Source organism: Polyodon spathula, chromosome 12, assembly GCF_017654505.1.
Source record: "Polyodon spathula isolate WHYD16114869_AA chromosome 12, ASM1765450v1, whole genome shotgun sequence".
In the NCBI taxonomy this organism is placed as follows: Eukaryota; Metazoa; Chordata; class Actinopteri; order Acipenseriformes; family Polyodontidae; genus Polyodon; species Polyodon spathula.
Window position 1 is genome coordinate 11,999,762 of NC_054545.1, and position 50,634 is coordinate 12,050,395.

General features: G+C 35.6%; 3 protein-coding genes across 5 annotated transcripts; 1 reads left to right on the forward strand and 2 right to left on the reverse strand.

The window, feature by feature from the left end:
- Positions 1–7,123: 7,123 nt before the first annotated feature.
- LOC121324591 (ATP-dependent RNA helicase DDX24-like) lies at positions 7,124–14,611 on the reverse strand. Its single transcript, XM_041266658.1, has 9 exons — positions 14,509–14,611; positions 12,928–13,680; positions 11,834–12,268; positions 10,877–11,030; positions 9,553–10,068; positions 9,118–9,193; positions 8,639–8,827; positions 8,319–8,448; positions 7,124–7,767 (listed from the first exon to the last, which is right to left on the reverse strand). Exons 2-9 carry the CDS (start codon positions 13,673–13,675, stop codon positions 7,547–7,549), a joined length of 2,469 nt encoding a protein of 822 aa, XP_041122592.1. The 5' UTR covers positions 13,676–13,680; positions 14,509–14,611; the 3' UTR covers positions 7,124–7,546.
- Positions 14,612–15,808: 1,197 nt separating this feature from the next.
- Positions 15,809–43,677, forward strand: LOC121324242 (serine/threonine-protein phosphatase 4 regulatory subunit 4-like). 2 transcript variants are annotated; one of them, XM_041265912.1, is made up of 24 exons: positions 15,809–16,691; positions 18,118–18,191; positions 27,433–27,535; positions 28,189–28,336; positions 28,994–29,070; positions 29,468–29,574; positions 29,968–30,075; positions 31,393–31,514; positions 32,326–32,448; positions 32,987–33,144; positions 34,372–34,491; positions 34,971–35,048; positions 35,961–36,044; positions 36,756–36,938; positions 37,538–37,643; positions 38,168–38,315; positions 38,623–38,767; positions 39,281–39,319; positions 39,416–39,487; positions 39,974–40,037; positions 40,784–40,874; positions 41,365–41,423; positions 41,916–42,042; positions 42,437–43,677. In XM_041265912.1, exons 1-24 carry the CDS (start codon positions 16,602–16,604, stop codon positions 42,459–42,461), a joined length of 2,451 nt encoding a protein of 816 aa, XP_041121846.1. In that variant the 5' UTR covers positions 15,809–16,601; the 3' UTR covers positions 42,462–43,677. The 2 variants fall into 2 exon arrangements, with proteins under 2 accessions (XP_041121846.1, XP_041121847.1); XM_041265913.1 differs by having other exon boundaries at positions 28,997–29,070.
- On the reverse strand, positions 43,578–47,970 carry LOC121324243 (protein Z-dependent protease inhibitor-like). Of its 2 annotated transcripts, none has more exons than XM_041265915.1 (5): positions 47,874–47,970; positions 46,641–47,242; positions 45,550–45,823; positions 44,715–44,862; positions 43,578–44,311 (listed from the first exon to the last, which is right to left on the reverse strand). In XM_041265915.1, exons 2-5 carry the CDS (start codon positions 47,224–47,226, stop codon positions 44,123–44,125), a joined length of 1,197 nt encoding a protein of 398 aa, XP_041121849.1. In that variant the 5' UTR covers positions 47,227–47,242; positions 47,874–47,970; the 3' UTR covers positions 43,578–44,122. The 2 variants fall into 2 exon arrangements, with proteins under 2 accessions (XP_041121849.1, XP_041121848.1); XM_041265914.1 differs by having other exon boundaries at positions 46,641–47,258; positions 47,874–47,963.
- Between the last annotated feature and the right edge of the window lie 2,664 nt (positions 47,971–50,634).

Genomic DNA, 50,634 nt, shown 5'->3' on the forward strand with positions numbered 1-50,634 from the left:
AAATCTTGCCGGACCCCTTTGTAAATGGGTTCTTTGATTTTCAAAATGTCTTGTTTAAAAAATCAGCTGGTTGTAAACATATTACAAATATCAAGTCAGAACAAGAACTAAAATTGTGTATCTTTACTACAGCATTAAAAGCAGATGTCCAATACCTTTGAAAGTGTAATGTGTTTTTTCATGACAGACTAGTCTCTGAAATAAGTAATGGTAATTGTAAATCTGTTTGTTCAAAGCTGTGCAGGAAGGTCAAGTATCACATTCCTGGACAAAAATGTTCCCTCCAGCTTACTTTAACCGGAACATATATCACAGGCCGCAGATTTAAATTTAATAGATCAAAGATTCCTGTAGATCTGTCTCCCCATTAACTGTACACAAAGGTCAATGTTTCTCTATTTATTGTTATTTTACCAAGAAAAGACCCAAAAACTTTACATTTCTGGCGTTTTCTGTGATGAACATCAACAGATGTCATAAAATGAGGGAACGTTGAGCCATGTCATAAAGTTAATTAAATATGCCTGTGCACATTTTATTCTGCCTGAGAAAGATATTCTTGGTTTAAAGAACCATTAATTTAATTTCATTAATTGATTTCTGAGGTCCTCTGACATTTTACAACCAAACAAATATTGTCTCACTTCCTTTTTTAATGTCAGCTACTGTATGAATAGCTTGAAACCAGCACTAGCCTTGCACTCAGTCCTGGCTTTCAGAGCTACTTGCAATTAAGTATATTATTTAAATGAACTGGAGCCAGGTGTTTGCTGCTAAATAAATCGTTCATACCGTGTAGCTGCATGAACAGCTCCTAACAGTAAACCTACACACATGATCAGTTCAGAGCAGATTTACCAGGGACTTCATTGTTCAAACTCCTGACATCTGGTTATTTAAAAAATATATCTAAACAAGAAAACTTCTTAAACACAGAGAAGGGCACAGGGTTGGTGCAAGTTTCAAGTCCTGTGTATGCCAGCCAGATATGATAATGTGAAAAACCTACCTGCAGGGAGGGACTATTTACTAAAGCAAATTAGATTTTTTATTTTTTGATATAAAGGTTCAGTCTTTTTAAAGGATTTGCAACTGGGGTAATACATAATTTCCTTATGATACATACACAAAAAAAAAAAACCATAATTGAAGCTCTTGTATCATTATGAACTGACAAAAAATAGATTTAACATGGGGTGAAGTGAATTTAAAAGAAAGAAAGCATTATGTCTTAACATAAATAACTTTAATAATATTACACTCAAGAATGGCCTAACCCCAGAAAGGGGTTCCAATGTGCTGATGCTTGTGCTAGAAAATGTTTCACCAGCATGGTCAATATTGTGTGCAGCAGTCTATACAGAAAAATTTAGGAAGCTCGATTAGCAGACACCCAAGCAGAGACACAGGCAACACAATGGCTTGGTAACAAATATAGCACAATGGCCCTGATACTGTAGGACACTGGTAGTGATAAGGTACCATGGTATTGAAATAGAACTCCAGTGTGTATTGGTTTATATATAAACACCATTTACCCCTGGGTGGCAGCTAAGTGCATCTTGACTGACTCAAATGTTTGAGTAACTTACCTTGAATGTGCTGCTCCATACTGTACTTCACTTTCTCATCAAGTCAATGTGGGTTGACATTATTAAAATCACTACCTATTTTGTATACTCATTTCCAAGGAAATAGCTAAAAAAAATAACTAAATAAAAATCATTAGCAAACTATGTTTTTAAGTTTATTTCAGGATTGAATTAATGTACTGTAAATTGTAATCTGTCTGTAGTTCCATGTAAGAAGGTATACTATAGTAAATGCTCCATTCGGGACCGAAGAACTATTTAAAATAAATAAACAAATTAATCAATAATGTGACTGTGTGATTAATTATATTGTTTGTGACATAGCTTTTCTAAATATTGATTCAGTCCAATACAATGCAGGCATTCTGGTATCAATCAATAATGTTTACATACACAGACAGGCTTCTGCTTCCAGAATCGCAAATGGCCAAAGGCTGGTGGAAGAATGTTTGTTCTCAAGTTTTGTGGCTTAGTAGTTTTATTCTGATGACATTATGATCTATTTTGTCTATACATACAGGTATAACTAGTTGAGGCCCAACAGTCTTCATTCACATTTGATTTCTCTCAGGTTCTTCTTGTCCTGAAATGCAATAAAATTCTGTCTATTGAGTTAAGAGATCTGAATTAATGTGTACACGTTAACAATTTTGTGGAGACTTTAAGGATGTTGCAAGACTTTGGCAGGCACGCAAGCTTATTAATTTACATACCAAAGTAATGAGCTTGCGAAGATCCTTTTTTTTTTTTTTTTACAAGCAAAGGCACAGGCTTGAAGAGTCTGGAGTCTAGATTCAGGTCACACTATGAACATATGGTTTGTCACAATGTTTGCACCCATTGGGTCCAAATATGGCAGCATGTTAGGGGATTTGGACAAAAAACACATGGCAAAATGCTGTCAATAGTGTGGGGCAACCATGGCCATTATTGTCTGGATGTGAAATTTCAATATGGAGATAATAAACAGAGGTTTATTTTCTTTCAATACTTTCACTAAATATATTATTCAAGGCAAAAAGATGCAAATTTGTTATCAACCGTGTGCTTGCAGATATATATTTCACATTCAGCATGTTTAATAGCTGGTGAAAAGATCTCAAACAAATGTGTTTTCATGCTTTCAGCTGGTCTATCTGACCTAAATTGTCAGGAGTTTATCTTACGGCTCTCCATCTCTAAATAATATTCAGCATGAGTAATGGCATTCTAATTTTAAAACGGTCTGCAAAGCAAAGCGCATGATTTGGTTCTGGGTCCTGTTTCAAAATGCTCATAGGTCACAGGAGTTTGTTTTCAGAACTCTCTTAAACAGTGGGGGATACTTCATTAATAAAAAAAGAACGTAAACAATATCTGAGTAATTGAAATAAAACCTCAGAATGATTGCAAACGTCATATAATGCAAGCAAATGTCACTCTTTAAAATATATGTGTACTATTTATAAAGGCTGTAAAGTGTATATGAAAAAAAACAGCTTTATATGTGTTTTCTCTAGGGTTTTAAAGGTACCATGGAGCCCGACCAAGAGAGAGAGAAGTTTCACATTGTGACTTTGGTTGATTACCGATACAGAACTGTGAGACCTCAGTGTGAGGACAAGGTCCTTTAACACTTAAAGCTACTTATAAATAGACTGTGAAATCTCCTATTGCGGATACATGAATATGACTATAAGGCCAAGGCATTCAAGAAACCTACAGCAGGAACCTTTTAGCAGTCAAAATTTATTGTGGCATTGCACGACTTAAAGGAATATCTTAAATCATCTGTATTTTTTTGTTTTAATGCCGTACCTATTTAATGCACAATTGTGTGTTTTATATCACTTTCTCTATTGTTTCTGCTTAGATAATTATTTACAGTTCTACTATTTCAGAAACTGAAGAAGTTTGAGAAACTACTCCTAGGTGTGTGAAGCTAATTCTCTGTACAGATTTTCCACTGACTAACTCACAGCTGTCATAGTTGTAGAGGAGTGCTGCTTCAATGCACAAATTCAGCTTTTAGAAGTGGTTGAACTAAAAGGGACAGTTTTGTTGGATTAATTAGTGGGGATGGAAATAATAACCTTAGCAGAAAAAGAAATGAACAGCAAAGCATAGTAAAGCCTAGTGCAATGACGATAAAGCAAAGGCAAAGTTGGCAAAACACAAAGTGAGGTTTAGGATGGCAACTCACTAGGATCAATAAACTCGTTTTAATCTGCTTGTTTGCAAAACATTCTTATTCAGAATGAAGAAAATGAATTCCCCAGGCCAACCAAGCTTGGGATGTTACACTGGGTGTCTGTCTTCTACCAGATGCAAAAACATTTTTGTAACTCAGCTAGAAGAACCCAGGTACAGTACCACTTTGTTGCAATATTATTTTTTTGTATTGTACAGTAACCAATATGAATGATACATTATATCAATTGATTCTGTCGTTTAAAGTTTTACACATGCTTGTTTTTGAGACAGGAAGGTAATGTGGCACCTTTAGTGTAGACCAGGCATATTCCTCAATAACTGTGGGCATTATATTGTGGGAAGGAATGTTCAAAATAGGTTTGTTCAGTAATTGTTTACATTGAAGACAAAGAAAGCATCATTGGCTTATTTTTTTAAGTAATAAAAAGACTATAACAAAATATTTTTGATGAGCATGTTGTAGTGCAAAGTAACATAAAACATGACAAAAGGTGAGCTGGCTGTTTCACAAGCCATCAAACTGTCACTTTTGTGTTTTTTGCTATGTATCAAGTAGATGTTATGAGTAGAGTAATATTTACATTTATAATCAATAAATAAAGGGGGGGGGGATTGTTTTGGTTTTTTTTGTTTAGTTTTATTGGTAGTATTATTTTGTTTTATATACATAACATTAATGTTACCTAAAGCAGTTATCCCCTGGTTAAACTGTATCCCTTTTGAATACTAAGTGCTGGAAAAATTAATCAGGTTGACTTTTTTTTTTTTTTTTTTTTTTACATACATTACCATTTTATAATTAAAACCTGGACCCAACCATGGGATGTTACTTAAATTTGTTGGCAAGCTTTATGACATAACCTCAACTTTATATAGCACAGAAGAAGCTAAGAAAGGGCATTTGCTATATACTTTGTTGAATGTGTTATTGACAGTGTCAGAATATACAGTATGAAGGTCTAGGCAGGAAACTGCATATATGTGGAGATTTATTATGAAATCTGTTCAATGTGTCTGTTTTCGGAAGGATATTAGCAATATTTTTGATTGTAAGGGTCATCCCTGGACTGCTTCCATATCTCAGAGGCATAAGTTACTGAAAAGTGACTCTATGGGCTAGACTTTGCTGTATATTTACACCCTCAAGGAATTAAGAGTAATTATTGAGGGACAGTCATTCTAATCAAATATTTTCTTTCATCTAAGGTAATACAGAGCAAGGCAAAGCTCTTGTCTGCAGGATTTGATGAGAACATATTCAGAAATCTGTTGAGCACTGTAAATCAATTTATGTTTTGTTTTTTTATTTGAAATAAATACAGGTAATTGTTTAATGATATAATACTGAAATGTGTGAAACATGCATGTTCTTGGTTTATTCATACTTAGCAATTAGTTTAATGTCTATTCCTTTTTACTGTTTTAAATGGATTTTCCTGTTGACAGTATGTACTAAAGTATGTAGTATGTACTAAATCCATATGCAAAGACAAAAGGTATTGAACTCCTGCCCTGTTAATGGCTGCTATCATGGCTTGTTGCTGTCTTTTTTTTCAGTTTGTCAGTGTGATTGAGCAGATGCAGACAGAAGAATAGGCATCCAGCCTGATTTCAAACTTCAATGATCCAACTACCTCTGACATCATTGTGCACTATCTTCAACTTCTAAGCTCTGAAGATTAAATGTATACATTCATCTACAGTAAGCAAAAAAGCTACCATTCACTTGCATGAATACATTGTTTTAATGAGACATATTGCCCTCTAGTGGTCACAGATTTACTTTTTGCAGACAAGCATTTAAAGGGTGTTTATTCTAGTACTGCACTTCTAATCAATTTTACAGTTTTCGTGATATTAGTTTTATTGTTATTTCAGTTTCACCTACTTTAAATGTTGGATAACATTAAACCAGTGCACACACTTACATAGAGTCTAAGTTAAAATATATATAAAATCAACTGCAATACTGAAGTGCGCATAGGAGGCTGTGTAGACTGACACTATCAGGGCACATCAGGACTCTAAAACAGCAGAAATACATGGACTATATGCAGTTATTTACTTATTCCACAGCAGTAACCTGTAGAACCACCTAATAGACAATATTGTGCGTACAAGCCCTTCTGCTCCTTTATACTATTATCAATCTTGGTTTGCAGTATTTCAATTCATAAGCAGACAAAAATAACAAGGTTTGTAAATGTTTTTCAAGATTGAAATAACATGTACTGTATTCAAACTAAATTTACATTTTGTTGTTTTTACAAATGTCTATATCTATATTTCAATCTGCAGGATGTGGAGACTATGGAACTTGAATGCGATCACGTTCAGATTCTTGCTCTTTCTCAGGCCCTTGGTATAAATATTCAAACTGAATGCCTGGAAGGAGCAGACCGCAATCTTAACCATCACATTATACCTGACAGATCAACACCCACTGTTCACCTACTGTACAAACCAGCACACTACGATATACTTTACAGTGGTTCAGTTGAAGACAGTCCCAGTAGCTTATAGGTAACTGAACTAGACTGAAGCGATACCTCTAAATCAGCACATTCCAAAGTGAACATGTTTAGAAGTATCTGTGAAAGCTCACTTAAATACATGTATATGTATACCGTAGACCAAAAACTGTTCAAGCTCTATCATTACCGTACTGCTGTGTAATTATTAGGAACTACTTTGTTTATTTTCAAAACATATGATACACAAATTATGAACAATGATCACAATCTTTATTGTAGGGATGTAGTTGTGAAACTGCAAAATAGTTACCAAGGTCACAATTTAGTCTAATATAAAAAGCATCAGAATTAAAGGTTTTTAAAAAACTGCATGCACCTGACTTGCATTAATACATGAACAACATGTGGTGAACTGTTATACTGATCCAAAATGTTTATATAATTAAAGGTTATTAAAGTAAAACATCTCACATGAGCCTTTTCAGTATTATTTCTGTGTTAAATGCTGGGGAGCGTCATAATCGTTTAAACAGTGGTATTTAAACCACAGCTGTTTTGAGTCATTGGATATATACCCCACCTTCTGGTAATATGGGTGTCTCGACACTATTTATCTTTTTTTATAATGGGCGTCCATGACGAAAATAGTAAATTAGACATTGACTGAACATTGACCTGTGTACTAATGAAAGTGTTTATTTATGTACAGTCCATGCAGATTACAGAAGTTTCATGTCCCAGTAATATTAAGAAATACATTTTTTTTTTTTTAATTCGTCTATCACACTTATTACACTGTTAAACTGCATGAATCTAATTACTGTCGATTTGTGTGTAGTAATATCCATTTTATAGATGTTCATGTAAAGCTTCTTAAATAGATTTATTTTTTTACACACACTGTTGTATTTAACCCATTATTCTGTATGGCACTGTTAAGTTACAGTAAACTGCAACAGAACAAAAAATCAATCTTATTTAAACTTCTCTTGATAAGACTTGTTTCCCCACTGATCACATTTCCCCCCAGTCCCTTTCACTCACATAGTAAGTTAAATAATCCTAAATTAATATAAGTGAAAAACTAGACATTATGATATTGTTAAAAATAACACACGTTTCTGATTTCTTTTGTGTTTGTACATCAATTAAAAAGAAATTCTGTGTTTCTCTTCTGTTTTATACTGAAGTAGTAATCCGTACAGTATTCTCTCCCCAAGAGATTACATATGTATACAAGAAACTGTGTTTATTGTGCAATAGTTATTTCTGCTGCTGCTTCTATTGTTATTTCTTCTTGTCCTTCTTTTTCTGGTTGGTTACAGTAATCAGTGCAGTTTCTTCCCTTGCTGGCAGCTCAGGCAGGGTCAGTTTGCCCATTTGCGTCGGGTATCTGGTTTTCATGGTGTTTTTGAAAATGGGCTGTGAAAGCAAGTGTTTCAAATGCAGTTTCATGCCTTTCATCATCATCATCTTTTGCCTGTCCTCAAATTCATCCTGACCTCCCCCTGAAAAGACAGGAAGCACACTTGAGATCTGCGGTTCGATTACAGAGAGTACAGAGTGGGATGATAGAACATCAAGTGAAAAGAAAATTATAAAATCATTCCGTCATCTGGGGGTTTTCAACACATTACAACAGTTTACAATTATATAGCACAGTTATATTATTGTGAATGGGTTATAACTGAGCGTAAATAAGCTTCAATTATCCTTGCACCAATGTTAACCTCAAATCCAGACGCTCCCGTATTCTAGCAAAAAGAAATTGAAGACTGAAAGTACAGTTCTACATCAGGAATAAAAACTGGCTGGTCCCCATTTTTTTAAATAAATACACTGAGAAGCATCACTAGGCTAACCTTTAAATGTCACTTTTCTGTAAAGGCTTGTTATTTCCAATTACCCCGCTCTGCTTGAACTGAAAGCATAATACACTCATAACATCTGTACAAAACATTCTACAAGCTTTAATACCAAGCAGAATACTATAGAAAAAGGTGTGAGGTATATTATACCAGCCATAGTTCAGCTCTTTTATAGTGGAGCACACACTTACCTATTAAAACATCCTCATCCAGGTCTATTTCTAGTGCTTCGGCAGCTTTCTGAAACCAGGAATTGTGTTGCTTTGCTCGGCCGCTGTGATACTCAATTTTCTCAATTTTTCTTGCCACTTTCACACGTTCCTGTAAGGAAACACAAGTTTTGTAAAGAGCGTTTTAGAATCTAAGTTTGCAAGGTTCATGCAAAAATTCATGTCAGAAAACCCCTCTTGCTGTTTTCTCAACAAGTAATTTGTTATATAGTGAATCTAACAGAAGCAGAGCGCATAGTACTAGTTATAGTCTCAGCTAGTTATAGTGATAGACCACATACCTTTATTGCTGCCATACATTTTGTCTGTATTGGAAAGAGAGGCAGCTCTTCATCTTTTCCCAGTGTCCTGTATATTTTCCTGAAATTCATCACATCATCTGGTCCAATCAAGAGCAAACTGAGACCTTCCTTTGTGGCCCGGGCTGTTCTGCCACTTCTGTGCACGTAGGTCTCGGATGTCCGAGGGACCTAGAGAAACGGAGAGGACAAACACTTTTGATTGCAATCTCTAAAAAGTGGAAACGTGTTATAACAGCCTGATCCCAGGTTAAAGCTATCCTTTACAATGAGTTATTATGCATACTATATATCAGTACTGTATTGTAAGTGAACTGTGTTTGAAATGTTCAAATATAATGACTAAGCGATGTCAAACAACTGCCGATAAACTTGAGACTATATAAAAAAAAAGTTTGCTTTTAGTTAAAACACACTTAATACATTTTACAAGTTATTAGTTATAATATCTGACTTAATACCTGGTAATGGATAACATGTTGCACATCTGGAATGTCAAGTCCACGAGCAGCCACATCTGTTGTGAGCAGAACACAACTGCAGGGGGTAAAATAAAAGTAATGTTAATGCTGTTTTCAAGAAGGCATAGTTGATCTGGTAATCTTAGTGTGTATATAGTAGTGACTGTACAGGGTAGGCTAATTTATTTCAATAAGTATTCAGTCATTCCATATATACAGTACCCAAATGCTGTGAACATGTAGTCTTGCAAACTTACAGAACTGTGATTTATACAAATGTAGCATTGGGGTTTGGCTTATTGGGGTTTTACTAATTGGTTACACATATTGCAGGTATAATACAATTTCAACGTTTAACCCTAAAGTTTAAATACTGAAGAAAAAGTAGCTGAATCTATTTACACCTAGATCAAAATCAAAAGTGAGAACACTAACCTCTCTCTTTCAGCAAATCTCTCCAGGTTCTTCAGTCTTTGCTTCTGGTGCATGTTAGCATGTAGTGGGAGCGGGGTGCAGTCCAGAATGGTGAGCAGCGCGTTGAGGCGCTTGATGCAGTCAATGCTGTTGGCGAAGACCATGGTTCGCGCAGGATACTGCAGCAGGAAGTAGTACAGGTAGAAGTCCTTCTCGTCCGTGTCACAGTGGATGCGTGTCTCTGTTAGGCTCTCCACTGTGGCTTCCTTCCTGGTCAGGTCGATAATCTTGGGCTTGGATTTGATCCCCACTTTCCCCATCAGTGTCTCCAGCTTGCTCTCCTTGTCTATCTTCTTCCCCTTCTTTTTCTGTAATATCCTCGTCGGGGCCTCGTGAACCATGGTCAGCGTGGCAGAGAACACAAAGTTCTGCCTCTTGGGGTTGAATTCAGTGTCATTTAACATCTCCAAGAGCTGGGACAGTTCCGCAAAGTGTCCCTTCTCAACCATCCGGTCTGCTTCATCAATCACAAGGCATCTAGGTATTAGAGGGGAGATTAGAATAGGGTTACACACGCCAAACATACAGCCTGAAAAAATTATTTAATACAACCTGGGGGTCCAGCAATCAAGCTTGATAAAATTATGAATTTGTAATAACCAATTCAGTTACTATTTATTTTGTATTTATTTATTTTTTGTAATATGGGTGAAAAACAATATACAGAAAAGGGTACATTCGAGCTCAATTTCTGATGAGGTTGTTCCTTTTCCTATTATAAACCACATGAGATTGAGAAAATGGTGCCCAGTGTAAAAGAAGAGCTATGTAACTCATATCACACATGGCGAGAAAGTGTCTGAAGGTTGTAAAAATGCCCAGTTTCATGAATCTGTGACTTAGACAAAAAAATGAAGTTATCATTTTGAAGCATGTTTCAGCAAAAAATATCAGACAGACAAGTTGTTTTCTATAAGTGGTCCACTGGTCCAGATTTATTTTTAGTACTATACTTTTTAAAAGTTGTCTTTATAGGTAGGTGGTTTTTAATGCTACACATTACAACTCTAGTTTAATATTTCGAAACTACTAAACTTTTCATACCTACAATGTTTATAAACAAATTGGAGGAATAATTACATTCAGACATAGGAATAATGTATTTTATGTAAAACAATGTTTAAAATACAGAGCCATGTATGCAGTGATCACAAGACATTTTAATTAAGGAACGTGGGCATTACAGAATCCATATCAAGAGTAACAAGCTACACACTGTGTGCCATCTGATACCAGCTGCTTCCTTGATAATGTCAGTGAGTGCTTCTAACCATAGATAACATACCTGAGCCGTTTGAGATTTGAGAGGTGCGGATGTCTTTCCCTAATTAGCTCCCAGAGGCGTCCGGGTGTTGCGATCACTATCTCTGGCCTGCGATTTAACACTCTCCCTTGCTTCTGAGGAGCCATTCCCCCCACCACAATGGCAGTCTTGATACCTAAAGACAGACAGCAGTTTATTGGTGACTTTCATTGGTTATTAGCACTGACGCTACCTTCTACACATTACAAGTCATACATTTTGGGACTTGATAATCCTCTTTTTTTTCCCATTAAAAATAAAAAGAACAGGGAGCCCCAAGTGGTGCATCCAGCAAAGGCACTCCGCGTGGAGTACAGGATGCGTCCTCTGGCCTGAAGATCGCAGGTTCGAATCCAGGCTATGTCATTGCCAACCGTGACCGGGGGTTCCTAGGGGGCAGCGCACAATTGGCCGAGCACCGCCTGGGTAGGAAGGGCTTAGGTCGGCAGGGCAATCCACGGTTCACCGCACACCAGCTACCCCTGTGGCTGATAGGGCACTTGCAGGTCTGCAGTGGAGCCATTCAGATCTGTGTTGTCCTCTGGCACTACAGGTCTGATGGCTTCGCTGTGGATCCGGAGTGCGAAAAAATGATGGATTGGCAGGAACACATTTTGGAGGACGCGTGTTTCAGCCTCCGTTTCCCAGAGTCGTCGAAGGAGTTGCAGCAATAAACCAGGATAAAAATAATAATTAGGCATTTCAAATTGGGGAGAAAACCAGGGTAAAAACTTTTGGCGACAACTAAATTGAAAAGTAAAAAAAATAAATAAAAATAAGAAAACAGAACAAGAACAATATTTTTCTCTAAAAATAGAATACATAAAACTGGCTATTTTGCATTGATTATTTCTGCACAGAAATACAGTACAAAAATCTATTTGAATATGCTGGTGGATATACTTGTACAAACAGAATTCTTTATATCCTTTTACTGACCTGTAAACTTTGCAATGGCATCTATGTGATGTTTAACCTGGACAGCCAGTTCTCTGGTTGGGGTCAGGACAAGCCCCAGTAACGGGTTCTTTTCAAACAAATCTTTGGTCTTGGCACTCTTGTCAGTAGTTTCAGTCGTTTCAAAATCAAACTCCACGTTTTCAATCACTTTGACACATCCGGTCTGCTGGGAGTCCTCCTCCACCTCACTGTCTTCCTCACCCTGCACATCCTCTTCCTCTGTCAAAACTGCAATGTCAGGCTGATCAGAGGGTTCCTTCAGCCCTGATGGTATGACTTGGTCATCTTCATCAGTCTCTTCGGTGGGATTATCCTGGCTGTCAAGTGCCTCTTTGCTCTGAGCATCCCGAGCTTTCCGCCACTCCAGAATCATGTGGATCATCGGAATGCCAAAAGACAGAGTTTTCCCGCTTCCTGGATTGGGAAAGAGACAAGAGAAGATAGGGGTTCAACGACTGCTTTCTTACTTTTTAAACAGCTCTTCATACCATGACACCTTTCTATATCAGGCCACAGTCTCAATGCGTTAATTTCACTTTTTTTCTATACTCGCTCTAAATCTGGGTGCATTTGCATGCATTGTCAGGACAGTGCCTGCAGCTTATGATCAAATTGTGGTAGTCAAGGAGTCCTAATTAAGACTTGGATAAGAGACTTACAAAGAACAGCAGGCTCTGTAGAAAGTGTTGCAGATTTTACTGTATGGACTAAAAATATATATATATATATATATATATATATATATATATATATATATATATATATATATATATATATATAAAATGAATTCCTTAGGAAGATTGTGTAATTGTTTTCTCTCCGTAAATTGTATTACAATAAACATTAAACTGCCTGCTGGCGCTCAGGCTGATGCCAAGGAAACAAAGTGTTTTCAATACCCTGAAAGCTGCAGTTCATGATTTAGACTGAATTAGTCTTATTTTATACAAAACAAAAACAAAAAAAAACACATGGCTAGACATTCAAAATGGCTATTGTTGCAGCTGTTACCTTCTGTGATATCCCAAAGTTACTGAGGTTTAGTTTCACAAAGGAGATTAGAAGTCACTTACCTGTTTCAGCAGCGCCTAAAATGTCCATCTTGTCTCTGATTGCAGGGGGCAAGGCCAGGGCTTGAATAGGCGTAGGTGCATTAAAACCTAGCGAGCCCAACGCCTTAAGGACAGGCTCTGGAACAAACAGATCCTTCCATGCCGAGACGTCACAATCCTGACCAGATGACCTAAAGGGGCCTGCATTCGTCCAGTTTTCCACCTTCTTCTTAGATTTTGGCTGTTGAGCAACATTTGGATTGGTTGTTGATTTCTTCTGCCTTTTATTCTTTTTCTTTTTCTTTTTGGTCACCTTTTCAGGTTCCACGGTATCCTCTTCTCCACTGTCCACTGGTTCATCTAGGGACACTTCTTGAGTATCACTGAGGACCTTGCTGTCTTGCGCATCATCATTGCTATCAAAAGTGGCATCATCTGTAGACTCTGCCAGTTGCTTTTTCTTTTTCACGTTCTTCTTTTTCTTCTTCTTAGCCGTCTGCTGTGACTCCCCAGTGTCGTCTTCACTCACTTGATTGTCTGAATCCTCTCCATCGTCAGCTTTTCTTTTCTTTGCCACCTTCTCCATAGCGTTAGAACTGAACAGGCTGTAGTCTGTGAGCTCTTCAAAGCACACTAATCCTCCCATGTCCTCCTCCGAGAAAAGACTGGCGTCCATCTCCACTGGCGTCCAGGTTCCCTTCACCTGGATTCCCCGCTTGGATTTGGCAGGAGACCGAAAGGTCTTTTGCTTTGATTTCTTTATCTTCATTTTACCTATAACGAAAAGAAAATCAGAGACAGTAAAGTCAGTATTGCTGTCCTCAACTTCTTATCTACTTAATGTTTTACCCTGGATACCACTTCAGTAGTGGTCAGTTGGTGCATCTGTAATTAAACAGATCATTCAGATAGGTGGTCAGCTCCAGCAGCAAGGGTATCCCAAGATAATAAGCTAACTTGGGGTAGGCCTGTATACATAAATGCAAGAATTTGATTAATGAGACACTGCAGAAATCATGTAGCTAGAGCATTTTAGTTTCTAATTCTTTTCAATCCAACAGTCCACTCAAATATTCAGTTAATGTGCCCAAACGTTTATACTTTGATTACGTACACAGATCAGTTAGTCATAATGGAATTCACATTTTTCAAAGCAGTGTTTTAGAACATCTGCAGAAACATGATAAATTAATGTCACAGACTAAGCTGACATTCGACTTTGTTTACACGTATAAAGACGCGTGTTGTTTCAATTTTATACAAGATAAAGTTCACCTTCCATGAACCACTGGAAACTTTGCTTAACAGGCATGGGCTTTCTACAATCTTCATTTCTGAAGTATGTCAAAAGTCAATGTGGGGTAATGCATACGACTAGTACTGACAATATGTTAATCAAATACAGAAGTGTAAATGAAGTACCCCATATGCAACAGTAGCTACTGTAAAGCTTTTCAGTTAGATCGTTCTTTTACAGCATGTGAGCCACGCTGTGTTGAACTTGTAAACACGTTAAATTCTGATAATGTTTACCAACAGTGTCTATCACATGTAATAATAATATGAATTGATCTTTAAAACATAAATATACATTACAGTTACCTAATAGTATTAACTCCAACTTCTTTCAAGTCGTTATTTTCCCGACTTTACTGTTAATATCCGCATGCGCAAATAGAGCAGAACTGACGCATGACACGAGGGCGCCGCCATGACGGTCTACGTCATTCATAACCAACCAATCAGAGGGGAGTTAACGTCAATAACTTTATTGACAATAATGAAAACACAAGCAAAGTCCAGCAGTGCATTCGAACACTATAATAAAGGAATAAAGCAGAAATAAAGCAAAGATGCAGATTTTTAAAACATCGAGGAGTTTTTATTTTTTTACGTGGAATAGTTTACGCTCAAAAAGCCAATTTCCCATACTACAGATATTGATTACTTGCCCGTTACTAATGAACGGGATGCCTTTATATATATATATATATATATCTATATTATATATATATATTATCTAATCTATATATATATATAATCTCCTCAGTGCATGTAGAAATAAACAAGAAAATCTGTACCCTAATATTTGAAATCAAATGTCACTGCTGAGATATCTCTGTTAAGATATATATATACTACAGTTAACACAGGGGTCAGGTTCAGTAGACTACATGAATTTACAACGCTTTTCATTATATTTACCAAGCTCTTGATTGAAAGTGTACAGTGTTAACTGGGCAGCATCCAGCAGGGGGCGCAGGATTGTCAATTTACCTTGTTATTTTTTTTTATTTTATTTTTTTTACATACTGTAGTTGAAAACATTGATAATATATATATAGGGCAGCTGGCTTCATGTGTCCTGAAAAATACTACCAGTAAAATAAAAACACTATTTTATGTTTATTTTTCCCCCCGATAAATTATAATTCTTTTTTTTTTAACCTCTTGCTTCTGTAACTGCCACTTTCCATGATAAGCGTGATCCTTTGTATGGATTACCAGGTGTCAAGTAAAACAAATTTAGTTGTACGCTTTAAACAGAAACCTTTTGTAAATATTTGTAATTACTAACATGAATTGTTACATTTTGCAATACAGCAGTTTGCTCTGCTGGGTGGGCTGGGAAATTTACATCATAGTATTAAAAATGGATAAGTGGACACTCAGTTATTTCATAAATATGTCTACGACTGACGCAATGTACAAAAAGAATAATAATTTCGTCTCCTTAGTATCCATTTAAGAACGAAATCGTGTGGGATTGTCGTAATCCCTTGCCTCATTCTGCTGTGCAATGTTGACGTACAGTGCAGTGAGTTTGTCTGGCGAGATCCCTCTGTAGCGCCGCGTCTCCATGGAGACCAGTTTAGCTGCAGTGTGGTGTGTGTGTGTGGAAGTCAGTCCAGAGAGAGCTCCCTTTCTTGCTTTCTTAGTGATACTACAAGTGTCACCGTTACGGTAGATGTCTACATTCATGACGTAGATTTTTATTCCTCGAACAGCTTTAAAATTGAACCGTAGGACCATTTTCTCAGCAAAGTGAATCGACGTTTAAATGTGTTTAAATGGCTAGGTTCAAATCTGCTGTTGAAGGAACTTAAAACAAAATTTGAGATGAAACATCGGCCTGGCCAAAAAAAAAGGGAATAACAGCAAAAACAGGTACCCAAGCTGGCTAAAGATACAACGGAAAGAAAGCATCAGTCTCAACAAGGTGTTTAATTTTATGCATAGACCAACACAAGCATTTGGGGAGGCTTATATTGGAAGGAACAAGACCTCAAGCCAGACTCCTGGATGTATCAAGACCAGGAGGGGCTTTTTCAAACTGTTCAGTGGCGACGTCTTAAATATTATTATTTATTATTATTTTTATTTTTTTTAAAGAACCACCACATTATTTGATTTCAAATCACTGAAACTTAATTTATGAGCTGAAGAATTAAAAAAAAAAAAAAAACTTTCAGGATAAAAAAAAAAAAATTGGGTCTCAGTATGCCAATCGTTTAATGAAAACAAAAGACTAAACCTGGTTCTAGATTTAGCCTGGCACCGCTGCAGACATTTGAATAAGAGCCTTTTAAATCTGAAAGACTTGGTCGTGGGTGAATATCAGTCCCAAGTTATCTCATTATTTGGCTCATGGTGGAGGAATAACAGCAGATAAAAAAAAACTAAGTTGGAGCAAAATGACTTTCAATCAGACCTGTTTGTTCGGGCAGATAGACGATCTGCACGACCTCGCACTCATTGAAAGACCTGTACGACGAAGTCTGACGGTATTTATTTTGTTTATTATGTAACTGCCATTTTATGATAGTGTCTGATTTATTGCGCTGTTATTTCTATGTACTGTTTCTGGAATGTGGGTTTCCCTTTCCTTAGATCAACATTGCGGTCAGTAGTCAGTTTTCCTTTTGTGCTGGCCACTGTGTAGGGCAAGTGAATTTATAATTTCATGTATTCTAATTAAATCTAAAGAGAGTTTTTCAAGATTTTCCAGCAACATATGTTACAAAAAAAAAAAAAAAAAAAAAAAAAAATGCAATAAATCAACATAACTAAACAAATACATGAGTAATCAGTTTAATATTACATATAATTATATTGTGTACAAGTGCAAAAGGCGTTATATCACATGTCGGTAATTCATTACTTCAAGCAAGAAATGAATGTTGGAGAAACTAGTTGAAAACGGTGCACAGAGTGCACTTGGTATCATAATATTAAATATCACCTTACCACTGCTCATATCCTAATCACTGTCATTTTCAAAGCCTGACGGTTTGTTTAATTTACTGGTTTCACAGCCTTCGATTTGGGTCAAATACTGCGTCATAAAAAGGCCAGTGCATTGTAAACTTAAGAGACGCCAATTACAAGTATAGTAAACGGTCAACATTGTTTTATTCAAAACATGGCCAAAGCAACAACAGCGAAAAAGATACAGCAGAATATTATCTTTTTTTTTTTTTTTAAATAATTGTATTGTACAACTTAAGTGATGCCTTAAATGCCAGGAAATACCTGCGTAATATATTGAATCAACTGAAAAGATTGAAGAGGGGGCGGGTTACAGTATTATCCATGCTGCTGTAGCATTTTGTGACCGCAAACTGTATAGCCCTCCCACTCTTCCTCCATCCACACACTACCCCCGCACACCACCCACACACACAGTGATGTATCATTTTATTTTTCGTTAAAGGTCGTTTTTAAAACGCATTGCATGGATCATTTTAGAATATACATGGCTAGTCTAATGACACAGTCCATACCAAATAGAAATGTAATTCAGCCATTTAAGATCTTGATGTTCTATTTGTAAAATATCCAAGGCTTTCTGACTGAGGTACATTATCTGCATTTTTTTTTTTTTTAATCTTCCTGGTACTTAATCGGTTCTTGTGCTGTAGTTCACGTGATCTGATTTCAGCTTGACAATTGTATTAAGACATTACTATAGCACAGGAAGTTATTAGGTACCAAGAGTCCATGTGTTTGTATTTGAATTAATCTGCATATCTGCATCAATGTAAAAAACAAAGTAAACATAGGAAAGGGGATATGGTCATGCCTCATTTGAGCTAATAGCCTTGGTTATCAATACTTTTAAGCACATAGTTGCTAATAAATTGTATTCTTTTAGTAACTGTGATCAATAATTACACATTTTTTATTATATTTATATTTCTTATTTTACAGACTGCAGAAGAGATAGAAAAACTGACTGTGGATGAAGGCCTTAATGATATTGAAAGAGCTGTTTATCTTCTCAGGTATCCTGACATTTATTAATAGATGCTTGAATGCTTAAGAAAGAAGGGGAAAGAACAATTGTGGGAAACTAACTCATGAATTATTTAATGACTTTTTAAAAATAATTTTTGATGAATTAGAAAAAAAAGTTGCATATTTAAGCAGGTTTCTTGAACAACGGTCTAGAGGAGCTGCATGGATATTAGAGCCACATCATGTTATAAACAGACTTGACTGGAGTACATAGGCTAACATTTGTTCCATAGCTAACTATTTTGTGGGCACATTTCTGGTTACCTGCCTTATCTCAGAAACCGTTAATAATAAGTACTTCATGCTTCCATTTTAAAACTCAGCTGTATATCCATTTTATAACCTTATACTGTTACAATCAAGTGGAAAAGAATAAGATAGCTATAAAGGTGGTGACTAGATCCTAGTTTCAACATCAGGCATCAGTGTAGGCCAATTTTAGCTTTACCTCCTTACCTTAGAAATGTGTGTGCTTGAACCTGGCATTTCACAGAATGATTATTCTTTCATGCTTTCTTTTTTTTGGCAGTTGATCTAATGGAACAAATGATATTTCATTGTGGCATGTTTTGTTTGTTGTCAGTCATTATTACTGACTCTTCTGTAGGGTGCAGGTGTAGAGTTTCAGTCTGTGTGCTCTGTGAACTTGCTACCAATGCTGTCACTGATCAAATGTTAAAATGCATTACATGCATTTGTTTTTGCAAATCAGGCTTAAAAGAAGTCTTCCAACAATCTTTATGTTACCAAATATAGGTATCTATGTAGTCGATCAAATGGGACCAATTTCAAAGTTAAAACCATGTGAGCATGTGTCACTAGTGTATTTTAGTTTCTTAAAGTATGGAAATCAACAGGGAGGGCTCTTTAATTATTTTATTGGCTTTTAAGTGTGTTAGAAGAGACAATACACCTTTAAAAGCGCCAAAGAAGCACATACTGTAACATGTCAGTATACATAGTAGTTTTCGTAGCTTACACCTGTCTTGAATATCTGGGGATATAAGGAGAAATCTGTCTTGGTGAGCAGATGGTATTGGGTTAACAGTTTGCCAATCACTCCACATGAGTTCTAATTTATATCATGATTACCTGCATTTTAAATCTTATAAAACACTTTTGTCAAACTATTTAATGAAACAAAGCCTTTTTTATTAAGCTGTTCTTTCAATAAAATTGACACCTGAAAGTGAATTTAGGTAGTTTCTTCTAAAGTATTACCCATCATTAATTCCAAAAACGACGGGTGCATTAACCTGATTATGAAAGGTTGTTTGCCTCAAAAACAAACTATTTCACTTTTGATCTCCACTAAGATAGTAAAAGCTCTGCTGTATGAATCTATTAGTAAATGTAAAAGGCAAGCCAAATTAACTTTCACTCAGTCCCCGATTTAGCGAACATATTCACCCAAACAGGTTTGCCTTGTGGCCATTAATAATTCTGCTGGATGGCTTAGCGAGTAGGGTCCTCTGCTGTTTACAGTACCTGGTATGATCGGTTCTCTGTGCTAAAGGATGTCTAGCAAATCTCATCAGGATTGGCAAGCAGTTCTCTAGTTGCCTCCAGTACTGTATTTCCCTGTAGCTAGATAATACATGCTAAGAAAATACAAGAATAGTTACAGTACTAACAAGGTCTTCAATATGGTTGACTGCTCAATTCGTAAATAAAGCAGTATCTTATGATTGCTTGAGATACTGGTATTTGAAACTGTGTGTTCAAGAGTAACCAGTGTTGTTTATCACTGACTTTGATTCATGATAGCTCTTAGATACTACAGTACCACATGAGTCTGAAACAGAAATGTCATAGAATAGCAGAAGTATATGACAATATAATACACATATAATATTGGCACTTTGCATTCTGTGTTGTACAGTAAGTATTCCCAAAATATTATTTTCAACATAATCATGATTGTTTTGATATGTTCATTGATTCTAAATAAGTTTTGACCAGTTATTTCCTTATATCAGGTATCAGATCTTCACATTAACACTAGAGGTATTGCTAGTCCTGCATTCATATTATACCCAAACCCAGCTAAATAATTGTTAGGTTTTTTTCTTGCCTTTTGACCCAAATCAAAAATATATATTAGTCACTTGCAGTTTAACTGTTTGATAGAAAAGCAGAACAAAACCTACAATGTGAGCTGCTTCAGAATCTCAAAGATTGCACTTCAGATTTTAGAATCCTAATGTATTTTAAAAGACAGGTTTTATTTCGGGGGTAATTATCACAGTGTTGTTTTATTCACCGATCATTTTCTCAGGTCAACACATTTTACAGGAACATGCTCATGACAACTGCGTACAATAGTCAGTCTCTGGTAGATGGTTGTAAAGTAAGGTTTCCTAGTCAGGGAGCTGGTACAGGTGGTAAAATGAAAAAAAAAAACAGGCATTAAAAACAAACTGGGAAAGGGTGCTTATTGAAAATAGGCATCTTGAATTTGAATTCATAGCAAAAACAGTAGTGACTTAAAGAGTCAATACTGCGGTTCTGAAAAATATAACGTTACACGTCCCCACGTGTTGTTATAACTGTTTAAATAATGTACCTGTCATTTTTCTTTTCATTGTTAACATCCTGACAACTCTTTACACTATAACTTTAAAGTCTGTTTCAAAGCTCTTTTCAGAATGTCCGCTCTAGTGCACTGGGGTTTGAGATCTGTCCTCTAAATCACTGCAGGAAGAGCGATACAAAAAAAAAGCCCAACATAACAATAAGTGCTGTGGCTTTTCTGTTCCGTATTGCTATGTTACCTGTTTCACAATGTGGGCAAAAATCCTTACACCATCAGTACATTAGAGCAGACATTCTCGCAATTAAAATAAAAGGCTAAAATTGAGTCCCCCCCGTCACATAATATAAGATACACATAACAGTTAACACAGGAAGTATTTATTTATACACTTTTAAATTCTAAGGAAGTTAAAAGTTCAATAAACAAACTTACCATTTTACTTTAAACATTACAAATACTTCTGTGTAGTAATAATAAAAAACTAAACATAGTGTTACTGCAGCTACGTTTCAACACAAAGGTGACTGCACCTTGTTCAATCTTGACCTCTGTCCACCAGAAGCAGTTTTATTGAACAAGTATGTTTATGTAAATTTAAAGCAAAATTGCCTATGTTGATGATTATGTATGATAAGTGTATTGATTTGGTTATGAAACAAATTTTTAAAAAAAAGCCTTGCACGTGTTTTGCCCCGTCCCAAGTGTAATACAAAAAATTATTTGACAGCACAGAGACAATCTGTGTTTTTCCAGCAAACGGATTCCTAAGATCCCTGATTATCAATAAGGAAAGCTGATTTGACTAGGCAGACTTGCTTAATAAATATTTGTTTGATACAAATTGAACATAGCAAATCTATATTGTGTTTAATCATTGATCAGTCTTCTATAAAGCTAATTCCCCCTAAAAATATGAACTCACGTTTAGTACGTCTTGTACCTATTATACTACAATGTATTATGAAGTCAGCTTTTTATCATTAAAGTTGCATACCCTGCTTCAGATTATAGGTGTGATAAAGAAGGGCTTTGTTAAGTATTATGACAAAGCATCTAAATGGACTCTTTCAAACTCTCTATGTTCAATTAAAAAAAATGTTCCTGCTTTGTTCAAGGTGTAATTAGGCTATAAAAAGAGAGATTTTTATTATCTCGCAAAAGTTCATGGTCATGAAGAATGAATGTGGAGCTGTTATTGTGAGAACCCAAAAGAACTAAGGCACTAGAAGGAATTATATAAACCCATCTTAACCAATCTAGTAAGAGTGCTTCCTTAGAGCTTGTTCGGTCCAACATTCTGTGTTTACATGAAGCTAAGCTGCCACCACCCATTCCAAATCTCAACATTCTGAATATAATCACAATGTAGTGACTTTCAACATCGAAACTGTATTTGTTTCTTTTCGAAACCTTTAATACCATCCTAGCTTTGTAACCTATTAACAGTTTCTTCTTTATTTTTGAAGGGTTCCTATACTTTTAGTTCCCCAGGCAAATTCAGGGTGGAGTTGCATTGATTTTGCAGCTGGAAAGTTCTGCATAAATATTCAAAATGAACTTATTTCAATACCTTGATTGATTGAGTTATTATTTAATACTGGTAATTAGTGCTGCACGAAATGGTTATTTGAATATTCAGATCGAGCTCTCCAAATGAAATTAGGTGACGGACATTCAGGTGACAGTTGTTGTTGATTGGACTGATTTACCCGTCAAAATGAAACAAGTGAAGAAACAGCTTGATCGCTGTGATCGCTGCTTTTTTAGACTTTGTGGAGAACAGCAATCATACAAGTCCAAGCAGCCTTTTCTTCACTTGTTTCAATTGGAATGGTACTGTAAATATGCCTCACATGAGGTGGGCTTATCCAAATAATCAAATAATAGATTTGGGCAGCTCTATTGGTAATTGTCATTAAGTAAATGGTTATTTAACTTAGTGGCTATGGTAATGTGCTATTATTTATTAATAGTATTGTGTTATAAAACAACAGTGGTTGTTTGTTTTCTTTGATTTTTATATTAATTTTTGTATATTGAAAATATGTTGTGGAATATTCCAACAGAGAATGTTAATAGAGAGATGCCATAATAAAATGAAAACATGAAGACGATTTAGCTGAATCTAGAATATGTGACCATATAGAAACTTCTGTCAGAAAAAACTGTAAAAATGACAGCTGTATAGTACTGTTGGTTGAGGAAAATATTGAAAGGGGTGTGGTAGTTTTGAAAATATTACTCCATTTTAATACCAAAAAGAGCTGATAAATCACTGTGGGAATTGTATTATTTGATGCAGGCCAGACTTGCATTAGGGTCCCAGTAGAGTATTTGTAGGTGTATACCCCTGTCTGAGATTGAGTTGCACCATTTGATAAACAGGAGCTGTGTGACTTGACCATGCCTTCATTTACTTTTGCTGCAATGCTTTTGTTTAGGTTTTACTCTACTACTGTATGATATGCAGTACTACCCTGTTAAAAGGGGTTGATTGCTGTGTGTGGTTGTTGAAATTGGCAACTTGTCTTTGTCTTTGTGCCTTTAAGTCTATTAATTTCTATTCCAAGCACATGAACAAATACATTATTTACACAAGTGCTTTTCAATGCAACATCCCCAATCAAAGGATTTACAGTGAATTACAAGGTAAGGTGCATGACTAAGCAAACACACTCTGCAACAATTTTATGCACATTCCAACAGCAATGCCACAGTACATGATTCAGCCATAAACAGGTACAGATGTATTGCCTTTTTTATTTTAGTGCCAGTTCTCATCTCAGAGTCAACCTCTCAGATGAATTCAGAATAAAGGCAAGCATGGTACAAAATAATATTAACAGTTTATTAATTTATTTTTCTAATGTAAAGATTAAACATTCATTACATTGTATCATAAATATCCCTCACCATTTCATTGCATGAGATCCAGGTTTCTTCTATAGTGTGTTTACATGGTTGCTAGGCAGTCAAGCCTTGTGCGCTTGTTGCAATGGCCATGTCATAAGAAACCAATGTATTTGTTTGCGATCTCGTGTTTTCAGTAAATCAAGCTTTATCATGCCAGGTAAAGGGCAATACTATTGGCAAGCTAATTGGCCATCGAGGTCTATAATATACTGTAGTCCTGGAGAGCCAGTCTATACCAGGTTCTAGCACGTTTTATGAAATAATAATTGCTTTAGGGCCTGTTTGGTGGCTTAATAGGTTCAATGAAACCATTTAAAACATGGTTGGAACAAATTGAACCATCCTGTAACCCATTTTAATTGTATTGGGTGCTTTGTTTTTCATATTTCAAGTGCCAGCTTGTAGCAGTAACTTCTCAATAACCGCTTTGCCAAGCTTTGAATTCAGAACTTCCCACAGCAACGGTATTTAACAGTATTAATTCATATTAATAATAACACGTCATCCATTTTTGGTGTATTGGTGACGTCCCTGAACTCCAAGACATTGGTTATCTAAAATGTAATTATTAGTATTGTATTATTTTCTTAAACTGGACAAACATTAGTATAAATTAAGTAAGGTTTTTGTGATATGGTTTCAGCTGCATTGGTGTGGAACTTTCTCAAGAATTGTAAAAGTAATTGGATGTGCATTAGAACAGTGTGCAATTCATGCTTGTCTCATGCTGACCTCCCGATAGTGTGTTTAAGCCTGTGCAAAAAGAAATCGTTGAAGTTCTGCAGGACCCTTAAAGCTGCAGAACCATTGCCTGAGAAGAGAAATATTTAAAAGTAGCATGTTGTCTGTTTGCTGTGCCTGTTTATGCAGTAGCCTTATAAACAGTGGCCTTTGCTTACACTAGCTATTGTTGACATGCTTTATCAGCATTTTTAATTCTCCTAGGTAACCAGGGCAGTTTGCTCCTGAAAAGCAGTCTAGCTTTATCTAAATGGAACTAGTCCCACTGACAAATCATTAACTTAAAACTCTTGAGGGCAAATAAGAAGTAAACACATATGTGTAATATCTAATTTACACCACGTTTTGTGGGAGTGTCCCCAACTATTAAACAGCATTGTTATGATACTTGTACAGCTTATTGTGTTTTGCGCTGAAATTAGACCAATGGTGATAACATACTGTAGTAACGATGATTAAATATAAGTGGATTGACAAGGCCCTTTAGCGCTCTTAAAAAACGTGAACAAAACTATCAATTCTCATTTCTGGAGGTAGGAATTTGCATGATTGAGATTCTGAAAAGGCTGTTCAACATCAAGTGTAATATATTTGTAAGAACTACTCCTTTGCAATATGTTAACTTATTTTAAGTACTATGCTTCATCTTGAATGAAATATTTAAAATATGTTGCACTTATGTGTGTAGATGATTTGTGTATTCTACTAGATTTGAAATGAGAAACAAGACATAATTCATTTTTCATTATGGACAAGTGTTTGTGTCACTTGTAGATTATAATTTGATTACAGTGCCCTGTCCACTTTTGTTATGGTCTGGAAGGAATATCTCTAAATCCGTAGCCCAAGCTAACATTTTCCAGTGGGTTGTTTTATACTACCAAGCTATCCCAAAGAAATATTTGAACCAATTGACAGTGCAAGTTGTACACACTGAGCCAGCAGGGCAATTAATGTGATTAAAACCAGTACACTGACATCTCATTGCATTTTCATAGACTATCAAATGGTTCTCCCTGATTATGAGGCCATTACAGCTCGCTTTACAATGCCAAGCATTTTCATTAGATTGGATCTGAATCTTTCTGTACAGGTACCTTTTTTAATTCTGTTTAGTCAAACTTCACCTCTGGTTCAATCTGGTCCAGTTAATGTGATTATTCATTCCAACTTTAAATTGTTTGGGTTATTTAAAGCAACATGGTAAGGTATCGTACTCAACAGCCATGACCTAATTTCCTTGGGCTGTTTGCCAGATAAACTTGGAGCTGACCCAGATTACTTCTTAGTTATTTACTAACCCTAACCAACAATGGCTCAAGTTGGAAAACCAAGTAAAAAAGTAATTAGTGTTTGACAGGACAATGAAAAACTGTAATAGTATGCAAAAGTTAACAGCTTAATCAAGTAAAATAAATAGATTATTGTAACTGCAATGAGCTGTTTCTTCAAAAACAGCCCTCCCCACCTTATCCTCCATGATGCTAATCTGAGGCTTTACCTTTGAAATTAACATCCAACTAAATAGGAGGAGTTATTGCAGTGTGTAGAACTGCCATATTGATTCCAGCAGGCTCTTCAAAAACCAGGCACCGAATGAACATACAGATTGACAGGGTTAGAAACTCTGGCAGTAGGGTTGCCAGCTGGACCATAATTCCTGGACACTTTAAGACAGGTCAGGTTCTAAACGACAAATTAATAGATTTTATTGAACATGCAAAGTGAGTGTGAATTTAATGAACTGTATTTGTCTGATTGGGGTGCAACTGTGTGACGCAGGAAGACATATTCCATAAACAGAAACTTAACCACAAGATTAAATGAGAAAGAGTGCGGGTGAGTTCAGAATTCTCTAGAATGACAGAATAGCACTATTTTGATAGACATTGTTTACCATCTACAATTTCAAGCAGTACGATTTTAATACATGTTGTTATGATGCTCTCCGAATAGAATCGCCACCGCAATTAAACGTATTTATTGAAGCCGCTCACACAGTTCACACTCACTTTACTTGCTGATTTAAAATCGTTCACTTGTGGTTTAGAGGGGAGCTAAGAAACCGGACCCATCTTAATGTCCTGGAATTATGGGACCTGTTGGCAACCCTATCTGGCACCATTGCATCAAGACTTGGGTAACAATACTCTGATTGATTCAGTCTATTGAAATGACCAGTTGCTAGGAATTTGAGTAATCAGGCCCCTTGATCTGTAGGTTTGCTACAACTATGCAAATAAAGATAGGCCGAGCAAACATTTATTTAACGGGAGCCTGATTATCAAGCTCCTTGTTCCTGATGATTTATAATATGCATAACTAGGTAAGGGCAAGCTTTAGCAGCAGTTATTGACATCACAATGTGTTGATGCATGGAACAACATGTCTGTCTGTCATGTGTGTCGCACACTGAGGTATGTTACTGACATATTGTTGAAGCACTGTAGTGTCGGTCTTTTCATGATCCATATTGGTTTAATTGTTAGTTACATATGGGATACAGGTCATTCGGTGAAAACTGACAACTCAACACAAGTTCTGAGGAATCAGAAAACAACCTCAGCTTGTAATAATATAAGCAAGTGGAGTTTTACTACAACTGTGCTTACCAGCTGCTGCAGTGCAATATAATACCATCCCAGCAGATGGAAAATGTGAACTACAGCTGAATCATTTGTACAAACAAGTATTAGAAACTGCTGAAACCAGAAGACTCCCCTTTGAAATAACTGCTGCAGTTAGTTACATAACAGCAATCAGCTGCAGCAGTGCTCCTTGGGTGCTGCTGTGAAATTTAAAAAGTCAAATTGGTGTGTTTTTTCATGGGCTGTCAAATGTTGTCATGTGATTTTGGCTTCTACTCTGTATTAATTCCCAGATACCAGTAGGTGTAAACATACTACCACTAAGCATGTACTCATCTCTATTCCATAATAATGGCTGTCGTGTTAGGAAAAACACGATGTGCAACGTGGGAATTCAATGAACCTGGTTCCAAACCTCTTTTATGTGATTTATTTTTAATTATTTTGCAGCTCAGGTCAAGATGTACAGAGAGCAAGTGTGGTTGTGAATCTGCCCAACCTGGTTCGACAGAACCCAGCAGAGACATTTCGAAGGGTGGTGCCAAAAGTCAGAGTAAGTAATAAACTGTATATTTCTATGCCTCCAGTGGCACCTATTTTATCTTGATGATAGATGAAAATCATTCCTCATAATGTGCATAAAATATATCTATGATTAGCTATTGCTTTTTTTAGATTCCCCCTATTTATCTATTTCAGTATCAGTTTAGCCCAACCCATTCCGACTTCCAGGCATGTAACCTCTTTACCAGTGTCCAGAAATCACTGGTCCTGATAATTGTGAAACCGGCTGTAAATCATGTTGAATGATGGTCCAATACTGATACACTTTTGTACAGTTACAATGTTTGCTGCTTACAAACTTGGTTCTTATTGTGCAAATCTTATTGTGCATGATTAAAAACACCCTCCTAGCCAGGTCGTATCTTTTGTTTTCACCTATCTCAAAGCCGCAGTAGAACCAATTTTGTAAAACTACACAGTTAAGTGCATGTTTGGTTCTTATTCATTTCTGAAGAGTATGTCTGCTGTCTTTCGCAGGGCATAGTGCAGATGCTTTGACGGTGTTGCCTGTGTAAATGAAAGGATGTATATACCAGAATATATGATTTTGTTTTACCCTGATTTGAGTGCACTTTCACGACATTTGTTTTTCCACATAGGTAGTTCCACTTAGTCCTAACAGAAATGTTGTTTTCCCTACAGGAGGTTTTACATGTTGCAGGGGTGGAGATGCAATTAGCAGCTGCTACCTCCTTTCTAACCATCCTGCAAGATGAGCTCATATTGATCCAAACTCACACCCACTCAATTTTGCAGATTATACTGCTAAACCTATATCACAGGGATGCAGGTCAGTCTAAAGAGAAAACTGATGAGTCATTTCAACTGATTGTATTGTGTGGTACTGCCTGCATTTCAATCTGTGATTGTAGCTGTTTATGGAAAAGAAAGACCATTTCAATTGTACATGGTGAAGCACCAGAATAAGTATAAGCAAAAAGCCTAGAACAGATGTAAAAAAGAATCACACCTTAAGTGCTGATTCAAATAAAACCATCAGTACACCATTAACTTTTAACTGCTAAACAGCCAATTGTGCCAGAATTGTCATCTGTCTGTCCTTTCATTTCTGCCGCAAAGCTTGTTAAAATTAGTTTTCAGAACTAAAAAATAGTTTTTTTGGATATTGTATGATTTAAAAAAAGTCATGTTCCCCCAGAGCATCACTGTTCTTTAAATTATCGGCATGTGACTTGGTGACCCTGCCAAAGACAATTTAAAGGGGAAAAAAGCAGTTTAATTCACAGGGAGGAAAACCAACAGTTCTGTTGAAAATGGCATCACCTGCTGGTGATTTCCATCTGTTACAAGCTATTTACAATGAATTAGACTGGACACAAGCCTTTGGAATTAACCTGACCAGACAATGTCTAGTTATAGTTAGGAACTTCTTTTTAATACGCTGCCAAATAAATATGTATATTTTAACTCTATGTCTCCCTCTCAGCAGTGGTCAGCACTGCATGGCTAGAAACCCTATTATCAGCAATTGATGTGTTGCCAAAGGAAACCATTAGGCAAGAGGTAATGTAAACTATCTGCTGTCACATCCTCTTTGTCTTTCAAAAAAGGAATTGCTTATCCAATTGTGATGAAACTTGGTTATGAAAATATAAGGTGGATTCTACCTGTCCACATTTCACACTTTCATTGTTACATCCACTGCACACATGGTAAATGTAGGTTATCTATATTTTGAATGATACTGATAGATTTCTTGTACACTACTAACATTCTGTACTTATTTGTATTTTTGTATTTGATATTCACAACAAACTGCTGTGACAAAATATACAGTTGCCTTCAATTTATTTTCTTTATATATAATTGAAGGCCTTGGAAATATAATTATAGGTATTACATTATCTCAGTGTTTGAAGAAGGTTATTGATATCAGTCATTGATTCTTCTGTTTGTTTAGATCTTGAACCCTCTGGTACCAAAAGCACAGCTTTCTCAGTCGCTTCAGTCTCGTTTGGCCAGCTGCAGAGTACTTGGAAAAGTTGCTGGGAAATTTGAATCTCATATGTGAGTAACAAAAAGTAGAAAGAAAATAACCATAAGGTATTTTGGACCTTGGAGTTGGAGTCGGAATGACAGAATCGCAAATTATGGACATCATCTCAATTGAAATTTTATATTCATAGCATTTCCTATTTTTGATCAGCAGCACTGTACTGATGGATATGGAAAAAAAAAAATCTTTGCTCTGAACAGGTTGTATTTTAAAATATTGTACAAGAATCGAGCTGTGGCTTATCCCAGCAAGGTATAGGCTGATCAAATTGACCCCCTGGTCTGTTCCGTAACACCTGGAATCAGTGTTTTTCTTATAAAATGATAGAAATAAATCTGAATATGCACTCTTTAGTATTATGTGTTTTCAGGATTAAACCAGATCTAAATGTTCTTCTCTTACAGAGTGAAAAAAGATGTACTTCCTCTAGTCAGGTCCCTTTGTCAAGATGTAGAATATGAAGTCCGTTCCTGCATGTGTCGGCAGCTGGAGTGCATAGCTAAGGGAATAGGGTAAATATGAACTCTTCTCACTGATCTATTAAACAAATTCAGTATGAAGTAGCTTGGTAGCATCTGTTGTTTAGGTTCAACGGGTGAAAACAGTTGATCTTCAGTCCTCATGATCGGTAAATGGGTTACAGCAGTGAGGTTTCGATACTGGACATTTTAAATTGGTTAGAAAAATCATGGTAAATCAGCTCTTGACAGCACCCAACTTGGATGTGAAAAACAAATTGAAAACAAACAAACTAAACAAACATGAATGAGTGGGTATAAAACATTATATCCTTTTTACCACCTGGTCTGTTTATACCACACTATATTTATCTATCTATCAATATTTACTATATTTATCTATACTTATTATCTTATTTTCACCTTGTAATATGTTAGGCAATGTCTTCTCCTAACATAGAACTGCTTGGTTCTGATGTATCTTACTTATATCACTCAAACAATTTCAACCTGGTATGATCAAATGCTTGAAATATTGGCTGTTTGATTAATGTGAGTTTCTCATTAACAAAGAGTCCATACAGGAAATATATCAAGAATTCTAAATTCAGAATAAGTCAGTCATGCAGATACTGCATAATATCCTTGGGATAGTTACTTGACCTCTTTTTGCTGCAGATTCTCTCAACTAAAGCAGAAGAAAAAAATCCTACTGAATATGAGATTCCTGAAAATATCTATCATGCATTAACAATTAGTTTACAAATATATGATAAAGAGAAATTCCCATGCACCCCAAAAACATCTCTAGTAAAGAACTGCATATGAAAAAGACTTTGAATGCAGACAGAATACCAAACTGCTTAAATCATTTTTAAGATTAAAATCTGCACCTTGAGGACATACCGAGGGAGAAAAAAGAAACATTCTTTATCGATTACCCCAGGGGTTGCACTCAGCTTTTCTTCCAGAATTTAATCAATTAAAACAGCTGAAGCCATTGTATGTGTGCCTACTGACTGCTGATTATTATTAGCGTTATTTTTAATAATAAGTAAAGTAAGGAAATTGTGTTGTAATCTAAATGTTGGTCTGAAAAAGCAGAACGTGGGTTTGAACCATTTTGAATTACAGTTTTGATTGGTTCATTTGTCCACCAAGTTTTCAGGGATGCTGGCAAAGATGGGATTACTTTATGTAGTGGATTGCCTGGCTGTAGTAAACAATTGAAACACAGTCATATTAAACACATGCAACCGAGTAATCCACCATGTATTGATTGAGATTAGAACCTTGGATCTTCAGAAGTTCTAAGCTCTAACCAACCAGCTTCAGAGCATCCTATAAACTTCCATTTTCTCTTCTCTGTAGGGCTGAACACACTAAGGCAGTGATCCTACCTGAGTTAGTAGAGTTAGCTAGAGATGAAGGCAGCAGTGTGCGACTAGCTGCATTTGACACAATAGTTAATCTTTTGGAAATGTTTGACAATGGTGAGTATTACTGCACACCTCATGTTGTTGTGAAGGTACTGAATGGATTGTTCAGAAAAAGTTTAGCTGGCAAAACATGTACTTCTAGAAACAATGGAACTCTCTCTGTGGGCCGTTGTGTCTGTCTTTGTTTATCTGTGGACGGATGCTTGTCAACAATGTATAGCACAATGCCTGCATACAGTGTTTGTCAAATTGAAAAAAAATCTAGTGTTGCCACAGGATACAGTACAATTGAAAAACAAAAAAAAAAAAAACTTGTGTAAAAAAATTGTTTTGTACAATGACAATTCCATAAACCTAAAGGGATATTAACAAACCCTCTAAAAATCATTATCAGTTTTGAACAATATGCCAGTTTAACTGCAAGTGTAAAGCAAATGTTTGTGCATATTCCGTTTAACTTAAATAAGCAATAGTAAATTACATTAAGTTGTAACCTAGCAATACCACCTTAAATTACCCTTTTTTTTTTTTTGTTTACATCTAACATCTCAGGCTGAAGAGAAATAGACTGGCTTGTTTTTCAAACTGCAAAATGTAGTGACACTGAGGCTGTTCCTCAACAGATGTACTCGAGTTTATGAATTATTTATGTGATATGGGAAAAAATAGCTGCAGTGAAGGGAAATATATTACATTACTTTTTTCTTTCAATGCAAGCATAAGGTTTACATTTATTTCAACACCTACATTGTTCACCCAAGTCACAAGGTTTAATGGAAATGAAAACCTGGGGAACAATATACAGTTTTTTTTTTTGTTTTTTTTTGTTTTTTTTAAAACAACCTGTTTTTTGCCTCGATTGTAGATGACAGGACTTGCATTGTATTTCCATTAGTGAAGACATTCTGTGAAAAATGTTTCAAAGCAGATGAAGCTGTGCTGGCTTCTCTAACCTTTCAGTATGGAAAGGTCTGTCACGGCCTCTCAGGTAAGATGTTCCTTGCATGTGCTGGGTGACTGAATGGTGTGTTTAATAATTCATTGCAGTAATCTCCTCAACGTAAACACAGATATGCCAAGCAAAGCCAATATTTCAGCACTAAAAGAAACAGCCCTGCTATGACTAATTAAATAGACTTAGTGTGTCATTAATTATAGTATCTTCAGTAGATGCATATTCAAAACATGCCTTTTAACTGGTCTGCTGTGTTGGCTTTAGAGGGGTTTCTTGATGAAAGTATTAAAGAATGTTATTTAAAAACTTTTCAAGACTGTTGTTATAAAGTAATTAACAATCTAAAAATTGCATGGATATTTGTCATTTGTCATTATTATCCATGCATTAATGCATATACTGAGAGGTTACAAATCGATGTCAGTGCAGTGAAAAGCAATAGAACTTCAGTACATTCTGTGGTTATTTGTTACAATGAGATGTCCTGTTAGTAAAGGTATTTTTGGTATCTCACTTGAAAACTAATTGCATTAAAAAGTTAGTTACAGCATCCTTTTTTTTCTCCCAAAAGGGACTTTTACTGAGGATCAACATGTATGGTTTTTGGAATTCTACAAGAAGCTGTGTGTATTGGGCCTTCAGCACGAGAATGGTCACAGTGAGACCTATCCCCTTGAACTGGAAAGGAAATATGAATCAGTTAGAAAAAATTGTGCCTATAACTTTCCAGTAAGTATTTATTAATTATGAATCTGCTTATGCATAACTGTTAACAGCAAACTAGTCTATAAGACGAATTACAATAACATACTGTAAAATACCATATACTTGCACCACTGTTACCGTACTGTTTCTGCATGCATCTGTAATGCAATAATCTGCCTGTACATTGACATCAATCTAACATAAACTTTAAATAAACACATTTTTAAAGGTGCCAAAATATTCCTTTTACCATGAACCTTTTGCAAACAGCAGTTGACTAATTTATTAGAAAATGTGCCTTAATTTACTCATGTCATAATCAGCGATATGCACATGACTTCTGATGCAATATATCAGTTTTTTTTTTATATGCATGTGTCTGGTTGTTACATCTGTGGTGTACCTGAATATGTGTTTTACCATAAGATCCACTGCTGAAAGCCTTTACATTAGAACTATGTAAATAGATAAGCTGTAGTAACTACGGGTGTTCAGAACAATAACATAACTTTCCTAATTGTTACACCTCACTCTGTTGTTTAGATTTCACCCTAGTTCTAAAGGTCCATTCAATTCTGGTTGCCAGGATATAAATATATTAAAAGTGTAACAGCAAACGTTTCAGCTCACTGTTTGCTTGAGCTTAAGTCTCATTAACAAACTTGCAAGCCCGTCTTGATACTTTTACACCACGTGCAACACCCAAGCCTAAAGACCCATGCTTCATTGATCAAGGACTTTCACCACTTGTCAAACCTGGCAAAAGTCTCAGTCAGCAGCAGCACTGAAAGGTTTTCATACAGTCAGCCAGTAGTCCTGATTTGTGAGGTGCGTTCCTGTTTCATAGCCTTTTACCCGTCAGTGAAGCAATATTTGAGACTGCTTGTCCAAGTGCTTTTGTTTAGAGTGTCCATTTATCTTGTTAAGTGTTATTCATTTCCAGCTCTCCATCATTCACGGTAGATGCTGGTGGTAATTGTTTGGAATCACTGGTCATTAAATACACTTTGTGAGAAAAAAAGAAGGGAGTATGTAAACTTTTTCTTCCTGAGACATAATAAAAAACGTAGATGGCAAATGTTCATTATAAAATGCAGTGTTTGTTATAAATTGAAGCCATGAGCACATTTGACCTCTCGGACAGACTTTGATTGTTAACACGTTCTTGCTCTACATATGGTTAGGGCAGGTTAAGAAGTATGGTGGTGCTCAATTATTATAGGGGTTTTCTTTTTCTCTATTTTCTCACAGGCCATGGTATTATTTGCTGAACCTAAAAACTTCCTTTCAGAGCTTTATCCTACCTTTTCAAGCTTGTGTCATGACCCTGAGATTGCAGTCAGGCGCACTACAGCTAATGGCTTCCATGAAGTAAGTATTAAGAACAGCCAGAGACAGTGTTGTACAGAGCAGAGGCCATGTTAAATGTGGCTATCAATACAGTTACACCTACAGTATCTCAAATATAATTATATCTAGCATAAAATCCCTGATACAATATATTATTTACTGTAAAAACAAAAACGTAGTAAAGAATAATAGACATAATTACAGCCTTGTTTTATGGTCTGGGGGACCGAAGGTGTGGTTCCCCTGCTAGCTCCATATAAACTCTACACTTGCTGCTATCTTTGTTTGTTAGATCTTCAAGATTCAGTGACTTTTGCAATAGAAAGATGTGAAAAACAAATGAATTACATATTATTATATTACATTAGTCAAGTCACTTACATTCTGAATTGTAGTTTTGCAAGGGCATATAAAACGGGTCGTGACATGAATGTGTCAAAGAGTAACAAAATGGCTTGCCTTAAAACATAATTTTACTATGTTTTTTTTTTTTTTTGCAGGTTGTTAAATTGTTAGGCTCCAGTGTTCATTTAATACAGAAAGAACTGATAGCACTGTTACAAGATGATTCATTAGAGGTAAGAAACATTTACGTTATTAATTGTAATTTCTGTATTCATTTGAAGATATGTATTTATTTATTTAAACATTCAGGGAGATCCCATAGTCATGAAATATGCATATAGTGAAAGGATTGACTGTAGTTCAGGTTCGTGCCCCTTTAAAAACATGACCCAGAAATTAAAACTTTGATTTTCAGCGCTTACGCTCACTTATATTACAACAGAAAATAAACAAACAAAAGCCTAGCTCTTACGAGCACTGACTACAGACATGTAGGTTCCTGCCTAACTTGCTGGACAGCTAAGCTGTTTCCCTGACATGTAGTGCAATACCAACCACTTTACACATAAAAACCAAACAAAGGTTTTTTTCACAATACCTTTTATGGCCTTCAGTTAGGCTTCTTCACATAGCAGCAGCCTAAAGGAGACTGGCTGCACTCCTTTTAAACACTGCATCTGGCTCTAATTGTCAATAACGGCCAGGTGCAGGTGATAATTAACAATTAACAAATAAAACAATTAGCTTGGCAGGGAGGCTTTTTAACCCTGTCCCTGCCATAACACAAACATTAGGATTTGCAAACCCCCTGTCCTGCTACATCTGTTACTATATATATATATATATATATATATATATATATATATATATATATATATATATATATATATATATATATATATATATATATATATATATATACAGACCAACTGAGGTGTTGTTCTGATTCTGATATGTATGTTCTAGGCTGGTGTTGGCTTCTTTAACAACAACCAAAAAACATTTTAGGAATATCACTTTGTTTTATTAATCAAAACTGACTTCTTTCATTTGAGTTGTGGAAGTGGAGCGTTATATATGATATTCCCAGATACTAGAATCAGCTTAACCCAGAGCCACAGAAAATGTAATATCCTTTTTTGTAGGTATTAGATGCACTAATGGATAATCTCCAGGAAATCCTAGAACTTGTCACATCAAAAGGAGAGGGTGCTGGGTCTGAAAGTAAGGTAATCATATTATGAACATTAAAAAAAAAAAAAACATTAATCTGCACTTTAAGGATAATAAACGTTTCTTAAAGGAGAAGTGCTTGTCATGTTAGCTGTGTTTCCATTATCCAGATGATTCTTACATTAAAGACAGGACATTTTCTCTCCTACTGGCTCTTTTTTTCATAACCCAAACCATCTCCAATTCTGCATAATATCTGGAGACATCAACCACAAAACATTTCTGTACTGGGATTTCATGAATGTTGGTTTGGAAATGTACTGTAAGTCTCTAGGGTGACCCAGAGTGTCAATTATCTTTGATGATCACTGTGAATCATCATTATTTTTGACAGTCTTGTTTACTGAAGCATTTACCAACAAGTGCTTTCTATTAAAGAACGTTAGATTGGCTTTCTTGCCTATCATGACTGACTTGCACTAGCTGTTCCAGGTATTAATAAAGCATGCACACAATTAGTACTCTAGCGGAGGTCTAGCTATAACAATGGATTTGGACTCATGCGAGGGATAGCCCATTTTCAAGTGTTTGCTACATATTAGAGGTGCTTCCTAAATGTTTTGTAGCCTTTTAAAAAAACATTACATTAAGTTTTTTTTTTCACTTATATTATTTATAAAAACCATTAGATTAAGTTTTAATATTGTTTTATCAGCTTACATTGTATTATGTAATAATTTGAATATTTACAAAGGTATTTTTTTCAGCAAGTCAACGTCCCAGATCTCATTCCTGCACTAAATGCAGCTGAGCAGAAAGCTGCCACCTCTCTGAAATGGAGAATCCATGAGAAGCTGCTACAGAAGTATTCCTGTCTGCCTCGAGTCATATCGAGTGACCAGATCTACTTCAGGTTCTTGCAAAGGATGTTTACAATAATTACAACCAACGTAAGCAGCATTGCATTGTTTGTATTCTTATCAGTGACATACTGGGTTTTAGAGTCAATTATGATTATCATGTTTATTGCAAAAAGAACATAATAAATGAAAGTGTTAATACTCACTGTTGAAAATATCAGCAGTGACCAGCACTGGTCTATCCTGGACAGAGCTAGTAGTTTGCTGGCTTTCAATTGGTCATGCTTGTTCAAAGAACTATTTATTCAGGTTTAATAATACAAAAGTTGAAATACCTTTACTCTAAAATTCAATGCGATTCTGTGTGCATGCCTAAATCTAATTGCTGTCGTCTTGTGCTGGGGCTTTATATACAAGCTAGGTATTCCTGTCATGTTTTGTTCAATCACAATTTTTGCTAGTCAACAGGTCACCACCAGTATAAATCAGTATTTTTGTGGCCAAATTTGGGATGGAAACAAATGAAAGTCACGCTGTAACTTTTGTGAAATCAGTGAATTTTACTGCCAAAAAAATCAGTACAAACTGAAAATAAACTGTTATAATATAGGGTGAAGCTGTTAATGGTGTTGAATACTGAAATGGCTGTGCACTTGTGTCACGACTGTTTGCACTCCTCTGTTGTGTAGAATGTTCTCCCTGTGCAAAGACAGTCTGCCAGAACACTGTGTGTCTTCCTGCGCTACAATCGCAAACAGGAGCAGAGGCAGGAGGTAATCAGTAAACTGCTTGACCGTGAGTACACAGTTATTTCTGTCTATTTTTTCTAATATCATTCCCTAAAAACTCCACATGGGTTTTAAGCCCTATCATAGACAACCAGAGAACAAGTTTGTGTGCTGCCATGATGTATCAGCAACAAACCAAATTAATGACATCAACTGGAGCATATTGAGTTTGTACCGTATTTTATTCTAAATAGCATACATCACCTGCTTGAAAAATCATATCTTAGTCACAGTAAATTCAAAAGATTGTTTCCCTTCGAAACATAAGCAAACATCAGTATGTCTATTTGCATGCTGTTGGACTTGGTAACAGTAAAGCAGTAGTGTACAGTTATAGGATGGCGGATGTTATGTTATATAAACATTAGCTAATGCCTTCACTTCTTTAGTTCATACGCTATGTTCCACACCCCCTGTGTATTATATAATAATATAGGTTCATTATAGAATGCAGCTACTATCATATTACTTTATGTGTGTTTTGTAAGAGGAAATTCAGTTGACAAGTTTATTACTTTCCTTCCCTTTTAGAACTAGGGCAGGGTAGAAGTTACTGGAACAGGCTGCGTTTCCTCGACATTTGTGAAATTGTAATGGAGCTTTTTTCAAAGTCATACTTCTGTAAATACTTCTTTGTTCCTGCTCTGGAGCTGGTAAATGATCCTGTTGCAAATGTAAGGTAAGAATAAGTCTAATATAATTTCATGACTTGATTCGTTATAGCTCTACTGGTCCAAGTACAATAAAGTAAAGTTTATTCAAACAACCAGCAAACCCTCATGTGACATAATATAAGTAAGTCACTTGTACACACATAGGCAATAACAAAGAAAAAACAAACCTCATACCCCCATTACTGTCACAGGGTAACAGGGAAACTGTAGCCTGCTGGGGGCACTATAGACAATGATAAGGTGAAAACCTATAATTAATCAGGGGATGCTATTTTCATCTAATAAAACAGTACTTACTCTGTAATTCTTTAGGTTTAAGCTGTGCAACATGCTGCCAAAACTGAAGTCAGCCATCAGACTGCCTACAGATAAACACCTGCTTCAGCAGTTGGAGTATTGTGTGAGGAAACTCCTTTGTCGTGAGAAAGACAAGGACGTGATGGCTGTAGTCAGAAAAGTAGGTTTCATATCACGTTTATCTCCCTACCAACACTCCCTCCACACTTACCTACATACATATAAAATGATGTTTATTGTGTAATACAGTATTTAAATTAATTGCACTCCTGCAACTGTTATTTTCTTCTTTTAGTTTTGTATTTCTCTTTACACTATTGCTAAGGGTTGATTACATAATATTCCCAGATACACTTCCTCACGCATCGCACACATGAATACACTGAAGAAAACACTACTCAGATTAATGGTTGCACACAAGTGTACCTTATACACTTTAAGGTTGGACTTGATTCTGAGAGCTCTATTGAGGCCACAGGGGGTCTTTAAACTACTGTTTTAAAAAGAAACAGAACATTAAATAAAGTTAATCTAAAAAGCAAAGAATGCAATATTTATGATAACTCAGATATTTTACAAACTCCTTCAGTTACCAAGTTTTACAACTTACATGGTAAAAACACACATAATAGGTCAATATAATAATTTCTCATTTGTTTTCCATTGTTTTTAGACCGTGTTGGAGTTGGACAAAATGGATATCACAGAACCAGTAAGTTCATGATTTGATCTTTATTTATGCTGTATGACTTTAGTTTTTCAGCAATATATATATATATATTTTACACATGGTCTTCTCGTTGTTTAGTATCAAAAACGACATGAAAAAGACCTGCTAGATCAGAAGAAAGAGAAAGAGGAGAATCTTCTGATAGAGATGGTAAGATTGAGGATTTAAGACCTTAATGTGCATCTTTGTCTGTTAAAGTGAGTGCTGCTCTTCAGTATCTTGTTCTTAGACGAACAGAAAAAAAAAACTTTAGGAAACGTCAGAATGTGTTGAAGTTGCAGTTTGGGTGTCTCATTATAGCTCTCAGGGCGCATTATATTCGACAACTCAACAAAATGGTTAGCTAATTGACATTGCTTGACCTCCTATTGTTATAATAAATGCTGCATTCTCGTGGCTTGCTGAATCATCCTGATAACACAGACCCTGAAAGTTTTCTTCAGTCAGAACTTACAAATAAAACTGTCTAAAAACCATTCTCTAATTTTGAGCCCTTCCATGTGTAATTGGGGTTGGATTTGAAATGTGCTTTTGAACACAACAGCTCTAAAATAGATTAGTTCATTTCAATTATATTTGAAGTATGAATGCTGGCTATATTGTATGCAGTTTGTTTAGCTTAACTTTCACTAATAGGAGCAGCTGGAAAAGCAACAAACTGAAGGAAAATCGAGCAGTGAAAAACTTGGAGAGAGGAAACGTGAGTGGACTTATGTGATGATTTATGGAAAAAAATGTTTTTAGAAACCTAACATTGCATAACCATATAAGAAAGGCAGTCGCCCAACCATTTCACTCTAAAAGACAAATTCTGTTGAGATAAATTCTTTATATTAATTATGCTGTAATCGAAATATATATATGTAACAAGAAACATCTTGACTTCTACTAGTACTGTGTCTTCTTCATCTGATAAGGGACACAAACTTTAATTTTCTGTAAAAAAACATTTAGGAGGGATTAAACCTTGTATTGCAATTGAAACATGTAGCCAGAATGATGTGCACAGATGAGCTAAAGGGTATGAAAATAATGAAGTATCACCTTATTATTGTGTAACTATCTGGTATTGCTACCCATGACCCATCCACAATGATTCTGGGATGCCCAACTAATTCTATAATTGTGTGTGAGATTTAAACCATTACAGAAACAATCAATCCATTCAGGAATTCAGATTTGTTTCAGGGGAGTGACAGACTTTTTGTCAAAAGATAAAAACATGATATAAAATGTAATGGTAGTTACAACAAATTGCTAAACTCCTGTGTCTACTAGTCAATATTAATAATGAACAACATTACTGAAATATAAAGCCCAATTCATCCCAATACACATTGCCTGCCTCTTCTTCTTTGTCACCAGCACTATAGATTGTTATGTGTGTTAATACTGTATATGCAAGCCTGTGTACATTAATCAAAGAAGCTGTTCTTTCACTTCTAGGTAAAGAAGTAAAGAAGTCTAAACTAAGTCGCAGCAGATCCCTCAGCTGCAATCCTTCCCCTCCAAAGCTGAGTGCAGCAGAAAAATCTTTGTAAGATTTAGCAGCAATCTAGTCCCTTACATATAAAGAAATGTGCTGTCTATTTAGGCACTAGATTTTAACAGCAGCATGGTTTAGATATCCCAAGACCATGATAATCAAACATCTATTCTCACAGTGCAAGTGAGTCTCTTGAAACATATGTATAATGCAGTGAAATGTGTCAGTGAAACATATGTATAATGCAGGGAGGGTCCTAGGGAGCATAGCAAGTGATTTGGGAGCAAGGCTGGGTTAAAGGGTGATAGCCCTACACAATCATTTATTTGCATGTTAACAAAGTAATCTTGTAGCTCATCTGAGAAACTGGGAGTCAATAATGATGAGAGAAAATGGGAGGAATTGGAATGTAGGTAATAGGAGAAAATCATAGAAAACACGGATTTTGCCAAAAGAACTGTAAGTGTTTTTAACCCACAATCAGTAGGTCACTTTACTACATAACTACAAGCAACTAATCCAATTATATTTTTCTTTTAAGGAAATCAACATCTAGCACCAGCCCGGTAACAGCAAAGAGCTCTCTGCAGCACATTAATGGTAAAATAATATACGCACCATCGTTTTACCTCTTTTTTTTAACCTTTTTAACACTTTTAGATTCTGTTGCAAATCTGTAAAAGGACAAGAGAAAATATAGTTAATATTTATAATCCTATTCTAGATTGCTGTTGGCTTCTTTGTCAAAGCTCTCATATCAAACTTTATTTTTTCCATAAACTAATTCTTTAAATGACTTTTGACTTACATTTTTGTGAAAAGGGCACAGTATTTAAGTTGAATTGAATGTCATGTTAATTTTCAATATTTGTATATTTTGTAAATGTCAGGTTGATACTGAAACTTAGTTCATATCCTTGACTGGAGAAAATTATGTTTTTTTCTGAATTGAGTGTTCCAAACATTTTATCATTTCGGTCACATGGGTTACCTCTTTCTATTGCAATGTCAGGTTTTAATATTGCAAATATCACACTTTGTTTTGTTGTCACTGGTGCATTACAGCATAGCCATGCGTTCTCTCTCTTTCAGATGACTTGCTCAGAAGCCATCATTTCAGTGTGGCATCCACGTCGACCGCCCCTTCAGCCTCAGTGCCAGTGTTAATCCGCAGCAACACAACCGGCAATGGGAACAAAGACACGAGGAAGATAAACATGTAAGTTTTACAAAAGCATATTACGGTAGTTTGCAGTGTATTAGAATCTTTAATTTCTCTTATTATTTTATTGCATTTACCATTTGTCCCTCAATCTGCTTTTACCTGGCTTGAGCTGCTTTAAGCTAGAGAATCCTAAGTGCTGGCACTAAACCTCCTTTTTCATTCCATTCAAACCATGTGACATTGTGAGCTGGCAACACCGCCACAGACAGAGAGTAGGTGGGAAGCCAGTTATTTCACAACATTTTACAGTATATTGATCCGATTCTATCATTTTCACAGCAATTTTGTATTTAAACACTTAATAAAATATATATATATACATGCTGTATTTTATAACATATTATTTGTGACAAATGCTAATCTGTAATTTCTTTTTTTCTAATGGAAGGAGATCAAAAAGGTCTATCCCTTAGAGATTTAGTGGCAAGGGAAGGGCCAGGACTCCAGAACAAGCCAGCACAACTTCCTACAGACTTTAACAATCAAGAGAATTGTACAAGAGATGCCATGGCTCTCAAAGAACTGATTGCTTGACACAAGGTTTTATTGAAACAAAAGGAAAAAAAAAACACTATGGATCTTTAATACACAGTTGTCAAGGAAAATGTATTTGTTATAAATATTTCTTTTCCAGCTAAGGAATAACGAGATTGATATCTACATTCTTCTTCATTCAGTCAGTCAGTGTGTTTTTGACAAACAATAGTTTTCCTCTATCCTGTTTTGTCAATATTATTGACGTTGTCCATTTCTCACTTTAAAAAAAGTTGCAAGAATTGTATATGTCTGAATTGTCATACATATTTTTTATTTTTTATTTCAGAAAATAGCATGCTTTGCAACTGTCTTCTATGGCAAATACTTTTTATTTTCTTTGTAAGCCAGGAATATTCTATGGAGATCTTCATGCATAAATTGAAATTGTATTTTGAGTTATTTAAAATTCATATGTAGCCTGCTATATACTCTTACGCAAATAAAACTGTGCCTGTTGTTATACAGTGAACCAAGCCAACATATCTTTTGATCACTTGGATACATTTAGTGTTTTCTCACATGCTAAGTTTTAAAAGAAGAAATTAAATATATCTCCTTTTTTATAACTTGTGTGATTGAATGGTTTAAAACGTTTCTGAATTACTTATTGAATTCAATATGATGTTGTTTTCACCATACAATGATCTTCAGCTTCTCCATCATCAATTGTATCTTGTACACTCCATTTGTCGTTTTCTGTTTATGAGGATTCCAGTTCTGTATTTAGCAATATTGGAGACTGATTTGGTTGAGTGCACTATACAATCCTGTACATAGTCTCTGGTTTTATCCACCGTTATCACCGTTCATAGCTAAATTATACAAAACAAAAGAAAAGGATGCAAAAACAATCATCATACCTGACGTGCACCTAAACAAAAACTTATGATATAATAGCAACCTGATTATGTACTGTACTGTGGGGACTGTCAGTTCTCTAAATAAAACCAATCCCCGTCACTCAGATAGTAGACATCACATTAACAAGTTTCTAGAATCATTTTGTTAATTTTATTGGGAAAAAGTCACAGTACATGCATGTTTTGCTCGGCCACACTGCAGGTGTTTGATAAAAAGAAAAAAAAAAAGATTCAGTATAACAATACAAACAAATTAGACATTTACTGTATAGTTAGTAAAGTTTGGCAAAATGGCCATTCAAAAAGGTTTAATGAATTTGAAGATTGTGTAATCCACGATACAGACATAGGTTAGTTTCATCAGAAATGTGGTCCCATATTCACAAAGCTTTAATGCATGAGTTAAAAACAGGCTTTGAAAAAAACAGTCTATGAAAAAAAAAAAAAACACATTGCTTTAACAAAAGTAAAGTTTAATGCATGGCATTCATAAAACAGATTTTAAATAACTCATGTCAAAACTACTGCCATTGATAAAGCAATAACCTTTTAGTTGCCTGTTAAAATAAACGTCAGCTTTAACTACCAGTTGCCCCAGTAAAAGTAGAAATGGGAAATAAAAATGTAAATATCACAATTTGATGATTATATCTTTAGGTTTGCCAACAAATTTAAATCTATATGGTAGGGTCCACGACCCTGCCCATGAACAATAAGCTGTTGGTTGTTTCGTGGTAAATAAGGAAGAGAAAGGGGCGATTAATTTTGAGGGAAGGTGGCAAGGAGTATCCAGTTATTCCTACTACAGTGGCACTCGATGCTTCTGTTCCCTTCTCATCCACTTCAATTACTGCCTTGTGAATAACCTGAAAAACAAGTCAGGAATGCTTCAGACTAAGGGCAGAGTTTATGAAAAGAATATGCTTGTCCACATATGTATACTGCACTTCCTCAAACTCAAAAAAACGCCATCATTTCAGGAATGCCAGTATTGCTGTTGTGATGTGTTGTGGCAGCTTCTTGGCTGAAAGATCCTTAGCAGTATAATATACTGGGCAGTACAATTGGCAGACCTTTAAGTTAGTGATTAAATTGAATTGTAACATCTGTATCCATGACCAACAACTTGTGCTCATAATTAGATATGCCTATGCTAAAACATTATGAAAACTAAAAGTATCTGCCACCAGAGCTGTACACTAGAAGAGTTAAATGCTCTTAGAATTATCTCTGCAGATAGGCTAGTAGGTCAAACAACAGTAAACCAACCTCAGACACTTTCAACCCAGTTTCCATGTTGATTCCTGAAAGATCTGCCTGGTAGTTGAACAAGTCCGTAATCCCTAGAGCTGGAAGAATTTTCTTCATTTTGTATGACTGCTCCAATTTAAATTTCGGAAAATAGACTTCCATTTTGCTGTCATGAAAAATGACAGAATTAAAAATTAAATTAGATTATATATATATATATATATATATATATATATATATATATATATATATATACATACATGCATGCATACATACATACACACACTTGTGCTTAACCCCTACATATTGTTGCAAATGTGGCTCTTGTATTATTGAACATTACTGTATCATTTGTGTATTTACTGAAAGTAGAATTGATAAATTAAATAGCAAAACTATTTTCTATGTTCATACGCTATAGTGCCATTCCATGCCACTCCTGCATAAACACTTTAATGTTTGGCACAGGTGTACAATTACTGGTATCCAGCATATCGCATCAAAACAAATCTTAAAACTATGATCCTAAAAATCATACATGGACCCCAATCTACAGACTTCAACTTCAAGCAAACACATTTAAAAAAATATATAATGCAGCCATCACTTTGAAATAGTTCCATGTACAGTTAAATGAGGCAGATTGTCTACAAACATGCTAAAGACCTGGTAACAAAATAAAACGATAGTTTCGAATGAACAGGAACTTCATCTAGTTAAGAAAAAAGATATAGTATTGTAGTGGATGTCCAGCATTTTCTTTGTAAATAAGCCTGCTGCCCTTAAACACTATAAAAAAAGTTCCTTGAAAAGAAAAAAAAGGGGTGGTGGGGGGTGGGGGGGCGACACTGACATTTTCTTCAACATTCTGAGCCACTGATGGAAGTGTTCTGCAGAGATCTCCTCATCAATGGAATTGTAGTCAGCATCTTTGTCTGGAAGCAATACAATCATGGAGGCATCTCCTCTGTATGGAAGCTTTAGAATGGATAACTTAAGTTTGTCATCATAACCCAATTGAAATGGGTCACTTCTGAACATCGTGGGGACTGAAACAATCCTATAATTGTTCACGTAGAAGCGGGCTTGCTCGGTGTAATTAGCATCAAACGGCTCCTCCCATTTGCCTAGGAAAAACAACATTTGTTTATTTACATACTTCTTACAGTGCACTGTTTCCATTCTAAACATCCAACCACTAGAGCGCAATACAGCTGAAAGGATGTTTAGATCAATATTCTGAAAGAAAGGCATTACAAATAACAGTAAATATAGAATAAGGTTTACAAATATAGTTAGTGAAAATGCTGTTTTATCAATTTAATTCAAGTTGCTCCATTCTGAAAACAATCTCTCAGCTAAGTAGGTGATAAAAGTAGCAAATCCTTGCTTTTAATGAGCTGGTTTGCTGTTATTTAAAAAAAAAAAAAAAAAAAAAAACTTGAACAGAAACAGCCTGAATAATTCAGATGGTTGCTGAAATATATAAAACATTACAATAACTTGTTGTAACAAGGCGTCAGAGATGGGGTTAAATCTGCCCCTGCCATGAATCACAGGTGTGGCCTTTCCCCAAATAGGTAATTGAGTGCTGCAGTTCTGCTCCATGTCTCTAGGGGATGCTATATTACTTCTACACCATATGTAGCAGGACAGCGTCAAGAATGAGACTCAAAGGCTATAAACAACAGTTTAAAGTGCATATGTGCAAGTTTACACAAAACAAACACAGGAAAAATAAAGTGGCACAAAGGCCAAAATAAAGATTTAAACAAAGCAAACACTGAACAAATATGTCCCCTTAGGCTGGGCAGTAGCTTTTACTAAAGGTTCAAAATTACCATACAAACATTAACCACAACTAACTGGACAATTTATTATTTTTTACATACAGAGGAGCACCAACAGCATTTCCTTGTCTGGGATAAGAGTACAGGTCCTTACCTTTAAAAAGAACATAATTTATAAGCATCAGTTTGGTGTTTGGATCAACTGTCTTTAAAAGTTCCTTAATCTTTCCACTAGTCATCTTTTCCACATATTCATTAATGTTGGTTGTCAAAATAGGGTTTAGTTGGATGGTGTCAGTGTTGAAATACTCTTTGGTCTGACTGAGAAAGGTTTCCAGTACATTAAAATCTTGGGGAACAAACATGGCACCTCCCAGAGTTAAATCCAAATCCTGGCTGCTGGTGATGTTTTTCTGTTGTTGACGAAACAGCGCTGGAATAATATTAGGCTTATCTTTGCTTTGAAGGAGATCAAGATTTAGACCTTTGATGATCTGATCATAAGTGTTCCCTTTAGCACCAAGGGAAAGCATAGCGAATGCTGAAGAAATGCACAAAGGGGAGAAAAAGATATTGTCGTCATGTTGGCTGGCAATCTTTCTGTAGAGGTTCATTGCAAATTCTATGTTTTTACTGGCCAGGTCGTTGACGGTCGGCTTGTCTGCACTGGACAGGTCTTGAGTTTTGCAGGTTGTGGAAAACAATGCCACCCATACCAAAAACAGAAGTGTCCTCTTCATTTTGAATAGTTTTCCTCTGTAAAGACAAAGAGCTGGAGTTGGATAATAAATAAATATTTAAATGAGATTGCACACAGAATTGGAGAAATCCCTTAATATGAACACAGGAATTTACATACTCTGTACCTCCTCGATTCTAAGGTTGTTTTCTGGTGATAAGCATTGAGTAAAGTTGACCCTTACAGCACAGATTTTTTTTTTTTTCCCCCAGGGATGTTATACATTGTTGAACCAACTCAACATATCCAGTTCTAAAGCAATTATTTAATTAAACCTTTGGAATGGTCTACTCTTTAAGTGAATTCATTTTAGGAGAGTATGGAGTGTTTTATATAACCTGAATGATATAGTGTGGAATAACTTTTTTATACCCTAGTTACACTGCCAAAGGAATGCATTATCAATGATGATTGTGCATTATTTACAGTAGGGTGAATAAAGAATAAATTACAAAGAATAGTTCAAACAGAGAAGGTATAAATAAAAAAATATATATAATACAAGAGCAAGTTCTTGTTACACATACTTAAATAAAGAAGAACACTATTGGAAATTGAATGGAATTTGAAAAAGCTCAAGACATTAAATCAAAATGAATCACAAAATAAATAAATAAAAACACAAAATCACAAAAACACTGGACTTACATTTTGGTGCTGCCTATCTTTTCTCTTTGCTTTCATCAATGTACTGTCCTGCCAACAAAACAAAAAACCACAAAAAACAAACACACTATTTGCCAAGACAAAGTGCAAATGTACTTTTAAGGTAATATATTAACTGCTAAGTAAATCTAACCCAATTGTGTCCATGAAATTCACTGCCTACCATCGAAAAGATAACTGAAGCAAGTCTTTTCTATTTGAAAACCATACCTTTACAACAGACCACACTATTGTACCAATCCTAGTTTTGCATTCGTTAAAGATGCATGTTCTTTTCTTTCAAGCTCTACATGTATTTTAAATTTCTAACGTATATTAAGTAAGCTACTCCTATTAAAGTTTACAATGTCATTTTGCTTGGGAATTTTGCAGCTGCCCCATTTTTGTCCCATACTTATCTTATACATTTACCTCTTTGTGCTTTACTGCACTTTCTCTGTGCTCTACTTCACTTTTACCATGGTAAACCTTTACAAGGGTAGTATGTTTCTGTTACATACCAGCGCTCAACACTGTCTAACTAGCAGTAGTACACCTGTTACCAAAAGTTAAGTCATTAAATTTTGTTTCAGCTGCTAAAAAAAGAAGGTGCTGTAGACATTTCTGAGAATGACAGCAACTGCCTGTATTTGGGTTGAATGCTTGTCCTTGAATGTTCATTGTGGGATTTGAGTACACTGAAATCTAAACCTGTAAAATCAATGGGTCCTATTTTGAAATGTTCAGAGAGGAATAAAAGAGTTTGAACAGTATGAAACCGCTAAACAAACGGCTCTTTCCTGTGAGGTATCTCTTGCTAGTTTTATACTTTTATAATTGTATTGTATTATATTCCTTTCAGAAAAGCATGCGCCTTTATCCCATTGACACAATTTAAACTCTAGTATATGTAAAGAAATGTGATTGCTGCTTTCTGGCTGTATACATTTCTCATGCAGGGAAACTCCCATGTGAATTGATTGAGCACATCTTCATTTTAGCAGGAGTGGGCAGCACTTCAAAATCTTTTTCAATGGACAGAAAAAGCATTTTCAGCATCAAAGGTACACTGTACACATGTTTTTTCAGTTCACGGCCCCTGAACAGAAGTCAGGGTGTATTAGGCTGAAAATTGTAAATGTTTAAACTTTAATGTGTTTAATATCCAAATCTTTTTAAATTATTCAGATATTCAAATGTTTTGTTTGTTTTTTTTTCTTCTGGCAACACCATCAATAGGTCAGCTAACATTTGTTATTGATGTGACTGACTGGCTACTAAGAAACACTACTAGCCAATCTACACTCATTTATACTAATAAGCGACGCAGTATAATAGACTTTATTTTTTATTCAAATATTGTTGGGTGGGGGGGGGGGGGTTTAGTATCAAGACTATAAAACAAAGACTAGACGGTGGCATATTTAGTAAGGTACAGATTATGATCTGTACTCTGAACAGGGTTAGGTCCACATTAGCAAGTCTACTGTATGGAACACTGGTGGGGCTGGACAAACTGTCTTCCTAGTCACACCTTCTTTGTCTATATTCACAGCTTCTGGACTGGACACCACCAATTTAATGACACACGGGAATCCATTGTATTGTGTAGTGTACAGTTCATTCTAGAGTATTCTAGTTCTGTTTCCCATTTTTCTGTATGGTTTCTATCATAAGCACAACTGGCAACTGGACTAGAGTTAAATTCTTTATTGCAAAAAACAACAGCAAAGGCTTGCACAGAGACACTTCCAATCAGTATTGAATACAGAAAGACTAAGTTTATGACACAGCAGTATACTAGAACCTGATGTAGGTTGCAGGCCAACACAGTTGCAGATTTTTTTGTAATTAGCAATTAAGTAGTAATCAGTGTAGAGTAAACAAGCATTAGAGATCTTAGAGGAAACTACAATTCCTGTTGCTGAATAGGTCTCACTTCATATAGACTTGCATGGCTTGGGGGTTGAGTTGATCAACCTATACCTTGCTGGTTTAAGCCACTGTTGGTATTACCAATACCAGGTAATACCACAACTTGACATTTTTAAAAAGTTGTCAATTGAATAATCTACGACATGTTTAAACGCCTCAAGTGAAAAAACAGTTCAAATTTGTTTTAGGTGAATTCTTGATGCTGCTCTCACTTCCAATGGGACAGTAGACCCAATAGAAGTGTAAGGTTCAGGTAGTCCCATTACTTACTCCACAGAAAGTTTACTTATAGTTTTTTAAATATGTGTGTATGTGCATTGTAATTAATTAGCTTCAATTGAATCACAGAATAAATAAAGTCTGGAAAACTTTTGCTAAACGGTTAGACTTGGGAGAATATTGTTTTACCCTTGATAGGTAAGAAACCATTTTTTATGAATGGTATTTAACAGCAAATAAGCAATTGCTGTGTAAACTTTTAGAATTATACAAATTACAACAATACTTTAAAACTTGGGGACAAATTGGTGAAAAACGTCTATTCTATTGTATTTCTAGATTTTAACATTGAGAATACTCTGGGAAAGACATTTCACACAGTGTATCTCCTTGTTATAGATACAGAATGTTCACACAAATTGGGTCTCCATAGTATAACATTTTCAACAGCTTTTAAACAGGGTTTTTTGTGCACTACGCTTTAACATTTTTCTGAGCTCTTGCTCATTGTCCTATTGTCCCATTCACAAATAAACCTATATGAAATATATTATTTACAAAATGAATACAGCAACCTTTTGGAATATCACAACATTGTTTTTGTACCACA

Excerpts from the sequence above, each read along its gene's own strand:
- LOC121324591 (XM_041266658.1), bottom strand. The coding sequence starts at position 13,675 with ATGAAGATAAAGAAATCAAAGCAAAAGACCTTTCGGTCTCCTGCCAAA. Across the intron at positions 8,828-9,117 it reads AACATGTTATCCATTACCAG|GTCCCTCGGACATCCGAGAC; the intron begins GTATTAAGTCAG and ends CCGTTTCTCTAG. Across the intron at positions 7,768-8,318 it reads GGATGAGGATGTTTTAATAG|GGGGAGGTCAGGATGAATTT; the intron begins GTAAGTGTGTGC and ends CTGTCTTTTCAG.
- LOC121324242 (XM_041265912.1), top strand. The coding sequence starts at position 16,602 with ATGACTTTCAATCAGACCTGTTTGTTCGGGCAGATAGACGATCTGCAC. Across the intron at positions 29,575-29,967 it reads GGGAAATTTGAATCTCATAT|AGTGAAAAAAGATGTACTTC; the intron begins GTGAGTAACAAA and ends CTTCTCTTACAG. Across the intron at positions 42,043-42,436 it reads GACACGAGGAAGATAAACAT|GAGATCAAAAAGGTCTATCC; the intron begins GTAAGTTTTACA and ends TTCTAATGGAAG.
- LOC121324243 (XM_041265915.1), bottom strand. The coding sequence starts at position 47,226 with ATGAAGAGGACACTTCTGTTTTTGGTATGGGTGGCATTGTTTTCCACA. Across the intron at positions 45,824-46,640 it reads AAATTATGTTCTTTTTAAAG|GCAAATGGGAGGAGCCGTTT; the intron begins GTAAGGACCTGT and ends TGTTTTTCCTAG. Across the intron at positions 44,312-44,714 it reads CTGGGTTGAAAGTGTCTGAG|GTTATTCACAAGGCAGTAAT; the intron begins GTTGGTTTACTG and ends CTTGTTTTTCAG.